General features: G+C 37.8%; 1 protein-coding gene across 4 annotated transcripts; it reads left to right on the plus strand.

Annotated features, from left to right (window-relative positions):
• Nucleotides 1–18293: 18293 nt before the first annotated feature.
• Nucleotides 18294–35356, plus strand: LOC131696657 (zinc finger protein 217-like). 4 transcript variants are annotated; one of them, XM_059003563.1, is made up of 6 exons: nucleotides 18294–18552; nucleotides 25179–26921; nucleotides 29040–29165; nucleotides 29607–31085; nucleotides 32314–32450; nucleotides 32564–35356. In XM_059003563.1, the coding sequence occupies exons 2-5, from the start codon at nucleotides 25556–25558 to the stop codon at nucleotides 32421–32423; spliced, it is 3081 nt and encodes a 1026-aa protein (XP_058859546.1). In that variant the 5' UTR covers nucleotides 18294–18552; nucleotides 25179–25555; the 3' UTR covers nucleotides 32424–32450; nucleotides 32564–35356. The 4 variants fall into 4 exon arrangements, with proteins under 4 accessions (XP_058859546.1, XP_058859548.1, XP_058859549.1 ...); XM_059003565.1 differs by having other exon boundaries at nucleotides 18294–18542; XM_059003566.1 differs by having other exon boundaries at nucleotides 18294–18406.
• The last annotated feature ends 36733 nt before the right edge of the window (nucleotides 35357–72089 follow it).

Consider the following 72089-nt stretch of genomic DNA (forward strand, 5'->3'; position numbering starts at 1 on the left):
CAAGCTATCCGTGACACAGTCAAATAAGAAAATCTGGCTATAAGGTAATAGTCTACTTTTGAATCATACCATGTTTGCCTTCCTACCATTGCTACTGTACCTCATACAGAACCATCACATTACCATGTAGTGTTACTGCATTATATACCATTTAGTAAGGGTAAAAACTAATTCAATTGTACAATTAAATATAATTCATTGCTTTCAGTTTACTAAATTATTCCAGATACATTTAGGCGGTTTACTGTATCAGAAAGCAAACCTCATGTTGGATCTTAAATAAGAAACAAAATAAGGATAACAAGTTAAATATTACAGTGTGCATTTATATATTGTTTATTGTGTGCATTTAACAATACACATTGAAATGTGTTTATCGTCTGTTCCATAAAACGTGCATTCAATCCCTAAACATTTTCAGTGCAGCTGTCTTTGTATAATGCAAATTACAAATTTAACAAACAGAAATACACTTGCAATAATGCACTGATAGACGCGAAAGGTCTTATTTTAATAACAGTGGTTGTAATATCTGCCTCTGTTTAGATTAATTAAATAGCCCCCGCTTTTTTTTTCCCCTCCCCGTCAGGTAGTTTCAGCTGTAGTTGACACAAGCCTTCAATCTGGTGTTACTGAGTCATTTGCATGTTGTAAATGTATGCCAGCTGAAATTGCTTCCACGTTTTACAACTTCAAGAGACAAAGGAAACTTTAATTGGCACTCCAGGGCCTATTAGTAAAGAACATCACTAGAAAAATAATTCAACTTGTAAATCTATGGCCTCTGTTCTGTATTGGATCTGTTACAGTATCACAGTTGGATTTGTTGGTTGCCTGTTTACTGTTAAAAACAATAAGTTAAGGCCCTTATATGAATCCCACTACATAGTTTTAATGAACAAAAAGAAATTATAATGACACAAGAGAAGGAACCACCACAAATCTCTGTTTGGGTAATGATTAGATGTTGTAAGATTACATTAGTGTATATATATTTTTTTATAATTTAAATTTTTGACACACAGTCTAGGATTAGTAGCATGTGTGTGTGTGTGTGTGTGTGTGTGTGTGTGTGTGTATATATATCGTTGAGTTGGGTTTGTTTAGTTTTTAATACGATTTTAGTGTTTTCAGCATTTTTGTTTTGTAGTATATTTTGTAATTCATGTTCTGTAACATTAAAAAATTGCAAATTTTGCTTTGTTTTGTGAAGAGAGGAAGGACGTTCGGTGCGGTAATTTGAAGAACTTTGTAAAAAAAACTATTGACAAAGTAGCGTCACAGGGGCAATAGTCGGATCTATTTTTGGTTTAACCAATCACATGTCAAAATTTCTAATGATTCATAAATAATCTTTATAAAAATTAAAAACGCACTTAAGCAATTTCAAATATTTCTTCATGACAAAAGTATTGGCACCTTCACATTAAGTCTATCAAATATATTCATTGACTGAAAACCATTACACAGTAACTAAGCTGCATTATAAAGTCAATAGCCAGAAAAACAGGTCATTATTTCCAACATCTGTTGAAGAAGAATGTTTTGGCAATGCGGCAGATGATGGTCAAGACAAAACGAGTTGGAATTACATTTGAGAAAAGCACTTGTAGCAAACTACATCAAAGGAAATGTCTACAGAACAGTATCAAAGAAATATGGAATACCAAAATCCACAACCACAGCAAAAATCAAGAAGCACCACAGAACAAATTCAACTGAAACGCTTGAAAGAAGTGGACATCCAAAGAAAATTATGGGTGCGGCAGGTAGGAGAATCATCCGAGCATCTAAATCCAAGATTAACAGCCAAGGACTTAAAGAAAGATTTAGAAGCATCAGGCATAACAGAGCGCAGAAAAAACTTTACAAAGGGCACCTGAACACACACTCACAAACTTTTTTTTTTCACATAAGTGCATGCTTTACATGCAGGTCATGTGTTTACAGCAGTGATGGGGGATTCAAGAAAGAGATGATTGGTCTTTAATAAAATAAAACTGAAACAAACAAAGTTAATGAAGTTGCATATCTGGTTCTCAGTAAGAGATTTCCGTTTTTTGGTTTCTTTTTTTTTTTTTTTTTAAAGAGGGTAATGGGGGATGGAACAAATGTGCTGTCTGGACTACGTGTGTTCCCCTGGCTGTGGATTGAGACCTGCTGAACTACAGCAAGCTCACATTACAGTGACATTACAGTTAGAGTGCAGCTAACAGCAGTTTGGTGTATGTCAAGAAACTTTATCCTCTTAAAACAAATACATTTAAATTGAAATGAGTAGCTGTATTGTGAATCAATTTCCAGAGCTTACAACATAGCTAGCTTTTCACATAAATACCTGGTGTATGTTCTACACAATGCGTTAGTGTTCACTTTGTGTTTTTAAGGCTTTTTTCTGTTCAATGTTACGCATGACCGGAGTTTCAAAGATACCACTGCTTTTATGAGTTAAATATCTGAAAATATATGGTACATCGTAAATGTTTTCTTAAATGTTTTGGAATTGCTACTTCAAAGACACTTGCATATGCATGTGACAAATCTACTTTTGATGAACTGTCACACCTTCTCTATGTTGACCTAGTCAATAAGACTCAGAAAAGACGCAGCCCAATTCACAAAATAGCACCATACAGCATAATATCCATTACTTGTGTTGCAATGAACTAAACAGATTGGCCCACTTTCTGCCATGTTTGTATTGTATTTAGTGATGCTAATAACTACCAAGACTTTTTTTTTTTTAAAGATGAAATCCTCTAATCGATACATCATATGATGAAGGTTTGTGGTTTTATCAAACAGTGACCTTCTGATGTGATTTAGAAATCGTCTAGCCAAAAAGTCAGCCACCATCACAAATAAATATTATCAGTCACTGATCAGGCACTTCAGAAGTCTGATCTAAAGATTTCCCCTATTAAAGAAGAAGCCCACCATAAGCACCTAGTAATACAAGTTCAATGCAGCATTTACAGGCAGGTTAAAAACAAGCATGTTGAAATGAAAAGAAAAAACAAAGGTCTGGTGGACAGAACATGACATTCAGCTGACTTCTGCTCTCCTCATTCATATTTCCTATGTTTAGCATGCCAAAACTTTATTTAAGTACTGAGGTACAACTTATAAACTAAGTAGACATGTTTCGTCTTTCATCGTGTGATTATAGGTTTCTTCTTGTGATGAGCGGATCTTGGGATGCATCAATAACTTCAAAAACACACGATCATAAACGATAAGGTCAAACTTAATAGTAGACACATGGTTCAGCTAGTACACTAATGACACTAGACAAAATGTTTGTCAATCTGACTTCTTATAAAAGCAAAAAAATGTAATTCATGATTTTACCCCAAATTATTTGTTATTATTATTAGTAGTAGTAGTAGTTGTATTTAGTTTAAAAGCATTTCTTATATTCTTGTTTTCATTATCATTCTGTTGATACTGTGAAGACCCTATATTGATTCAATTAAATTTCTTTGCAAGTGTACCTCCAACACATTTGCCCTGATTGGCCCTACCTTGTACAAAAGTAACATTCTTCAAGCAAGTTGTTTTGCATTTGAAAAGAAAGATTTAGAAGACAAAGAGAGCTGTCCTCCAGACCCATCCTACAGTGTAATTAAACGTGGGCGGCAGTAAAAACTACACATAGTGGGTGCATGTATCACTGCACAGAACAGTGTGCTACTGCTATGCTGATGATGATTCAAAACAAATTCTGTATTATTGTTTATTATTATTTTTATTTTGAACGCTGCCCTTGGTAATGGGTGGAAACGTGTTCTGGTATTAATAGAATTCAAAGAATCTTGCCACCCTGAACATTCCAAATGTTCTGAATAATAACTGTCTTGTGACTATTACCAATTAGATTGATGGGATTAGTGTGTCACACTATATTCTGTGTCCTATATTAGCCTCTATACACCAAACTTCCAGAAGTATACAGATTGTTAAAATATGCTAAGATAAACAATGCATACTACTGCCAGAAAAATTGGACACTGGTACTTAAGAAATATTTTGCACATAAAGGAGGCTGTATGGTCCAGTGGTTAAAGAAAAATGGCTTGTAACCAGGAGGTCCCCGGTTCAAATCCAACCTCAGCCACTAACTCATTGTGTGAGCAAGTCACTTAACCTCCTTGTGCTCCGTCTTTCGGGTGAGACGTAATTGTAAGTGACTGCAGCTGATGCATAGTTCACACACCCTAGTCTCTGTAAGTCGCCTTGGATAAAGGCGTCTGCTAAATAAACAAATAATAAATAAATAATAATAATAATAATAATAATAATAATAATAATAATATTTAAAAGATCAAAGCATATGACAACTGTAATGACTTACTGTATTGTACTGTGCTTCACTGTAACTCATGTCCACCCAGGTTTCTCATTACAATCAGCAACAACACTGTCACAATGCCAACACAATTGCAGAAGCACGGTAACACTGTTACAGGAACTAACTATTTACACTAATTCCATATCATTTACATTCCAGTTTCAATTCAAATGAAGTACCTACCAATTCCTAACAATATCAGTTATTCATATTAACTGGCACTTAATTAATAACATTTACACTACTGGCATTGAAGTCATTAAGCAGATTTTCACTTGTATCAGTTTAACAAGTAAATATGCCTTTCTTTTGCATTACAAAATAAATGCCATGCTCTGTTTTGCTGTTAATAGTGTTGAAGTAATTATATTACAGGATATGGATTAGATTTGATAGTTTCATAGCTTTGTAAAGGTGTATTCAACGTAAGGTACCAAGCTATGAAAGGAAGGTCCTACATTGCTCCCTTTCTCCTTGTGCATGCAGCCATACTGTTTGAAACCATAACAGGTCACTTTCGTTTTCTTTTAGACATCCAAAATAACAACCGATCACTCGTCACAACAAAACCCAGCCTTGGAAGATAAACACTGAAGTCAAACTGACTTAATATAAACGGCAGTCACACCTGTTTTCTTTTACAGCATCTAAGGTGTTGCCAGCCAACCATGACAAATTAGATTTATTTATTGTGACGTGTACATCTGACGTGTGTCCTTAATCTCTTAATAATAATAGTGAAACGTTAATAGACTACAAAACGTGACTTTGATATACTGTATTGTTAATATGCATGAAGAAATGCTGAAAAAATCTGGTAGGCAGTACCTTTAAACACTTCTACAACACCAAGTATCTGTTATAAGTTTTTATATACCATCTATAAAAGTACTATTATGCTATTAAAATGCTAGATTATGTTTAGAAATAACAACCCTAAATTACATTGCTTTTTAAAATGTATACTTGTTGCTTTAACATGTTACAAGAATGTTATATATTCTGACATAGTTCATATAATATATATGTGATAATGGACCTCACAAGGTAACTATTATGTTATGCCGATCTGATATGTTTATAATACAGTTATTTAATGAGGTATATGATATTCAATACACGTTATGCTGGCTTTAGTTTTTAAAAACACTATTACTGAAGCTCTTAAGATTGTGTCTATAGTCTATGCACTGATCAGCATAAGGAGGTATACACCTCGTTTAAAATGAAGCTCTAATCCCTTCAGATTTAATCCCTTAATCAAATAACACGGGGAATGTAGCAATTTAATGTGGAAGCCAACGCATGCCTGTGGTAATTGGAAAGGGGCTTTTTCTAGGGCTGATAAGAAGCATTTGTGTTTACTGAAAGCAACAGAAAAATAATAAAATGACTCACAAAACAGATCCATAAATGGAATGCCTATACCAGGGTTTACCCAAAATTGCCCAACTTACGAAGGTGTTTTCCTAAATCACTTGTTAGAAATAATCTATATTTCTATTTTAGCTCAGTTACTATACATATTATATTCAGTATATAACATATTTTCTAATTCAACAACAGAAAGGCAGGGCGAATCACACTGTTCCAAACTGCACTGCATTGCTTAGCAGCTACAGAGCTTGATTTAAGGGAAGTATTTCCTGAATTCAGCTGGTTCAATTAGGTTTAAACATACTTTTCATTGTACTCATTATATGAACAGAATACTCCAGGAGCGTTCATGGCCTGCTGTGGTTATCTCACTCATGAGGATGGTCGCAAACAACCCATCATCAATCCTTATTCATGGAATAACTACAGCACCACATGAATATTCATGTACCATTATGTTTATATAACAAATACAGTACAGTGTATATATGAAGCAAAATATCATTATTAATTAACTTGGAGAAACAAGGAACATTTGGAAAACTATAAAAATTAAACACAAATCATAAATATTGCACTCTCTTCACATAGTCTTAACTCGTGACTTATAAAGAATCCACTTATTCACAAAGATGTTCTGGACCGTTGTTGGCTACTTGACTATACAGGTTTCATGAATATCAAACAATGAAACTGTTAAATAGCCCAGCTTTGTGAAAAGGGCCCATTATCTGACTCTGAGGCAAGATATCAAGGTAATGTTTTTGCTGAGCCACAGTTCATAACCGTCCGTTTGAGTCAATACAGAATTGCAAATGCTGTGACTCATCAGCACTGAGGGCTGAACAAACAATGAAGTCAGCAGCTTCTTCAGGATCAAGACACAGACCTGACGAATCTGCCATGTGACCTGACTAGCAATGCTATCGGGTGACGCTGTCATGCTGTACACTGTCTGTTCATCTATCAGATTGTAATTTGTCAATTCAGATGTTCATCAGTTCAGAGTTCAAAGTGTTGCTCTGAAAACTTAATGAATGTCAAATAAAATCAAATATAATCAAATAAGAGGATCTTTAGGAGGAAAATACTGTATACTTATGTATAGTCACTATTACTCATAGTCAGGCTCCAGGCTTAGATTAGCTCAGCTCTTAAAGTCCCTTAGAAACAAATAATAATAGCTAGCCAGACTAGTTTAATGTCAGCACTGCAGGATAACTGTGGTTCAGTTTTTACAATATTTCCACGGTTCTTTTTTGTATAATAGACTTGAGGTTGGGATGTTTGCTAATGCATATTCTAGCCATGTTCCTATTTGAAGCTGAGAGAGAGAGAGCCTGCAGGGAGTGTCATCTCCCACTAACGTCAGCATATCACAATTCTAGACGCTCCGCAATAAAAAAGAGAAAGAAAGTACATTTCCTTACCTCCTTACCGTATGACTCATAATCCATTTGTTGTGGATGCTGCCTACATCTAATCATATTCACAGTAGTTACTCTTGCAGCAACATGTTGTAAGAATTTCTTAAAATGTATGGTATAGCTGGTTGCAGCCATGGCGTGACTACCATGTGATAACAAAAATGCCAAAGAACCAACACAATGAAGTGGAAAACACAGACAAGCATGCCTATACACAGTATATAAATGAGAAATAATACAAAGTCCCATTTAATGAGGTATTGGTTAACAGTGATTTTAACTGGATTTAATTTAACATGCAAAGATATATTTTATCCGTACAATGGGATCAATGAGCATGGCTACTAATTAGCAGCCTGTTTGCAATGAACAGAAGAACACATCTGATATGTACTATTTGGTGCAATTGTATCTCTAAACAAGCAGCTCCATGGCAGAAGGGCCTCCGTGTTGAAATATTTTGAATGGCTTAGCACAGAGAAGCCTTTGCTGCTGCTTGTCTTCTAGGGCAGGTTTGCCAAATAGCAGCTATTCATGTGTCAGTGGGTGGCCATCCCTAAGCTGAATCCCCCCTGTGCACCTTTAACAGTGTGAGAAACACAGAGACCGTCACTCAGTATCACATTGCATCTTGAACAATGAACTGAACACTAACAGGGGCAAAATAATAATTACAAAAATACCATTGCGAATATAATGCAAATGAACATCCTGTTCTAGAACTTCATGATCTGAGCTGTCTAAAGCAGTCTTTGAAAGGGGAAGACGTCCACCATTGCTTTGCCGGGAATCGTGTTTTTGACTTTAATTTAATTTGTTGAAAATCGATTGCAAGGTGACAGACAGTGACTTATTATTTGACCATCTACAGCTATACTGTTATTACATTTTTTTTTTTTTTTTTTTTTTTTTTTTTTTAAGTGTAGGCTGCTGGTTTTAGATATCTGTAGTTTATGAGCAGTTCACCACACAAGTACTTTTTGTTTTGCAGTTGTCACATCATGAACAATTCAAATTTACCCAGACTTCAGCTCTGTACATAAACAGATCGCATTTAACAGTTCTTACAGATTTGCACACTACTGTACAGTATCTAAATCTGACTGGTGTTGAAGCTGCACTAAACTCCAAGCCCAGCCTCTTAACAATGGGAAGTTTTCTTCAGTGTGTTTTGTCATTCTCAGGCACTGGTTGCCAGATTAACCACATCTCTCAAAGGCTCTGTCAGAACAGAACAAAAGGAAATGAACAGGGGGGCCTCTGTATGTCACATGCAGGTCTTTTGGCTACAGTTCTGGGCAGATTATGATAACTATAACCAAGGCTGAAATAAGAAGCTAAACAAGGCTAAATTCTAGACAAAGCTGTGCACACACACACACACACAAAATATTATGGGAACACCAACAATAAAGAGAAATATACCCTTAAATATTCTGTGTAATGAATGACTTCTTGTGGGTTTCCATTAACACACATATGGGGAGACGGCAAAAACATTTCATAAGAAGCTTTGCTGTGGAGGTGTATGGGAAACCCAGCAAATTACAATAGCAGTTCTTAAAATAGATACACTATAATTTAAAGAGAACATTTAAAAATAGAAGGTATAAGTACTGTGTTATTTACGGGTTGCTAGAATTTGCAAAGGAACCCACCTTGAATCCATGCATACATTAGGCAGCAGTTAAAACAATAAAGAACAGCCTGTGTGGCAAAGAATACAAAAAGTGGATTACATCTCAAATCAAAAGTTACAAAAAGCAGCAATGCAATTATAAATTAGACATGGTATCTAGCAAGGGGGAAAACTGCATGCTAAACGTGAAGATAACAGGCAAGATTCTCAAATGTTATTTAAAGGAGAAAACCCTTTATCAATTCCAAAATGAATAAGAAGCATTTGACACAAGTATCTCAATCAAATGTGTGAGCTGTTTTTATTTGGTTTAGTTGCTCCCTCACGATGGGGAGTAAAGAGCTTTTAGAATAGGGCCCAGTATCTCAAAAGCAGTAATGCCAATCCCTGATACTAAAATCAATGCCCCTGAAAAAGCTATGCTTTCAGAGATGAAATGAATGAAACTGTTCTATACTGGTTCTGGTTTCTTTACCAGCAGCCTAGAAAAGATATTGTGGTTGTGCTGCTTTGCTTCAATATAAGAAAATCAGCCTAATAAATGCACTATAATTGTAGTTTGTTTTAAAAACCACTAAAATAACGATATGCGATCTTTTGTGCAGTACAGGTGCAGTACATTCCATTATGAGTCAAGTGCAATTCACTGCGATAAAACGACATGGTGCAGTCTGAATAAACAAATGGCAAAAAGGGGAGATTAACAGCATGGCAACAACAGCCTGCCACTTACCTGAATGGAAGCAGTACTTGCCATTTTTTATAAAACTAAGACTTCAAAACAAGGAAATACCAAAACCTTTGTCACATAATCGCTTTAACTACTGTCACAACATAGTGTATTTGGAGACAACTGTCTGGTATAAAGTCCTCGATTACACATCAGACTGTATCCCCCTCAGAATGTTATCTCCTTGTATATCTGATGCCCCCTGCAGCTATAGCTTAATTATACCAGGCTGACTGCTTCTACAAATGCAGCAGTCTGTTCTGTAGTGGTCAGATAGAGAAGTCATGGAGAAGATGGCCATATGCTATAATCCATTCAGTCTGGAACTCTCAAGACTACCAATGGTGCCAGTAGTGCCATGTTATATTTTATGTTGGCACTAGGGTTGTTAATCGCCATCCACAAGGCAAATTATATGAAAAGTGGTGTTCTTGAGCAAGGGTTGGATAATGTATGTAATCTGTCCTTGGAATTGTTGCTTACAGCAAGTTGTGAAGTTTCCTTTTCTTCAGTTCTTGCATGGCTTTCCTTCCTCTGTTTTAGCCCAGCCCACCTAAAAACAGAAAGTGCCTTTAAGGCCTCTTGTGCTGTGTGAACTACAGCCTAAACAGCCTCAAGAACTGAGAAATGGACAGGAAGTTTAAAAAGAAGCAGAAGCTGTCGCTGAGGGGCATGTATTCTGTACTGCCTCCCATGAAGACCTAGGCTTGACTTTAGCTCAGAACCCAATTCCCTATTACAAAACCATTAACGACGGAAACCTGGAATGTGCCTGGAAACTAAACAACAACATCAACATGATATTTATACAACACTTTCCATGGCACTGTACATTAGCAATCAAAATGATACTGATGTATGCAGTAAGAGGAGAAAGAGTAACGGGGTAAATTAAGAGGAAGGCAATTTATTGCTTTTTCTATTGAGACTCTCTACCTTGAGGTTGCGAGGGGCATTGAAAGTTCAGGGAATTGTTTGCTTAGTGTTTGATACATGCACTGTGGCTGTTGTTACCTTATCTCCTCTATTAGATCAATAGAAGCTGCAGTCACCAGTGATGTCAATCCATCACCTGTTAGAAGAACTGATCTGTTACAAGTCGACAAATCAAAACAAAGTCCAACTAAACGGTCTACAGCTATGGCCAAAAGTTTTGCACCACCCTATAGAATTAACAAATTTCGCTTCATAAAGTCAAATGAAACCATCTGAATAATGCTACGTTAACATATTGAATTACATACCGCTTTGTAGTTTTCCATATACTTGGGACATTTCAATATCTAACATGAAATACTATACTGCTATTATGGCTTCCGGTAGACTTTACAATATCATTTTGTAGTTTCTTTGATTACATGATGTTAAATAAAATATAAAAATTATGTTCCTATAGTTTTTTTTTTAGTGTTTTTTTTTTTTTTATGTCTCAATCCTAAAATTCTAGGTGACGCTAAACTTTTGGCCATAGCTGTACTTGAAAAAGTTGTTATAACAAGTTGCTGAAAACGTAAAGCACTTTTATACCAATGATCCCTTCCGATCTGATACTGCCAAGCTGCACTCTAATGACATTATTTTCATTCAATGGTTGATTTGATCTACCTGTGTCTTAATAAGCATTTTACCCTGGATTTCATCGATACACAATCAAGCAGGTATAAAAATAAAACAAACTTTTGTAAAAAAAAAAAACATTAAAGCTGTGCAAGATGTTTCCCAAGGAAATAATTCTGAACCTAGCAGACGTATGAAAACACGTAATTAGCTTTATAAATTAGACAGCGTAAAAGATATTTAAAAGGGCTTACACAGACCCTTTAAACACAGGTATATTATGTGTTATACATGGCACAAGGTCGCATTAAGCAGTGACAGCCTATTGCATTTATCATACATTTACAAAAATACATTTTATATTGTCAGCTGCAACTAGTGATCTAAGTAAGAAATCAATCAATCAATCAAAATTTCTTTTGTATAGCGCCTTTCATGCCAAGGCATCCCAAAGCGCTTCATATGACAAACAAATATTCTATACAATAATATAGTATACAATAAAATATAAAAAAACTTCCAAAAACAAATGGGAAAAAATAAATAAATAAAATACAATACATATCAACAAAATTCTAAAATAGGCCATCCCAATCTACAAAAAGGCCTCTGCATAAAGATGTGTTTTTAAATGCATTTATTGAGTTAGCTTTCTGGATTTCAATTGGAAGATTGTTCCATAATACAGGTGCATAATGAATAAAGGCTCTTCCACCACAAGAGCTACGTTTTATCATTGTAGTCACCAGAAGCCCAGCATCAGCAGATCTCAACTGGTGTCCAGGAACATAAGGTAAAAGCATATCATTAATGTAAGCAGGTACATTTCCAGAGACAGCCTTAAATGTAATTAATACAATTTTAAAAATAACTCTGTACTTCACCGGAAGCCAATGTAAGCGGACAAGAATACGTGTAATATGTTCAAATCTTTTTGTACCTGTCAGAATTCGTGCAGCTGTATTCTGAACCTGCTGTAAGGGATTGATAAATTTAGACCAGCCAATAGGGCGTTACAGTAATCCAGACGGGATGAAACAAGTGCATGAATTAAAATTTCGACATCAGATTCTGCAAGATACAAATGGACTTGAGATATATTCAGCAAATGATAATAAGCAGACTACACTACAGTTGAAATATGATGCTGAAAAACTAAGAGTAGAATCAAATAAAACTCCAAGACTTTTCACAGCTTGCGAAGAGCTAATGGGGGGGGGGGGGGGGGGGGTCTGCCAAAGGTCATTGGCTGTGGGATTTTATTTAATGCCATTTTAGAGTCAATTAAAAGAAATTCAGTTTTATTTGCATTTAACTGCAAAAAATGTTTTGACATCCAAGCCCCTATTTTGTCAAGGCAAGTTGATAGTCTGGAGTTTACATCATCTGAACTCATTTTAAAAGAAATCTATTATAAACTTGAAAATTGATGGTAAGGACTTTAAAAGGTATCTCAGCACAGAACGACAGAGGGCAACCTGTCCCACTCTCCTAACGCACATGATTCGGAGAGGTTTAGTTTCAAAAGGTTAGAGACTGCTGAAATAGAAAATCAAATAAAGTGAATTGAAGTGTTATGAGTGTTCGTATACACATTTTCCTTTTTCGATGTGAGAACTTGCTTGACTTGTTTAGCTCTTTCCACAAGCTGAAGAAGTCCACAGACCATGACATGCACAAATAGGTTCCTTATATTTCACTCCTTGATATTCATTACTAAGCAGCTGCTGGCTCCTGCACGGCTGCAGTGACTACAGGGATCAGATCAACATGGAACACGCCTGGAAACACAGGCCTGCGCTGTCGCATTTCAATACCTGCAATGCATACTGTATGTTTATCACATAGATTTTTGGGGATACACACAATACAGAGCACATCCATGTTAGCATCCGCATAACAAAAACGTGTATCCAAAATTAAATCTATGAAATATATATTTTCTGACGCTGATACATTTTACAAATATTCTTCACATAAACTACTTTCCCCTATGGGCAAGTCAAAGAAAATTGCCCTCTCCACAGTAAATGTATTACGGTGAAGAATCAGGCCCCTATATATATATATATTGTCATAAGCTCTATATATTTCATATTCATACCTGTAGCAAACTCATTAAAACCACAAACTGTACTGTTTTTAAAAAATAATATTTAGGAACAGTACTGGTTTCTTTTATTTTTATAGTATTACACTAAGAACAAGATTAAGCATTACTTTAAAAAGTAAAAACAAACAAAAAAATTACTTTAAGTAATGGTACAAAACTTTAAACCAACATCTTAATTTAATTTAGAACCCCCTATGTAATCCACTACTAGGCCTTTAACATGACCAGTCTGTCATTTCAGTAACAATAAAACTTGCTCAAACTGGTTATTATATAAAATTCACATACTGCATTTTGAAACTTGGATATGTGCAAGTGAACAAAAAGAAGTACTACAAGGTAGGTAAGGCTGATTCGAATATAAAGTAGCAGGTAAGAGCCTCCCTTTGTCTGTCTGTAGTCAGCTGGAGATTTCAGTTACAGAGCTGCTGTGAATCATTTCCTTCTTCCCTCTGCATTTCAGCTTGAGCTGATCAATCAAGAGAAGAGGGGCCCTGTGCTTTCATTTTCACACCACGCTGAGGAAGGACAGCTCACTGCCTCAGTAATAGGTAAGGCAACCTAACACTTGCAAATATCTTAGCACATACAAGACAGCATATATTCAAAAGAGCTGCACAAAAATAAACATGAAAATAGGAACATCAGATTCTGTCTTCAGTGCCTGTCTCTTCAGGTTTCTTTGTGCCGTCTTCTAACAAAAACATACATTGTAGACCAAGTACATAAACAGCATTTATAGACATGTACTTAGAAACTTCTGTTGGTCATATTTCGAAAGCAGCGTTTGGCAAGTCTTAGGCTTGAGCAACTGAAAGATAATAACCGTTTTCACACAACAAAATGTTTCAATGAAGAAGGGGCCTTTTGCAGTCATGATCTTTGTCATTTTTATTAATTATGGTTATGAAAAACATTTAAGTATTAGTGGCAATAGAAAAAAAAGAAGTGTCTTCTATGGATCAGGATGTGTAGACAGGGGGGATGGGTGCATTACTTTAAGCATGCATGATAGCACTCTGGATCAGAATACTTAACAATAGTGATTAAATGTACATATAGGACATGTGTTATTTTCAGGTTTGTTAAGCTTGTAGGCATTCTTCTTAGAACACGTCATTGCAAATCATTAGGAAAAATATTTGTAGCAAAATATGTTTTTTTTTTTTTTTTTTTTTACAGATTGGCATTTATTTATACTATCTGCTTTGTTATCTAACAGCCCTAGTAAGAGTTCATAGGTGTGGTTAGGTATTTCAAACCAATTAAGTAAATCACTAACTTTTTTTTGGCAAACTTTTTATCTTTACACAAAAACAGTGAACAATAGGTAACATTATCATTTAGGAAGGTACTAAAATCTTATATAAGAACACATAAATACAAAATACAATATATAAATATAAAACACAATCTAATCATCTCAACAGCGCTTCTACTTTTCAAGTACTTATCAACATAAAATGGCTTCAGAAACATGCTGTCAAATACAGAACACACAACAAAATACATTTTGAGGAACTTAGTGATCTTATGCTTTTAATAGAATATAGGGGAAACATAATTGATGTTCATTTTAGAGAAAATGAAACTTCTCTATAAGTTGTCTATGCATTTGCATAACTACATCTACACGACCTGGCAGAATCCAAATGATTTATTACAAATCCATCAGGGAAGTTGTAAACAGTAATATCTGTGTGCAGTTTTGGGTAGGGTTATAGCTTTCAGAATAGCTTGGAATGTGTTTTTTTTTTTTCAATGAAATAAAATTGGTATTGGGGTAGGTTATAGCTTTTTATACATTTTACTGTTTTTTGTTTGGTAAAATGATAATCCACCCTCCATAATCATATAGCAAGAAGAATGTCTATAGTGATAACACAACATCAGAGCTGACCAACCCATTTTGTTTTACCCATACTTTACTTTCAAAAGTGTAGTATCTGCTCTGTTGCTACTTTTTCATGCCTTGAAACTCTGCCATTGTGTTTTATTCTGACCATGTAGAAAGACACACCATATACAGCCCTTCCTTGATAAACACCACAGAATGTCACTGACTGCTCTCTCCTTTCCTACACATACAGTAGTATCTAATGTTATTAGAACACCTCAAGATTTGTCATTTATATCTTTTATATACCCACCTACATTCTGGGGGTGAGAATTTCTATTTTCGGTCAGTAATCAGTGATACAGAAACAATAGGCACTTGTGTGAAAATGTTAGACCGCTTTGCACTTTAATTAAACAACTTGTGAAAAGTCTCATGCATTTTACCATTTGTGGTTATGTGTTCATTTTAAATTAATTGCATGAGTGGCCTATTAAAGTCATCAATTAAATTAGACAATCACTAATTTGCCCATTTTGATAATTTCCAGTTCCAGTGGTTTGATTTCATATGCACAACAAATTAAAAACAGAAGCAATGGGGTGTTCCAATAAAGCTGCACATGACGGTGTAGCATATAAAGCATGGCTGTTTGTTAACATGAAACACCCAGCAGACAGTGCGATATACTAGCTGCTGCTTCTTTAATGAGTGTTATGAGTGCATAAGCAGGGCCGACACCTGCTGTGTGTCAACAGAGAACCAGTGGAATTTAATAGAACCACAGCAGCTCACAAGTTAATTCAGCTGGAGCAGTCAAAATATAGTCAGAAATACCTACCCAGTAGCTGTCTATCCATAATACCAACCCACGTTACAGTAACTAGCTATCCATTGAGGGTATAAAAGGTAATGAATATACATTGGTTTGGGGTTTACACACCTGTTTGTTTTCTCTAGCGGTCCAATGTAAAAAAACAATATAGGAAATCAAAGGCTGATGCAAAACGCAGAATGTTTATCACAGTGATTAAAAAACAAAGAAACAAGAAGACAAAACCAAGGGTTGATGTAAATCTCGCCTTAAAGCATTTTACTGTACAAGTGTGTCCCATCTTAAACCTGCTGTCTTAGCTTACGCAGGGCATTACATTGGAAGGGCAGCAGTGTGGAGTAGTGGTCAGGGCTCTGGACTCTTGACCGGAGGGTTGTGGGTTCAATCCCAGCTGGGGGACTGCTGCTGTACCCTTGAGCAAGTTACTTTACCTAGATTGCTCCTGTAAAAACCCAACTGTATAAATGGGTAATTGTATGTAAAAATAATGTGATATCTTGTAACAATTGTAAGTCGCCCTGGATAAGGGCATCTACTAAGAAAGAAATAATAATAATGAAGGGTGACATTGTTTAAAGGTCTCCTCCCTTTATGAATGTGGCACATAGAGAAACTGTGTGTGTGTGTTTGGGGGTGGTGGAAAAGTTAGTATCTGGGTGGATTAACCGTGTATAATGGATAACTATGACTAACATGACAAAATAAAAACTCTCAATATATTTCTCTCAATCTCGAATATTTAGTAGCTGTGCTCAATAGTACAATACCTTCAGAATCCGATTAAGCCTGCAGTATGTGGTTTGTATTTGAAACATACCACTCCAAAACATACTGAAAGGGTTGGCTGTGTTGTAAAGCGAAAGAGTACCTTCCAACTGTTTGAAGTCCTGGATTAGCAGCCTGTGAGAATGAAGTCTGGAGAAATCTGGTTTAAAGAAAGTATAAACTTAGTACAATATAAATAAGTATAGGCCTTTTTTCTGAGAGGAGTCAAACAGCTGTAAGAAAGTGTGGATCAATTATAGCTGAATATTAAACACTAGATGAAAATCCTAATCAGGTTTAGTTATGCCTGGTGGGGTGGACTTCAACGGCTGTTCTGGGCAAGGCGACCCCAAACTTTGGAAAATGATCCCCCAACACCTTGTAAACTTCAATATCTAATAAAATACATCTTTTCTGTATCAATAGCCAACTTTGTATGCATGCCAATACAATCTCAAATGCCCTCTGCTTAGTAAGAGATTATTACTTTATTCTGTATTAAGTGAGGCAAGAACTACTGTAGCTGTCAAGATCCCTAGAGACCACAGTTTACAGGACAACTCCACACCCAACCCCCATTGCATCTCCCCCTGTGGGGGGTGGGGGGTAGGGGGTGTTGAAGAACTTGTGCAAAAATAGAAGTGTCAGCGTCTCAAAACATTACTTATACAGATTCACTGACATACGTACAAGTAAATATCTTACTTTATGACTTTACATAGGGCTCCATTAATCAGCATTACGTTTTTTTTTTTTTGTTTTTTTTTTACAACAGTGCAGTAGATTAACCTCGAAACCTCGACTCCTACTGTTTGTGAAGCCAGTTTGATGGATGATATCGGTGGGCCGTTACTTCACTACAATTGTGTATGTTAAGAAACCTGTTATCCACTTGTGCTGGGTTTTCTTTTTCAAATCACGTTTTGAAGTGGACTTGTTTAATTCAATTATTATGAATCGTTCCTTATAATACATTTATATCCATTCCATACATACCTGTAGATGAAACTCGCGCAGAAATGAGGAACTTTAGGCAAGTAGCCTAAACCACATACATACTGAACTTAAAAAAAAATAAAAATACAGTGTACATGTATAAAACATATGTTGTACATCACTCAGGTATAAAACTAAAATTAAAAAAACAACGACGGCATACATACGAGTTGTAACTATTTAACAGATAGCCTACTCAGTTTAATACAATTTCTGTAAGTGACGATATCTTGTTTGTTTGTTTAATTTCACAATGTCCTCGTCATGTCTCCCCACCTTAAAGATGCACAATACAATTCTAGGCCAATTCCAAAATGCCGTATTCGCATTGTAAAAGTATGTATTGCAGACCTGACCAAGTAACGTTTGCTCATTTTTTTGTTTTGTTATCAATCTTTACCATTAGCAATGGTTTGTATTTGTGCTTAATGTCGTGATAGTAATTTGAGAAGTTTGCTAAACACCTTCTTCTGTAACTTCATGCGCATGGTTATCACCTGCATTGTAAACCTAGCGTGTGTGTACGGCATGACATATGCTTTATAAAAAAAAAAAAATGCTGGAACTAGGTGACAGGTTACATCAGCGACGACAAGCAATACTAATGTATTAATAACATGACACAATTTTAAGTTAACATACATACACACAGCTGAAGTCACGTGATAGCTCAGGGGTGCCGCTTGTGCACGCGCTGTGACGTTCAGCGAGACGTTGAGTGAGAGAGCGCGCGCTTCCGAGCGCAACAGCTGCAGAGAGAGATTTACAAACACATACAAGTAGGTTAAACTCGGGAGCTGGCGAAGCCTAGTTATTGAATAGAATTAAAAAAATATATATAATAATAATAAAATGAAAATAAACTATCCAGGATAATCGAATAATAAGAAACATTATAGGAATCTGAATTTCTGGGTCAGTATCGGTGAGTTTTTGTTTTGTTTTGTTTTGTTTTGTTTTAATCATTCTTCTTAGTGGAATATCACACGCTCGCTACACAAAGCAGGAAATAGTGTTAGTGTGCCTTGAAAACGAGACTGTCTCCGACTTCAAGATAGGATAAAGGTGATCTAACAAAAACTAATCCACTCCTTTGCTATACAGAGGCGAGGGCTCTACGTTAAAGTTTGAACCGTATTCTGCACGTGTAACAATCCAATTGTACTAATAAGAAAGTCTCAATTCTTTTTTTTCTTTTTTTTTCTTCTCATCAACTGACTGAGTTGTCGGTTTCCATCATCAATAAATAATCACTGGGTCAGAAGTAATTCTATTACAATTTCGACGGCAGCGAGCAGACTGGAACATTCTTCCATTCTTTTAAACATGGCTAAATACGTACTAATAAAAATACAGGCGTTTTATAGAAATTTAATTAGATTTTTTTTGTGTCTGTTATACTTATTTTGACGTTAAATAGCAACGTGATTATGCTAGAAAAAAAAAAAACATAGTAGTGTATATAAATACAAATAGACTAGTAATACATTGATCACATGTTTTGGAACAAATAGACTAGTAATAGTACATTGGTCACATGTTTTGGAATTGTGAAGAGATATTAATGATTAGCGAGTTCCAAAGCTTTACATTAATGTACTGCAGTTTTGTTTATGACGGTATTTGACGATTATGAAATTTAATGATCGTTTGTCAGTTTCTTTTTGTTTTCATGTGTTTTTTTTTTTTTTTCTCCTTCCCTCGTCCTCATGGTTAACTCTTGTCTTTTGGGGGGGGGGGGGGGGAGAAACATCGCTCAACAATACAGTTGCCTCATTTTACAAGGGAGCTTTGCAGAGGCTTTCTCCTCAGACTTGGTAATTGTTTTAATCTAAAGATGTCGATATGGATCCAGAACAGCCATTTGCTTTGTGAGACAATGCACAGCGGATAGGTAACAATAGATACTTAAAAGAATGTGAGGTTATTAATAGGACTTAAGACAGTGCAGTACAGTTTTAGTATCATACCTTTTAAAAGGTATATTTTATATCAAGATCCAAGGATAAAGAGAGAATTATTGCGACAGTATTAATTTAAACTATTTAATGTGCTTATTTAAACTCGGAACAATGGTGGTGGCTGATAATGTATAGAATTTGCTGATTCGCGATTAACTAGTTGAGATTTTTCGTCCAAACAATTAAGAAATGATTTGTGAAAAATCCAAGATTAAAAAAACGCAAGTTGAATAGCAGGCGTTGACTTGCTGACTAATGATTACATGCTGATGGTTGGTGGGGGTTGGTTGTGCGTCTGCAAAGGTATCAAAGCACAGTACATGACAATAGCCAGCTAACGCTTCCACGCCATGTTTGACACTTTTTTTGTGGCTGTGCCATGAAGAACAGGTTGGATTACAACATTTTCATTTAGGGTTGCACTGTGTGTTAGATACATACTTAGGCCTACTATCTATGAAATGGACGGGATCATTAGTTTAATATGCGTCCACAAGAAGCGTGACTCTCCAGTTACAGAACAGCACATTGTAGCAGAGGTATTTAATATTCATGCAAGTCCACGTATAGAAAGTAAATTGAATGCACCGCTGATGTGGTTAAAGACAGTTGGCTGTTTTGATACAGGAAAGGTGTAAGAAAGCTATAGCGGTTGTTTAGTTTAGACACAATAGGCCCTTTTAAACCTGCTTATACATACAGTATATACCTTTAGTGCATGATTTGTTTTTCAGTTTTGTATGAGTTCTTAATGGCTTCACTATGGAGGAGTATAACAAAGGGCTTGAGTCAGGGGAAGCAACAGCTGTCCATTGCTTTGGCACGATGGCAAATTCCTTCTGTGCAGAACAAGCCATTAGCTTGCATGGCAGTCATAAAGACACAAAACGTTCACTAGGAAGTTATTTCAATGGGAAAATTAAACTATAATGTATTTGACCCACTCACGTTGATCTCAGTATTTATTTCAGTCTGTTTTTAATGAAGCATATTATTGATATAGTTATTCATTTAATTCTTGTTTGCATGTTATTTTATTTACAGCATGTAAGAAGCTTAGTTATATTTATTCAGTTCATTGTACTGTGATATAAGTGGTAGACATTTCTTTTCCAGACTAATATTCTTATGGAAACAAGTGTGTTGTACTATTAACATACCGGTAGCCTAAAACGAAAGTGCTGTTTCTTATACACTCATTTTACTGTTAATCATTTACTTCCCCTTTTTGCAAGGTGTCAAAGCCAACCATGACTTACTAACACATTCCTCTTGCTAAATACTGCTTGCAATTTCTTTTATAAAACATTTTGAAATACAATATTCTGCGTACATTTTAAAAGGTGATAGATCTAAGAATAGTAAAATAAGTGAAATAACTCCCACAATAATGCAAGCAAGAATTACTATAAGTAAATGGACAAACCAACCAAAAATTAAGTTTGGGGTGGTAAATAGGGTGCCTATTGATACCATGTTACTTTGGTTGTAAGTGAATATATGTAGCTAACTATGTATTCCAAAATCAATAGTTATAAGAATTATACTTTTATATATTTTAAGGAAACATGTTTACTAGTAGATAACAAAGGTATGTCCAAAGTGCCTCCACATGAAGGGTGTCAACATACATTATTAACAAATTGAAAAACTAGAAGAATGATGTGCACAAAACGTGTTATACTTGAGGAAAGTGAATAAATGGCAAGAACTCGGATTCTTACCCAAAAATAACCAACATTCACTGGACTGTATTTTAATAACCTACTGGCATCTTGTACTGGGTGTGTGTGTGTGTGTGTGTGTGTGTGTGTGTGTGTGTGTGTGTGTGTAATAGAAATTGCAGTTTAAGTATGAGTATGAAAGTACAATTTTACGGAAGGTTATGTTGTTTTTTCAGAAATTCTACAAAAGTTTCTCACCATCAGCTTTCTATAGTATACATTTGTATGTTTTACTCATTTGCATGTTTGAAAATGTTTTGGTTTATAAGATTAAGATAGGGGCAGTTTCTGTGATTGTGTGGCACTGATATCGGCAGTTTGTGTTATTTTAGCCGATATCTTGCACCGATATTCATGCTTGAATTTCTTCCAGCACAGAATTTAATGTTTGGTCAGGTTTGCTTACTAATGACGCAAGAACATTGAGACAGTAATTTTCCCAGTGCTGTGTAATGTGCGATCATCCTGCAGTAAATATGTCTCAAAAGAGCGGTGATTTTTTTTTTTTAATATCTGAAGACAACAATAGAATAGCGAGTTGTGTCCAGCAGAACAGACTTGATGCTAAATTAAATCCAACAGTTAACTGTGAGTACAATATTATTCTGATGCTTTAAAAAAAAAAAAAAAAAGGTTGAATCCTAAATAACATATATGGTGTAAGTTATTATTACTACTACACAGTGTACTTCAAAATTACCTTTTGTAATTTTTGATTTTCTTAATCTACATTGGTTACGAATGTATTCGGTGACATTTTGAAGCAGGAATGGATTACTGTGTTTTCTTTTGGAAGTAACAAATTCAAGTTTGACTGAATTTTGTAACATGATGTTTTTGACATCTTTTTGTTTTTGATTACAATTTAAGTTGTGCTGCATTTCAGCAGTGTATGCTTAAAATAAGAAATAAGAAAGCACACAATATATATTATTCTTTGTATTCAACAAATGCAGCAAGTAAACAATACCTGTTCATTTAACATTCATAATTACAAAACAGACTAAATATAGGCCCTTGTAACTATAGTTCTAGTAGTTTACAATAGCTTACCTGTACTATTTATTATGGGCCGATATGGGTAGATAACCATCGGTATCGACCAAGAAAATCTTTATCGGTGCACCCCTAATATATAAATGAATGACAGATTTAGCCAAATACTGAAAGATAGCATTCTCGTCTTGAGGTGATTCAAGAGTTGAAAACATTTCTGTTTAGAGATCAACCGTACTTTGTGTTAACGTTCACAATCCAATCATGATGATTTAATCAAATTATAATTATACCACAAGAACCAGTGGAGAAGAGTGGAATTTGTTATTAACTTCCCAACTATTTTCTTGGCTTGCTTTCTGGTATTTGTGTACCCTGAACAGTGTTTTAGCATGACCCAAACAGGAATCGTTACAGATTTGCATTCTTTTTTGGCAGTGGAGTTGTGGCTCCACTTCTTTAAATACAGCTGGTACAATGCTGGATTTTGTTCAGTATTCAGGCTGTGTGAACGAGTGTCAGCATATTTTGTTAATCTTGGTGGTGACACAGTTTGCTTGGAAGGGGAGTTAATTCTCTTGAAAGGGGAAATACCTATGGTTTGCTGTTAAACATATTGTTTGTGACATTTGTAGTAGCTCTCCTTGCTAAAGTAATTGTTTCTGACACGCTTGCAGTATGTACACTGCTTGAAAGCATTTTGAGCTTTTGACTTGATTGTTTTTGTATGTTGTAGGTATGGATTTCAAGGAACAAAAAAAGATGCATTTCAGGATCATTTAAATTCTAGAACTTTCATTTTTCTTACATCATGAAACACTTAACCAACTAGTCATTTCCTTTTTAGGATACAGTACATGGAACATTTCAGGTGATCTTGAATATAGAAATTAAGCAGGTTAAGGTTAGGCAGTAAGTTTTGGTGTGTTTGCTGAATTTCAGCTTGTAGGGGTGGAAGGATTACAATAACGTGTGTGTCTTTTGTTCTGTGATTTTTAATTTTTTTTAACCATGGGCTACTTGGACAGCTAATTTTGAAGTTTCTTCACCCTTTTGACAGTAAAGCAATACTTGATAACATTTATGACGTTGGACATTATTTTGTATGTATATTGTACAGCCTATATTTTTATTTTGATTCAAATATGCAGTTTGTTCACATTTTACAAGTGATTCTATTAAATGGTTTTTCACTGTACTAGAAATTGTTTTCCAGACAATATTGTTAAAAAGCAGTGTGGATATCTGTAACAGGTGATCAATGGAATGAGCCACCTGTCACTTGTAATTTAGCCCTTGAAATGCTTTCTCACAAATAGGAAGTTCATTGGATGAGAGTAATAATCCCCTTGCATAGCCAATTCATCTTTTCCAAGTTTTACTGTAGCTCATAGTAAAACCTGGAATCAAACCACTGTGCAATGGGTGTCTTATTTATTTCCCTAACTTCAAAGATTTGGAATCAATAGGTTTACAACTGAAAGGTTAAACGTTACACCACTGTGCAAAGTAATACTAGATTAGATTGGGACTTGTGAACTAGTATGCCTTTTCTATGTTAAACAATTAATATGATTAAACTATTCTGTTTGTGGAGTATTTCAGCCATCGTATTTGAAATGTTTTTAAAATCATTTTGCTAACCTAGTTTTCTTTCTGCTTGGGTTTTAGAACAGCCCACAATACTCACAGTCTTGGCCTCATTGGCACACATTAGTCCACAGCTTTTTGCATTAAACGAACCAGGAGGGGGAGGCAAAAAAAACTGTTTAAAACGGTATGTTAGGAAAACAAAGTCAATATTTTAACTGGTATTCTGAATTCTAGCTGCCAAGTCGTTTTAATGTGATACTGTACAAGGACACCAGAGGGCTTTGTGTAAAGTACAACTCATAAGAGATTCGTCTTTTTTCATACTTTGCAGGTCTATAAGCATGTCATTCTTTCAGATTTTTTTTTTTTAATGAATGGAAATGTAGGAATTAAAAAGGTTAGTTTGGTTATTGCTGTCATGTTACTTGGTCTACAGATTTCTAAAAGGAATTAAGTTTTTATGACTCATTTCACCATTCATAAATTGGGTAAGCACCAAGGAATCTAACTTTTCCAACTTGCTCTCAAACTGGTTTCTCTGCCTTGAAAAGTTTGGGGAATCCTTAAGGTTTCTTTGTTGAAATTGTAGAATGGATTGATTCTTGTTAAATTTGAAATGGGAAGTTTCCACTATGCATAAAGCCATTGATGTATTGCCAGGCACAGTGTATGATTAACACAAAATAACCAAAAATATCTTCAAATAGATAACATTTAAATACTGTTATGGGTATTTACTTTATGTTCACATAAAGCAAAGAAGACAAATATAGGAGGTGAATGTCCAACCCCAAGCAACATAATTGTTTCTTGCCAGTTCTGTAACATGAGCAGTGTTTCTACACAGATGTTAATTAGACTGTTCATAAATGGTTCAAACCCACTTTAAATGTTATATGTGCAGAATAGTGAACGGATATATCCTGTAGATAGACCTTAACTGTTGAGGAAGTGCTTGTGTGAAATTCTGGTAAAGGATGCGTTTCCTGTTTCATGTTGTGTAACACAAATTACTACGACTACTGCTTCTGTTACGTGAAACTTCTTGTAATATCCAGACTTAATAGCTATAGGCATTCTGTTTTGAAAAAAGTAGAAACAAGACACCTTTTAACACAATTTCAAGCTAATGTATTTACTCTTTATCCAAAAAGTAATGTTTGAGGATATGACTTTTCTTTTGATTGATCTTTTTTACATGGTGTATTTATTTTCACATGTGTTATCCTGTTATTTATTTCCATAACTTACATCTTCTCTCATGTTTTATATTACAGGTATCTAGAAGTGTTTAGTCTGTTCTCTATTGTGCAAATCACGAGAAGAGTACTGTTCAACAGAATTGAACTACCACCATCGGATTCGTTATGTTGTGCCACTTGATTAGCACCAAACAAGGCATACTGAAGTGATCATATGCTTTGACAAAAATCTTGATCCAAAGCCTTAAAAACCAAGAGAGATTATTTCTCAACATGTGTAGAAAGAAGACAGAAACAATACTCAAACTTATCTATTAGACATTAACCAAGCTTAAAGCTCTTGAGCCCAGCTGAAAAGCTGCTGAAGAAGTTCCCTCTCTGTACAAACATTTTCAGGAAAAGAATCCTAATAGATATTTCAACTCTAAGGTGTTTAGCATACTGGTGTTAACATGCCAACCCATCCTTTATTAGCATATATGGAAAGTCCAGATGGGCTAGGTCATGACATAGTGAATAATACTAATGCTAACATGCCAGGTGCTGGCTCCAGCATGACACCACACACAAGTATTCAAGACAAGGGTTTGTCTCAGGCTGAAGGATGCGTGCCTTTGGACTGTATGTTTTGTGAGCAGACCTTTAAACACCAAGAGGAGCTCGGGCGTCACGTCCAGACCCAGCACAGAACAACACTGTGCGAGCCTGCCGTTCTGCGTGTGGAAGCAGCGTTTTTAGCTCCAAACGAGAAAGGCAGAGTAAAAGCCACTTCTGTGCTGCATGGAGATAAAGACAGTAAAGAAGAAGAGGAAGAGGAGGAGGAGGAGTTTAGTTGTGAAGTTTGTTGGCAGGCCGCTGAGGACGCCACAGATTTGGAAAATCATATGAAGAAGCACAAAGACTCGTTCACTTATAGTTGTAACGTTTGTGGAAGACGATTTAAGGAGCCCTGGTTCCTGAAAAATCACATGAGGACGCACACAGGGAAGCCAGGAGCAAAAAACAAGACTCAGGCTGACACAGAAGCCCCTGCGACCATAAACGAGGTTGTTCAAGACCAAATTACTGGGAATGTCATTTCTCCCTACAAAATGTGCATGGTGTGCGGGTTCCTGTTCTCAAGTAAAGACATTTTAATGGAGCACAGTCGAGTTCACAACCCTGAGTCCGAGACCAATGATGAGGAAGAGAAGGCTGTAGAGGAACAGCCTGTTACTGGATCACCCGTATCCCAAGAGTCCTTTCTTCAGCTGCTTAACCTGCGCCCGCATGTCTCAGAAACCAGCATGAAAGCCGAGAAGTCTGCAAAATGGATCGAGCAGCTTGACCCTTTTAATACTTACCAGGCTTGGCAGCTAGCCACAAAAGGCAAAATTGCTGTCGGGCCGGGACAGACCAAAGAACCCGGTCACGAGATCAGCACTGACAATGAAGATTCCTGCTCAGATAAAGAAGAACTCCAAGAAATATGGTCCACAAGTAGAAGTTACAATCCAGTTAAGGAGGGCTTAATTTGTAAATTGAAATCTAAACGTGCCAGTGGGGACACCCCTTCCCCAGATATAGATCAGAAGTCTCTACAGAGCAAGGAAAAGCCAACTCAATGTGGGGATTGTGGGAAGACCTTCAGAACCTACCACCAGCTGGTGCTCCACTCCAGAATACACAAGAAGGAAAGGAACGGTGCTGAGAGTCCTATCTCCATTGACGGCAAACAGTTAAGTACTGGATCTATGGAAAGTGGCACATTGGACCGAACTGAAGAATGTTCTGAAGATGGCTCAGAAGAGGGAATACATGGCGATGCATTTCATTCAGGTAGGCTTTTACTTACAATCTGCTGCAGCTGGATATATACAGATGTATAGCAATACCCTTTTAAACCACAAACTGTTGTCTTTACTCTTGCCTGTTACTACTAAATCTTACAAAGAAAAAGCATCATATTAATTTGAAAGCAGTAGTCTTTATGAATAACGTCCCTAATAAGGTGAATATCAGGAAATTGATTAACAATGATGGAAAGGAAATCCCCTCATCCTGATATGTGCTCAGCCCTTACCTGTGTCACCTGCATTAAGGTGTGTTAATATTAACTTAAAATGAATTGCAGATGTTGTATATGGATATCTACAAGATGATAGGGAGTGTTGCAGAACCAGAATAGCAGGTTCCTCATTTTTTGAAAACATCTTTTACTACAAAAGAAGCCACACGTTAATAAGAGTCAGTGGTAGGTGAGGATAGAGAATTGCGTCAACAATGTAGGCTAATCCAAAGTCATCCATAAAATACACCTGTTATTTGAAATCTATCAGGAAAATGTAGTGTCTTTTGTACTTTTGTCTTTCTGAATATTCTCTTCTGAGTTCACTCTGCATGTGAAAGTGTTTGTAATCCATGTTTGGTTTCCCTGAACACCAGGTGTCTGTTTTTCAAAACTTTTAATCTGGATAACAGTGATCCGAATTTTGTAATCCTATATTTTGTGATAGAGATTACTTTTATCTGGATCATTTTGATCCGGTTTCTGAGAAAATGGATTACATTTATCCAGATAACAAATAATCATGATTACGAAATCCTGTTTTTTGAAGTGGGCTAGTTCTTAAGTGTGTTTTTTTTTTTTGAGGTCATTATTTATGGTACAGCCTAATTTAACAAAAGAAATAAGATCATGGTAATGAGTAATACACAACTTTATTTATGTGTTATATTATTTATTTTTTTTAACAAAAATCACACAAATCACATTTAATGTTGGTGCACATATAACGCATGCAAACAATTATTTTATTTATGCCTACTTAACAGAAATTAAATAACTAAATCTAAATTGAATAAAAATAAAACTTTTGAAAAGTATATGTGTTTTTAGACATCTTCGTCTTCCTCGTTGGTCGGGAGTCCAGCATCTCAGACGAGCTTTAAGGAGGCGTATGTGAAGGCATATGCTTTTTTTTTATTAAAACTATACCACTAAATACGTGTTTTCCTTTTTGCTTGCATGGATACAAAACTTAAATATGATATTCTAACATTTGGTTTTGACATACAGTGTGTGTTTGCTATGACAATTCAAACAAAATATCGCTGTTCTGTGATCATTTAAAAGCTAAATCCACCTCCGCAGTAGGATCACAATTATCCTGGTATTTTGGATCAAAGTAATCGTGATCTCCTCTTTAAATCCTGAAAAACCCAATTGCAACATGTAATCGTGATTTAAAAGTGCGATCGGATTACCAAAACGAAATCTAGATCACAGTAATCACAATCGCATTTTGATGTTTTGAAAAACCCTATTGCACAATATAATCCAGATCAAGCGCGGAAACCCGATTTACCAAAGCTTTTAAAAACCGGCTCCAGGAGATTTGTGAGATTTGCTTTGCTTCAGTCATGACACTGCTTCAAGGATAAGGATGGCTGTGTTGCAAGCCAAAATACATCGCTTTATTTTACCAGCAATATCGAGTTTGTCTATTTTGCAACTCCAAGAATGTAATCTATGCCCAGCCATCTCAAGCACTGCTTGGTGTTTGTGCAGATGTCATGGCATTAGCTCCCTCTGCTGCTATATTGTGGTTCTGCACTTAAACACTTCAGGTCCTTAGAGAAAATTGTGGAGAACCACAATTTTTGGAGAGACATTGTTATAATCGCCTTTCTTGCAAAACATTAAAAAAAAAACCAAAAAAAAAACGTTTTTTACACTATTGCAAAAATTCTGCCTCAAATGAATCCTTCAATAGCCTTGTAGGTCACCAAAAGCTTTAGATTTGTAGGCTGGTTGAAGTGGCTGCTGCTCAGGCAATTTGCAAACTGCTGTTTAGCTCTTTTATGAGGATCACTGTTCATTTTATACTGCCGTAAAGTAAACAAATGTTCTGCTATTTCCACTAATAACTTATTTTTTGTTATTTATTCCCATAGATAAAAGTGAAGATGGCTCTGAGAAAGGAAAGAGCAAAAATCTTGGCTCCTCCAAAGAGTGCAGTTACTGCGGAAAGACTTTCCGTTCAAATTATTACCTCAACATTCATCTCCGGACACACACAGGTAATTCATTACTGCTTGAAATGTAACTTTTTTTAAAAAAAGCTTAGCTTCAGATATTTAAATTGTAAAAGCTTAAATGGGTAGAAGTTTCTATTTTCTGTTGTTGAAGAGACACCATTAAAACAAAAGTCAAATGTATAAGAGTTTAAGAAGTCAATTAAATTGTTTTCACGTATATAGTATGTTAACTAACCTAAAGATTTGATGTCGCACCCCCAAAGTCATTCTGCACATCTAATGGGGTGTTCAATTTGGAGTTGTGGCCCAAGGAAAGCTTGGGTCATGATAGAATAATGCATAATTTTCTGGTATCTTATCAACAGAAAACTGTGTAATTACATTTTCATAAGGTGCACTTGTCTGGCACCTAGACTGCAGTATTATAAAGTGTATACATACTACTGAAAGCAGATTGCCAACATGCTTTGTTAACTTTTACAGGTGAAAAACCGTACAAATGTGAGTTCTGTGAGTATGCTGCAGCTCAGAAGACATCGTTAAGATATCACTTGGAGAGACACCACAAAGACAAACATTCTGAAGCTGAACTTGCTGGTAAACCTTCATCGGCATCACTTGCTCCTGAAGAAGCCTTACCAAGCAAGGATAAATCTGCTCAGGAATTAGCTTGCGCAAAAGGTGCGTCTAAACACCTTGATATTGACCAAAATGCAAAACAACGCAAACAGCTGTGGTCTTCACCCACATCCAGCATGGTGCTTAACAGTGCTTCACGTGTTGGCTTGAAAAGTGAGCATCTGGACAAAACCACAGTGATCAAGAAATCCTGCCAGGCTGCCCGGAACACTGGAGTAAAATCAGAAAAAGAAAGTGCTGTGTCCAGTGATTCTTTAGGGTTGGGAAGTGGGGCCCATGGCATCAGTGATTCTGTATCACTCAAACTGAAGTTGGAAAGAAAAGAAATAAAAGAGGAGTTATCATTTGAGAAACCATTAAATTTGTCCTTTAAAATGTCGCTTTCTGTTTCCTCTGCCTCGGATCCTAAGAGTGCATTAACAACCAGTACCTGCCCATTTTGTACTTATAAAACTCTATACCCAGAAGTCCTTTTGATGCACCAGAAGTTGGTGCATAAATACAAGCCTGATGTTACCAGCACAAATGGGTTAAAAAGTACTGCTGCCCTCAAACAAAAAAGATACACTGGATGCCCCCCTGCCCTTGAGGGAAAAGATGTTTCCCCCTTGCCTTTGTTTCACAGTAGCCACCCTCGGCGAACCAAGTCTCCACCTTACCAGCAAGCAAAGCCCCTTGGCAAAATAAACCCAACTAAGACTACTCCACCTGCTGTGCAATCTCCTGAAGTAGAATCAAGAAAAGTAGCTCAGAACAGGAGGGGGGACACGCAGCAAAATCCCCGTCGGCTAAATCAAACTGAAGTTGGACAAGGCACTTCTGAAGCTCACCCCAAAAGGGACGGAGATGTCGCTCTGTCCAGGAGACCCCATTTTTTAGGCAGCGAAGGGCCTGTGCACAGAGGTCGTCAGGTTAGAAATGGAGATCTGTGGCGGGGTGATTCTGTAAGGGTAAGCCTTTCCAATGGGAATGGAAACCCAGTGCATTTGGACTTTGGAGAGCCCTCCAATAAGAGATGCAGGTCTTCCAGCTCATCGAGCCATGAGCAAGACATTTCTGAGAGGAGTAGTTTCATGAGAGGTAACCACCACGGCAGGCTGTTCGTTCCAGGGAGAAACATGGTGACGTCTAGGGAAAGCTCACCCACCACAGCGGCACATTCCTTCTCTCCAGTGAAAACGTTGCCATCTGTACATGCAAATGGAGAGGATCCAGAATGGAATGTATTGAATGTTCTCCGGTCCTACAACCCCCATGACCTTGCTTCATTGTACAATTCTGGTGGCACGGGCATGAGCCAAGGATCTGCTGCAGTTGTAGAAGGTAATATAAATAACACTTGAGCATCATTATAGAGCAGGGGTCTCCAACCCTGGTCCTGGAGAGCTACTGTGGCTGCTGGTTTCCGTTTCAAACAATCTGTTACTTAATTGAACCAATTATTGCCTTAATTAGTCAAGATTAACAGGTGTTCCAGATCTTTAGCTACTGATGTAAAGACACCTAGAAAAACTGCTGGATAGGGGCTGTCCAGGACCAGGGTTGGAGACCCCTGTTATAGAGTGTCATTGTTTTGTGAGTTTACAGAAAGGATTTGATTGCTTTGCAAGAAGTAAAATATATGATTACATAATGCAGATTACTGCTTTTAAGAGGTAGTAATCTGTACTATCTGGTGTGTGTATGTTTATATGCAACTAATATGGTCATTCGAGTGTTGCCAAATAAATGAGTGTTTCATTAGAAAAAGAAGAAAAAAAAAACTGCCCGGAGTGTGACATGAGGAAATGTGTTCCACTTGGCAAACTTAATTAAGCTATGAAACCTTCCATTATGGCTTGTATGCTGTGCCAGTTGTTGTTGCCCAGAGGAGACACGAGTGTTCTGGAATCCCTCATTCAGTGTTATCCTCACATCATCTCTGTCTTTACACTGTCATTGTTTTATTGTGCCTGACTTGCTGCTTGATGGAGCTTGTTGGCAGCATGGGGGGGGGGGGGGGGGTGGAATGAAGCATCTGTGTGTGACGAGAGTGTTTTAAAAGCTAGCCAATCAAATCTGCTTAGTGTAATTATTCAATTTTGTTCATTCAGATGTCATATCTAATTAAATGAGCATGCAAACAGTTTGGATTTATTACTACTGGATGCATTTAAAAGGCAGAATCACTTGATGTTTCCTAGTCATGAAAAATGAGCCTCTCTTCACAAGGGAATCATTCCTTTAGAGGCCTTTTTTTTTTTTTTTTCTCGTTGCAACATCTAACAGGGTCAAATTCAGGCTTTACATAGTAAAGGTATTTGGCACTGCCACTGTCAAGATCATTAAAAGATCCAGTAAGTTTGGGAAATAGTCATGCATGCTCCTGTAAACCTTTATTTGTACTCCTGAGAACTTTATATTTATTGAAATTTCATTCCAAATTGCCCATTACCAGCAGATTTCTTTTTTGTTTTTGTGTGACTGTTTTTTCTCTGAACTGGGTGAAAGCATATCATAATGTTGTTAGTGACACTTTAATTAAGCTGTCTTCCACATCTTCTTTTTCCAGGGAATAGGCCTTTACTCTATCAGCATTACCCAAGTAGCATGCTACAAAGGAGGAACTATCCAAGCCCTAGGAGTAATGCACGCTCTGGACCTACTGATAAGAATGCTTAAAATATGACCATTTGACAGATGACAATGGTAAATTTCTTAAACCTTGCAGTAGTTTTGTATAAATTGCTTTTAATTAGCATTCAACTCAAACATGCAGCGTTTTAACTTTGGGTGCTTTTTTTTTTTTTTTTTTTCCCTAGGTCTGAATTAAATGAGATTTTGTGCCTCTGTTCTGTTTGCCTTTGTTTAATATAACAGAATGGAAAATAAACAAAAGTTTGAAGCTCCTGGAATAAGCTGTGACTTGTACATATATAAAACACTACTGTTAGTGTTGGCTGTGCCACAGAGATTTTATATGCACCTGTCTGTAAAATTTCAAGTTAGCTGACACTTGAATGTTCTCCGAGGTCATGTTAAAAAATGAATATGTCCATACAGGATTTTTTGCAAGAGGCTTCTGTAGTTTAATTGGAGAATTGTAGGTCAGGAGATATATAAACTAGTTTTTACAGTAACAATAGATCCTATAGGACTTTTGTCTCAACATCCTTTAAGTTATAAAGGGTGACCTTTTTAAGTGAAATATTTTCACTCAAGTGCTTTAAAACAAGACGATAAAAGATAGACTTATCGGATGCAGGTTTGTCACAGTATGGTATTGGAAGAACTGGAGCACCTCCTTGGTGAAGCCACTTGTATCAAATGTATAATCCCTGATAGCAATGAACCGATAATTGTAAGGAAGTACTAGCTTGTCCCTTGTACAAATACAAATGCTATGACTTATGTCAGACCAGGCCTAAAATCTCAAAGCAAAAGCGTACTGATGATATGATATAGTATTTGTAGTATGTTTGTAGATTCTCTCTTGAAAACTGACAGTTTTAACCTCACTAGGCTCCACATTTCAAACCTGCTGAGAGCAGACGGACTCAGAATGAATTACTGCACTTGTTCTCGAGTTGACTGTTGCTGCCGTGATATTTTCTATGGCTTTTGAGAACTATTCAGAATGTGAGAACAAAGCCCACACAACCTCACACTGTTGTGCTGAGCAGAGGAGTGGAGAGTTAACATGGAGGACACACAGACACGGACCAAAAATGAAGTGGAACTGCTTAAATACACAAGCTGCTGACTGTATTCAAGGTCGATGTTGATTATAAACGGACGGATATTATGATAGTGTTACATTGGGCAGCTCATGACATTTCTTCCCCTTTTAAGTTTTTGTAACGACTTTTTCAGTATAAATGTGCTTTGTTTATTTCATTGAATTAAGTATGGTGTAGGCACTTGCTTATTGTACCTACTTGAAACAATTGATCATAAATTCAACCACAATACTTGCAGTGTGCTTGTCTACTGCTCTTTGCATTCCATGCACTGGACATCGCTTCTTTGGTCAGTTTATTTTTTGTGTTTATGGCCTATGTCTCCTCAAAGTGGGGTTGAAGGAGGAGGAGGGTTGTGAGGTAGAGATGACGTTGGCCATGAATACCAAAATCTTTATTGGACTGACCACAGTGGGGATTAACCAAAAGTCTTCTGCTATGCAAGTACAGTGTGTTCACATAACGATGTAAATACTTGCACTGTACTTTGCTTGGTGTCACTTAGTAGGAAGCGTAACTGCCCAGCATTTTGCCCAGTCTTGTGGAATACGGTTCATAGAACATGTAAATCAGTTCCCTTTTATTCAGGGGTTAATGAATACTAGCTAAGTGATACCATTTAATATATTTTACCTGGTCTAAACTTGAAATCAAGTGTAGTCATTAAATAACATTGATTCTGTATATAAGCATTTTATTTTATACTTTTTTTCTCTCTCTCTCTTTCTCCCCCCCCCCCCAGTTGCCTATCTAAATGCATTGTACTGGGAAAATTGTTTTCAGGATTTCTTTGTTTTTCATTGAGATAACACCACATACCGTTTAAAGCTACTGTCAACACATTTTATTTCCAAAGAGCAAAACAGCACAAATATTCTTGCACTGATTTCAAAGTTAGTTTGTGTTTTTTCAATTGCAAAACAAATGTAAAAAAAAAAATCAGGATGTCAGTGCTAAAATGCCTCGGCTACTTAAAACGGGTCTTTTCTGATTCTTTTAACAAATAGTATAACAAAGGGGATTGTAGTTTTATAATCCTTCAATGAGGTCTTGTTCCTAAGCTGAGCCATATGTACATATTAGATTTTTTTTATATATATATAATTTTGCACTTTCACAAAATACTTGCTGGTTTATACAGTTTTGTTATACAATTTCTTGATTTCTGATATTTATTGTACGCCTGCTTTCTCCTGCTTTACCCATGAAGTGGATGTGTTACAACACAAGCAGTGTTGAGCTGTGTCACCAGATCTAGTGCCAGCAGGTGTGCTGTTTGGACTGGCTTGAGACCTGTTAAGCTTGTGCATTATGTTGCTGATGTGAAATGCAAAAACAATATGCCACTCCTGATCAGAAGTAGTAGGCAAATTCGCATTCGTTAAGAGTTATATTTCCATCTTGACACACTTATCGTATTCATTCTGAAAATGTTATCTTATTGCATTCTGTATGTTTTCTGAAATCTGTATTCCAAACATTTTGTTTTCTATAATTCAAATGGAATTGTAGATTGTAGACACTTGGTTGTTACATTAATTGATCATTTATTTTTTCATCTAGAGAGGATCATAATGCTTCTGCAAGCTAGTTAAACACTGAATAAGGCAGTTCAAATGTCCCATGAAATGGATGTATTACGCATCAGTATTATGTACTGGCAGAAAGGTATTTGTTCTAAAGTTTGCATATTAAGGTACATGATCATTTTGGTTTTCTTTTTTATAATTTATTTCATGATGTGGGATTATTTTTAAAACTTTCGGTGTAAGCAATACATTGTTCTTTATTTGTGAAATTTACAGTGTACTGTCTGTACGTTGGTTGAAACATGTCACTTAATTCAGTTTGTAAATATAGATTTAGAGTTTTGCATCTCTGTGGTTCTGTTTCATTTGTTCTTTTAATGGCGTCCACAATTACCACACACTTAACTTTTTTCCCCCACATGTTTCGGTGGTGTTCCATGTGGGGGAAGCAGAGTACTCTTGCTGTTTCAACAGATACTGTTTGTACCTGAAGATGTGCTCATTACTGTAAACTGAAGGTGGAGACCAATCACTAAAATGGATATTGAGCAGAATAATAACATAGGATATAAACAATTAATTGTATTTTCCTTTTCATTTAAGCTCATGGGGTATTCATTTTTTTCCCTACTTTACTATTAAGAACATAAGAACATAAGAAAGTTTACAAACGAGAGGAGGCCATTCAGTCCATCTTGCTTGTTTTGGTTGTTAGTAGCTTATTGATCCCAGAATCTCATCAAGCAGCTTCTTGAAGGATCCCAGGGTGTCAGCTTCAACATTACTGGGGAGTTGGTTCCAGACCCCACAATTCTCTGTGTAAAAAAGTGCCTCCTATTTTCTGTTCTGAATGCCCCTTTATCTACTCTCCATTTGTGACCCCTGGTCCTTGTTTCTTTTTTCAGGTCAAAAAAGTCCCCTGGGTCAACATTGTCTATACCTTTTAGGATTTTGAATGCTTGAATGAGATCACCGCATAGTTGTCTTTGTTCAAGACTGAATAGATTCAGTTATTTTAGCCTGTCTGCGTACGACATGCATTTTAAACCCGGGATAATTCTGGTTGCTCTTCTTTGCACTCTTTGTAGAGCAGCAATATCCTTTTTGTAACGAGGTGACCATAACAAAACAATATTCTAGGTGAGGTCTTAATAATGCATTATAAAGTTTTAACATTACTTCCCTTGATTTAAATTCAACACTTCTCACAATATATCCGAGCATCTTGTTGGCCTTTTTTATAGCTTCCCCACATTGTCTAGATGAAGATATTTCTGGGTCAACATAAACTCCTAGGTCTTTTTCATAGATCCCTTCTTCAATTTCAGTATCTCCCATATGATATATGCACATGTTTATTGCATGCGTGCAATACTTTACACTTTTCTCTATTAAATGTCATTTGCCATGTCTGCCCAGTTCTGAATGCTGTCTAGGTCATTTTGAATGACCTTTGCTGCTGCAACAGTGTTTGCCACTCCTCCTATTTTTGTGTTGTCTGCAAATTTAACAAGTTTGCTTACTATACCAGAATTTAAATCATTAATGTAGATTAGGAATAGCAGAGGACCTAATACTGATCCCTGTGCTACACCACTAGTTACCTCGCTCCATTGTGTTAGTTATTAAATTTGGAAACCGTAAGTAAGACTCTTCTAACACAATGGGTGGTTTCAAATGGCAGCATAAAAAATGAAATTGTGGGTTATTCTCTTGTCAAGAACTGACTACAAGACTCGCTAGAGGGCAGTCTGCAGCATGTAAACATTCCAATGGTACCATGCAAATACATGGATAGTATGCCCTGTGATTTGTGTACTCGTTTTCAAAAGAAAATACCTTCATCTAAGAGGAGGTTAAACATTTTTTTTACACAATAGATTGAAATAAAATGAAAATTAAAAATTTAAGCAGGAATAAAAAGCTGTCCAGTTTAATAGCAGTTCATATATAATATCATTTATGAAATATCTAGGTTCAGTACTACTTCAGCAATTTAAATGTCTCTTCAGATAGGATCATGTGTATACATTAATGACATTGTAGGTTTTAATCTTCCTGTGAGTTCTGGTTCCTTGTTTAGCTAATGATTAAGCCACTGTAAGTTAAGGGTGGGGAAAGAGCATTACTTATTAAAACCAGGATGTGAAATTCTGCCAAGATTGCCATGTAGAAAAATACATTATTACGAATCTGTAGCTGGTGACTGATGCCAGAGTTTTAATTTTGTTTTTGTTTTTATTTTTTCCCATGTGGGTTGGCTGTTAATGGCAGAAACAAAATCCTGAAAATGAGCAAAATGCAAAACACATCACACTGATGTACACTTGACAACAAAAAATGACAAGGGACAGTGCAGAGCACATTAAAGACATTTTTTTTTTTTTTTTTTTTTTTTTTTTTTTTTAAAAAGTACAGCACATCTGTTTGCTGTATTGTCCTTGGGGCTTATGCTGTGTAATCCATTGCATTAGCTCGCATTAGTGCATATAGCCTATGGGTCTGAACAATCGCAAACACAAACTGAGCATTCACTTAGCATCATCCTCCTATCCCACGACTCTGTAAACTTAGCACAGATGCTCAGCAAAGAAAGCAAACTCGCTCCATATATATTAACCCTGGCATGACCTCAAGGTCTATCTTAGGGTCATATGTTAACATGAGCTGACACTGGAACCTCACGGGACTCCTAGGCACCAGTCTGGTGTATAAATACAGTAAATGTAAAAAATATTGTCCTGTTCTCATGTATACTCATAAAGGAGTTCCTTTTTGAATTTCCGGTATATAATTTAATATCGCATTCTTCACTCGGCATATTTAATTGATCACATGTAATTTATTAACTCGTTTCACACCAGTGTGTAAACTGCAATTTTTTTTTTTCAAAGCAAATGTATATAGGCCTATTAACTTTAAATATGACCATATGTTGTTAAACCATTTGATGTTAAAAAAAAACCCTCTTCCCATGCTGTTGTATTGTGAATGTATTCATGAGAACACCAAATTGGAAAGTAGTAGTATCTTTATTGACTATCTAGAAAGCTGTCCCGTACAGTGATATTACATTATTCCATTTTAATCATTGTAAACTTTTGAAAGGGTCTCCTATGACAAGAGTCATCATTAAAGTGGATATTGGATCCCGTTTTATGGAAGGGGTATAGCTATGCTCTTTAAAAGGGAATGTAATCTACTTTTATTTTTTTACAATAACCAGGTTTTTTACATCTGCAGGAATACATTTCTTGAATGTGAGCTGTACCAAGCATATATGCTTATCTTAAATAAAATACACATGTCCTAAATTAATAATGTATTTCAGTTCATCTCCCAAAAAGATGGTTTTACTTATCAAATTGTACAAAATGTACTGAAAGTCAGGCATCACAGGCAATATCATGTATTTTGCTGATAAGATAAACATCCTATTGATTCTGCACCACACATTAAAAAGATCACTTGAAGCCATTTCACAGCTATGCCCCACCGTGTATGAATAAAAAATAGTTTGAACTAAACAGTCACTTTAATTATTTGGTGCCTAAAGGTATTTGTTCTAAATTCTGCATATTAAGGAACATGGTCAAAGCCTTTTTTTGTAATTGATGGGTGAAATATTGCTTATAAAGTCAAACAGTGCGTTTACACACTGAGGTAATGGTAATAAAACTTTACATCCACAAGGGGTCAGGATTGCAAACTAGCTGCTGCCAGCAAGACTAGCCCCATACAGTTTTAATTTCTGTTTTGCCTTATCTAGTATTTTGTTTTATGTTTCTGACACTAATATTCCATCCAAAATCAAAATAGAAAATTGAATATAAATACTGAGACAGCTCTAAATGTTTTTCTTATCATAGATTTCTAAAATGGAAGTTAGTATAGCTGTTAACAGCATACATTTAATTACAATGGCAGTGTGCATGGAGCTAAACTACTGGTGCCTGTAGTAAAACAAACAAGTTAGATTGTATAGTAAAAAAGAAGTTATGGTGGAAGAGCTGTCTCTTTAAGACAAAATATACACATTACACACTGGTGTTTTATTATCTCTAAAGATGTGATGAGTATGTATCATTTGTTTTTTTCCTTGATAATCATTTTAAGATTTGGCAACAGTGCCTTTAAAAACACTTGTAAAATAAATGGGGGGAAAAAACCACACTAAATTGTGTCCCCTGAGATCAATCTGGTGAGGCATCACTATGAAGTTTTGCATAAATAGACAGTCTTGTGAGCAATCAAATGTTTGAAGATGTGGCTCAATCCCCACTTTATATTAATTAAACACAAAAAACTTGACAGGAAATTGTCAGGTAAGGCCGCCACTGTGCCCTTACCTGACCCATGTTCTGACAAGGCTTTCCAGCACACACTGCTTCACTGGTACAGCAGGTGGGTTCATTCAGACAGCATGTGTCGTCACCAGTGGCCAGGTCAGGACTTAAACCACAACCACCATGGTTGTTTTCATGTTGCGATAGAATTATATGTGAATTGGAAAAGCTAATCAGAACAGTTGGAATATTAACACATCTGGAGTGAGACAAGCTGTTTATTCTGTATTTTACCATACAAATATTTGCAACTGTCATAACCATTTCAACCTTTTTCTTTTTTTTTTTTCTTTTCTTTGTTTTTGTTTATGAAGGACACAAAAAACACGTGTTTGATATGCTGGAAAATAAATTTGATGTATGTGTGGCATAGTAATGTACGGAACCCCTAAAGGTACATGGTATGAAAATTAAAATGGGAGGCTACTATCTCGTGTGCACGACTTACTATGATATCTCATAAACTTGACATAGTATGTTGTGTGCACAAAATAGCAGCCTCACTTTTTAATTTACACCATGTTACTTTAGGGGTTACGTAGTAACAAGATCATTAAAAGGAGACAAATCATGTTACACAAGCATTTTACAACCAATCAATCCATGAACTTTATAGATCTTTCTTATCCAGTTATGACAGTGACTCTTCTAAACTTCTAAAGGATATCAATTAGGCTGTTTCAGAGAACTTTTGAATTGTCAGCAACCCACTGGTGACTACACATGTTGTCTGAAGTGAACCCACCTACTGTATCAGTGAAGCAGTGTGTGCTGGAAAGCCTTGTCAGAACATGGGTCAGGTAAGGGCACAGTGGCAGCCTTAGCTGACAATTTCCCATCTTTTTTGGAATTGTCAGCTCTTAGTCAAGTTTTTTGTGTTTAATATTCATTCTTTTTTAACTGGAAGGCTGATTGTATACATCATAATTATATGCAATGGAAAGGAGATCCCTCCATTTACATTATAGTCCTCTCTGTATATCTTATATATCTCTATATATATATATATCTATTTAGCAAAAAATAAACTGCAAATGTGCAAAGAAAAAATAAAATAACTTGCTAAATACTTTATCAATTTTTTCGGTTCCAAAAAAAGACACTCCTAGTCAATGAGTACTATCCTCCTGCCAGATATGGTGTTTAAACACGCAGCTGTTTTGCAGTTATTTTAGTGCAAAAAAACCCCCTAATTTGTCAAAACTCATTGTGATTCTGTAACTTAAAAACTACCGCCCGGATTTTCAAGAAACTTGGGAAAAAAATTAGCCACATGTTGAAACGGCCAAGAAAACATACCTTTCAAAATCAAGTTTAAACAAGGCTCTGCCAGCCACTCTTACATATGAGCGATTGTGCAGTTATAATAATTTATAAACACACATATTTACAGAGCAGACCCTTTCTCCTCAGTCATTTCGGTGTTTCTTCAGCCTGAGTGTACTTTGAGTATTTGCTCAGGTCACTGTAATGTAAACACTCAAATCATTTGCGATGCTTTTTTTTCACTTCCCTTATTAAGATTTGTTGAAAATGGCCTTTCATTTGAAGAGCTGTTTTACATTGCCCTTACTATTTGATGATGTTTGTGGTCCTTGCCGGTGGTTCTGGGTTCTGTTGATCATGTTTCTCTAAATCTTGACTTTGAAACCTGAACTTGTTTTGAGCTTGTCTGCAGAATCCTAAGTGCCAGGACCCAACAGCCATAGTCATGTGATATCCCATTCAAGTCATATGACAGTGTGACATTTCAACTCCACCAGACCATAGTTCTATTCTACAAGGTATAGATGTAGAAAAAAGATGTCATAACTCAATATTGGAGCTGAGCAACATAACCCAGAATAGTACGAGAAATGACATTTTAAGTTACATAAACTTTAAATACCCTAGTTTAAGGGACATGCAGTGTTAGTGTGAATATCATTTAATAGTAAAATGAAAATACAAAAGAGGTCTAATTCCAGAAATCCTTGGCTGTAAGAGTTGTTTTTCAATACAGGTTTAACAAACTACAAATACATTAGGAAAAGTCACAGCAATCAATCAAATAAAACAGGTTTATTTATCTTTTTTACATTTGATTTAATATTGATATTCCTTATTTTTTTTCTTTTAACAAGAATAAAAATGTGGCAAACGAGAAAACAGAAATCAAGGACTAATATCTCCCACTGGTGCAAGATAGCTATGTTTTTTATTTATTGTTATTTATTCATTTTCTATTTAATTAAATTGTGTCACAGTGCACGTGACACGCCGTTTGTCTTCAGTACTTCTACGATGGATGTGTTTTTAAGTGGGTTTTGAAGGGAACAAATTCCACCTTTTAAAAAAACAACCTGATGCGTGCTGCAAGCCTCAAAATAAAACAAGCATAGCCCTGACCTCGGTTCAATTAAAAATGATATGCACAACACAAAAAGGAAAATAAATGACCATGAATGTCATGAGCTGAATTGATTACTATCCAAACGTAATTGGATTTGATTTCATCTACCTGAGCATTAAAAAATAAAACTGCCAGACTAAATACCAATGCTGGTGGTTGGCCAGCTGTTTGTTTTTGTTCTGTGTTGCCATTTTTATGGAAGTGCTGTACTGTAAACCCACATGCTTTTAACATTTCTTCATACAATAAAAACAATGTGAACTGAGGCTTACAGAAAATCATATTTATAATTTTGAGGGTGGTGGCATAAAGACCCCTCTCTCTTTAAGATCATTAAAATAGATTTCTAATGTAGGCTAGATCATCTAAAGCGTCTTTATATTAGCAAGCGCCCAAACCATCTTGTGCACTGCAGTTTAATGCCAGCAAAACAGAAGGAAATTTGTTCCAAAAGTGGCAGATCACTAGATGGCATTGGCTTTGATCTAGCGTATGTTGCAAATGCCTATAACAGGCAACTAGAACCTACGACCATCTGCTGAATACAGACTCTCTAAAAATGTGTACAAAAATATAATTATTATTATTATTAGTAGTAGTAGTAGTAGTAGTAGTATAGCATTATATTATTATATATTGTACAAAAAGTTACAGAAATAACTAAAATAAAATGAATAATAATAAAAATAATAATAATAATAATAATCAAAACCTTTAATAACAGATTTATATATTAATCGTTAAACTAAAGGGTGTTCCCTAAAAGATCTTAAGCAAACCTGTACATTGCTCAGACCTTATTAAAGGGGATACAGCATATTAAAGCCACAACAAGCTTTTCAAGGTACTCCTCTGCTCTTTCTTCAAAGGGAAATAATCTTGCTTGCTTTTTCGTGTCAGAAGTGCATTTAAGTGCTGTTTCCGATACCCATGAGTAGGCCTCATAAAAGCGGCCCCATCGCTGTGTCGTTATTGTTTCTTGCGGATGATTGATTGATGGATGAGTGCTGACACTTCAATGAAGCTATTTGCGACTGGCATCTCTATCTGATGATGTGCAGCGTAGATTTTCCATCCACGCCTCATTGCTTCTCTGTGTCATTCCTGGAAGTTCATTTACACCACGTTCCCTGAAGCACCTTGTTGTTTTTTCTGTGCTAGCTTGTGCATGCTATAAAAAACCCAAACAAAAAAAAAATCTTATTAAGTCAGGACCTGAATCATACACTCATGAAAAATGGTGAATAAATATTGTCAGGGTTTGTTTAAAAATAAATAAATAAATGCAATTTTCTGTATTGTATCTGTATATGTAAGTCATTTTGTATCGCTTGTTGGAAATATAAATCTGGTGTTTGCTAAGAAATTTTAACAAACTGTTTTATTTTATGTGGAAGATAGGACCTCTTATAACAGCAAAAAGAGCATGCCTGAGCATGCCTGTTTAAAATAACTTGTGCAAATAGGTTGTGCCCCTACAGCTACACACATTAACAAATTGGACTTCCAACAAGTCATGTAGTTAAACAAGTTGTAGTTAAACTGACACCAATAAGAAATTATATTTTTGTGTTAAACTGAACATGATTATGGGACGCTGCTCTTTTAAATATAGCAGTTTCGCGTTACAAGGGTAATTGGTTTTCCTTTTGTGCAGAAGGGAGATAAATAACTGAAAGGGCATCGTAAATAAAATGGCTGTTTATACTCCAGTAGACCTCCCATCAGGAGCCAGGATAGTTATTCGTAGAAGCTATTGGATCAAAATATAATTCCCAAGTGTCTCACCAGACATGTCATTCTTTTTCTCAATATTCTCTTGTTCGCTTCAGATTGCACCCCTGTGTGATGAAACATGGGGAAGGAGAGACCATCTATAATATAAACTCAGCAGGGTTCGACAGCGGCAACGTAAATGACTGGAAGAAACTCCAAACTGCAGCAAGGGCAGGAAAATGGAAACCATGTGCAACACAGCGAAAATGATCCATCTATATGCATTGCTATCCATCTGTCTGTTGAAGGGGAGGTTCGTGGTCCTTTGAGGATTATCTGGTGAAAAAAAGAAGTGTACTCTTGTCTTCTGTTTTACAGAGAAAACATCTTTCAAGACATTTCCAATCCACTGCTCTTGAATCAGTCATGAGGCCCTCTGGAAATAACTCAAAATAACTCAAAAGCCATATTCGTGTTGTTCACTTGCTGCTGGTGTGGCCTGATGAATGGTTCTGAGCTGACATTTAACCACTTCCTGTATTCTGGGTTTCACCATTTCCAATGAGTGTTGTTATGCCATAAATTAGACATTCATTTAACAGCAAACCCAGGGGAGGATCTTATGTTTTCAAATGATTCAATTGGCAAATGACCTCTCGTTAATTCATTTAGTTGTTACAAATTTACACTCTCTTGATTTCTGACCTCTCAAACGACTTCTGTAATTACTCCATAGTTACTTCAAACTCCAGGACTAAGACCCTGGAAACATAGTATTGCAATCCAGGGGTACAACCCCTGTAATGGCAGCTGCTTCCTGTATCATTTGACACACTCAACCAGATAAGAGTAAACACCAGAAGTGAGGTTGAGTGAGATTTTGTATTTATCTCGACAATCCAAGAAGGATTTGATAAGGTTCTTTTTTATTGTACAGATTTCATAAAAGCCACATAAAGTGTGAAATGTGTCTTTACCTGCGAAATTCCTGCGGTCTGTAAAGAAAAAAACAAAACAAACATGTTAAATGAATGAGGGCTGTCATGAAATGCAGGCGTTTGCAACGCTGGGCAGTGGATGAGTGTTGATAGGATGTTTGTGTTTGTGTCACTCTCTCGCCCTCCTGTGACATTATCAATAGGTGTTGGGAGGCTCTGTGTAATCTCATTGTGTTCTTTCTGTTTGTGGCTTGTATTTAAAATGTGTTAGGTTATATCAATAGCAAACGCAATGTAATATAAAAAAAAAATAGCACTTTGCAGTCTCCCGTGCTGTATCCCTGAAATATATTTTTTCAACATTATCACAATTACTTTGATATGAATTATATGACACAATTCAAAATATGTGATTGCTATTTTAAATGAATTCACCGTGATCCAGTATTTTCCATTTTCGTCACGACCAATGGAAAATCTAGATGTTGTATCAGTTTTGCAGCATCCATATTTTTGTGCTTGTTAGTGAACAGTGTTGAGAGAGCATTGCAAGTAGGTCTCCACCAAAGGCGTTTTTCAGCATTGGCATTGCCAGAAACAGCTGATTGGACCTTGCTTCAGGGACTGGTTTCAGTGTATCTGCCCCAAGCTGGTTTTGATGAGGGTATAGTTGGTTTTGTCTTATCATTCATGCCAGTCAGATGTCTTCCAGATCTCATGAATTAGAGCTTGAACAGATTGACACCATGAACTTGGACGTTAAGCAAATACGTGTGGCTGCCAGCACTGCTGAAAAAGTTTTTTTTTTTTTTTTTTCAAAATGACACCCAGAAACTGACAGCTTTATTAACGTGGGCTGAAGTTGCGCAAGGTTGTGTGTATACAACAAGATTTTGGACTTGCTCCATTGACTTGAGCTGGAATGAACACGTACCGGCTGTTGTCATGTCACATATCTAAGAAGCTTCTCAATAACTGCGGTATCACTCAGATATAGTACAGATATAGAACAGGGCAGTGTCAGATTAATTAATCATCATTCACACAGCCAGCAAACTGCTGTATGTGAATTCTTTGCAATACCAAACTGCTCCAAATCCATGATCTACAGGGACTGAACCTGCAACATGCAGCTTGCATTTTGTGTAAAAGGATCACATGGCTTATCAATTGGTTATGGAAATGTGCCATGTGTTCTGCAATATATAAAAATGCCATGTCTCATTTATAGCTGCCAATGGTGATCCTAAACCTAGTTCACAGTGTTACAGCAGGTGCTCATTATTTTGAATGACTTTGACGTGAATTCAAATGCTATGCTTTTCTTGCAGATAAGAGCTCGGGTGACATTGTACAGTTCTAGTATTTGAATTGCCTTTGAATATATATTACATTTCCGACTGAGCTCTGTGGAGGTGCGGGGCCTAGTGGTCAGGCTGTGCGTCAGGAAGCACTTTTAGAAAAGAATCTAAAAAAACAAAAGTGCAACAGAACACCGAAGCCTAGTTCCCACTGAAATATCCACCGTCTCTGTCTCTGTCTCCGTCTCCGTCTCCGTCTCTGTCTCTGTCTCATCTGCTTAAGTCCTACAAAGAAATACCTGGCATCTCTAGTCAGGTGCAATTATATCATGTAGCCAAGTGAATTGCTCATCAATGAAACAATCAACTTTGCCACCTGTCTCCTATCTGGATGCCCATATTTGAGCTTCCTGTTCCCCAGTGTTAGCCAGAGGCGGGAACCTTTTGGTTATAGTGCCCCTCTGGCCAACATAGGTATTACATGGCACTATATATATTTAAATGCAGTGTTTTTGCACTGCCACAACCTCATTTCCATTTGAGTTCATTCATAGGCAAGAAAAGAATTGGAGTGAGTGGGTGGATCAAGGTTGTCCCTTCGCTGGTTGTCCCAACTGCATAATACTCTCAGTTTTGTTTTGTTTCAGTTTTTATAATGTTTTGCATTCATGAAACTTTCCTAAACTAATGTTAGGGAACATATAGAGGTACAAGCAGGTATTTAAATATAGTGTGAGGAAAACATTAAACTACTAGGGTTTCAACCAGAACTGTAAATATTAATGTTCAATAATCAGTGCTTTCCTGTGCAATAAACAGTAGTGCTGAAGTTAGAAACACTAAAAGAAACTTCAATGACAATGTTTTGACTACAAAATCAAAGTCAAAATGTTTGTCATTGAATTTGTTAAGGTTCTTTTAGTATTTCTAAATAATAAAGCACTTAACTGCCTTTGAGACTTGACAGCTAGCCTGTCATAAGACTACAACATCAAACACCTATTTATTAGCAACTGCTTGAAACACATGGGTGGAGCCATTTCTTACTAAACAGCCTACTGCCATGGGGCCCAGCACAAACAATCACCAACAATGATACTTTTATATTACTTTAGTTGGTTCTAGGCATAATATAATGTTTGTATTTATGGTCAGTTAGTGAATCTATGTGGCCATTCAATTTCATGCCATCACTGACTAATAACCTTAGCTCCCACAACTGTAAAGCACCTTGGGTAGAATTGACAAGGCATTGATTGTGTGACCAGACATTAACTGGACTGCCATCCATGAATCTTCAAAGGGTCCTCACATAGAGCCACCAGAAATATTCAAATGGTTTGTTAGCAATTCTAAGAAAAGGGTTTCCACATTTTGAAGTTGTATAACCTGGTCAGGTTAAAGTCAGACTATACAAGGTATAAAACCTGTGACCTGTAGCAATCTTTCCTTTTTCATGCATGATTAATTCTAGCAATAAAAACCAGTCTAGGAGTCCTGTGTCAGCTCTCAGCTCCCAGCTCTCAACTCTCAGGCTCTCAGGAGGTCAGGCTCTCAGCTCTCTGCTCTCAGGATGTTAGGCCATCAGCTCTCAGATCTCTGCTCTCAGCTCTCAGGATGTCAAGCTATCAGCTCTCAGGCTGTCAGGCTCTCAACTCATCTCTCTGCTCTCAGCTCTCAGGCTCCAAGGATGTCAGGCGCTCAACTCTCTGTCTGTCAGGCTCTCAGCTCTCTGCTCTCCACTCTCAGGATCTAAGGATGTCAGGCTCTCAGCTCTCAGGCTGTCCGGCTCTCAGTCTCTCAGCTCTCTGCTCTCTGCTCTCAGCTGTCAGCTGTCAGCTCTCAGGCTATCAGGCTCTCAGCTCTCAGGCTCTCAGCTCTCAGGATGTCAGGCTGTCAGCTCAACTCTCAGCTCTCAGCTCCCAGCTCTCTGCTCTCAGCTCTCAGGCTCTCAGCTTTGCTCTCAGGCTCTCAGCTCTCAGGCTCTCTGCTCTCAGTTCTCAGACTCTCAGCTCTAAGCTCCCAGCTCTCTGCTCTCAGCTCTCAGGCTCTCAGCTCTCTGCTCTCAGTTCTCAGGCTCTCAGCTCTCAGGCTGTCAGCTCTCAGGCTCTCAGCCCTCAACTCTCAGCTGTCAGGGAACTTGAGGTCATTCAGTCTGGTCTTGGCCTTTACCTTTGCCTTGATCTTGGCCTTGATCTTGGCCTCAGGTGTCTGGCACAGGGTGTTTCAAGCTGGTCAAGTGTAATTTCACACACTAATAAAAAAATCCCTACACCTTGATTGTTTATTTAAAAAAAATAAACATACATGAAAGGATGAGGAGTTAGTTTGATGTGATTTATCAGTTTAGATCCGAAGTTTCTCCTTTGAAACCTTACTGCTAGGCTACTGCATCATTATTGAATTTCAGGACTATACAAAACCTCTAGGACTGTCTACTCCAAATATGTACTACAAGACATCGGGAAGCATTCAAACTGTACATAACAGTACAATGCAACTGAACATTAACAATTCATAACCTGGCGTTTTGTTATTTTTGGAGCCCATTTTGTATATTTAGGATCTCCTGCTTGAGCTGTGATCTTTGGGAGTTCACAAATATTTTCAAAGCTGCAACACATTATGACGAGGAGGAGCAATGGTTTTCTGTACAAAAGAAAAATAGCGTTGCTGGTTTATTTAAGAACGTGTACTTTCACATGCACATGATTAGTGTAGTACATCTGAAGAAGATGATCATAAAGCAAAACCTTTTGGAACTTGGAACCATTCCTAATCTGTGGTTTATTTATTTTTTACTTGATGGATCTCCAGTGCACAGCAGAAACAGGCAACCCAGGTGTAACACCAATATATTTACTGAATGCAAACATTTCTGTTAAACTTACTGGCCTGGCGGGACTATAAATTAGAGCCGAACACTGCACAGGAAGGCTATCCTCTAATACGCCTCTGCACCAGTGCAATAAACTTGGACATTACAGCTTGAAAAATTGGACCTCTTTCTTCATTGCCAAGTGTTACAAATTGATGAAATGAGTTCATTGATGTTCTCTGGTCATTATCTCTCTAGTGGCACTTTGTTTTACTGACAGCAAAAAAAGAGGGACAGTGGAGATTAGAGGCTGAACACAGTTTATCAAACAAAATCTAATATTGTCCATAAGAACGAATCCAGAAATCAATACTTCATTACTAAATTGTTAGCAAGGATAAAGAATAATTGCTCAAGTTCAAAGACGTGTCTTCATAGGCAGGGCATCAGAAGTTCAATGTCATAAAGGAAGTGATGTGTGCAAAGACAAAGAGGAAGGAACACCCTGGGTAATGAGGCCTGAGCTCTAAAAGGAGCACAAAATGAAGTCAGTGCCCAAGCGTTTACATCACTTTCAGCAGTAACAACCCATCTGAAAACTTCAGCTTTTAAAAACACTGCAATATTGTTTTTTAGGTTGCCTCTATCGAAGCAACTGCAAAATAAGGCTGTCCACATATTTAATACTCACGTTCCTAAATGTTATCTTCCTATCTCCAGTCAAGCAACAATGGCATATGGTGGATAGATAATTTACTTATTCATTTAATATAGATAGAATACTGTGGCTATATTGTGGTTATATGTGTGTTACATTATTTATTACATGCATTTAGTATTCTGTGACAAGCAGAATGTAAAATGCATTGCGTGTTTCCATAACTTGTTTATCCTCTCAATCCCAGAACAGCTTGCTAAATAACTTTAACAAAACTTGGAAAATGGAACCTGAAGTGTATCCTTAATAAATAAACCAAAACAGAATATTTGAGCTACAATTGCATCCATTTTAAGGTCTTACTGTTTACCATTGATCCTAATATGATGCTTATTTTAGTTCAATATGGTTGATAAATTACTTTTAAAGAAAATGTATTATTTTCAGTCTGCTACAATCATACAGAGCAGAGAAAAACACAAAAATAGCTTTAAAATAAAGAATGTCTTTGGTCCCAGGCTCCGAACACATGTCTTGTTCTGAAATATACCCATTTGATCCTTAGCAATCAATTACAATTCTACCAGCTCCCAAATGAGAAACTGTTTCGGGAGAGGGAAGATGTTCTCTTTTCTTCACCTGTTGATGAAATGGGTTTGATTCTGACCTGTGAAACCTTCACTGTTCAGTGCATTAGACACACCTGCCATAGCACTGTCAGTAGGCTTCCAGGATGGCACTGGTTGGACGTAATTGGAGTCTGGAGGGATTTGTACCCATAATGGTTACTGCCTCTAAAATCGACTGTGAACGTGATATAATGGAGATGGTCTTATGTCCGTACGTAGGTACCGTAAAAATCGGTGTATAAGTCGCGCTGGTGTGTAAGTTGCCACCCCCTTTTTGAGGCAACAATTTCAGCCTATAGGTCACACCGGTGTATAAGTTGCCCCCCTCCCCTTTTTAGGACCCCCTAAAATACCTAATAAAATAGACTTATAGCAAGGTGTTTACAGTAAGTCAAATGTTTGTATATATAGGAAGGGAACTGCTTATCCAATTGTCACAAAACTTGGTATTAATATTATTTGAAGTTGTTGAGATTCTGGAGATATAAGGAGGTGTCTGTCTTTCCATATGTCACAGTTACATTTTTACATGTATCTGGAGAATCAGTGATCAAATTGTGATTAAACATTTAATTTCTAATTCATCTTCAATAATATTCTCTAAATACTATTGATATATGTCATGGTCATCAACTTATTCATCATACTGAGAGCTCTGATTTTGAATTTACAGCCATGGGATGTATGTTGCTGGCACACTTGCATAAAATACAAATAAAACCACACACAAAACTGGTAAAAAGCCCCCAGCAAATGATGCTCCTTCCAAGAACTAACGTTAATCCTTTTTCCAGCTATGTTGTTATAGAATTATCTCATGAAAACCAATATTTCTGAAGAAAAAAAATGTTCATGTCATTGTCAATGTCAATGTCAGTGTCAAAGGAATACTGGCTTGCAGGCAGGTTCCTGTAGCAATAGGCCTTACTCAAGTGTCATTTACCTACGTCATGATAGATAGATCAATACAAAGATAGTTGCTATCACACGCTCAGCTTTCTAAAGCTGACATGATATATAGTGTAACACGGTAATTTGTTGCCCCTTTAAAGAATGACCCAGCACACAGAAACTGGAGGTTGTACAGCGCTGAACGCGCTATTTTTAATAAACAGAACAAACAAAATAAACAAAACGAAACAAAACACCTAGCTCCGTTTTGGAGTGATGACTACCCACGTCAGGAACCTTTTCCAACGAGCCAGACAGCTAAGCTGTTTACCGGATATAAACGAAAAACACACAGTTTAACAAACAAACAAAAGTAACACACAGTTACCTTCAGTAATACGATTGAAAACACCATCAACCTGGCCCTCCACACAGGAGCAGCCCTGAGCAGACTGGCTGCTTCCTTTTAATACCCTGCACCTGGCTCTACTTTACAATGATAGTCAGGTGCGGGGATAATTAACAATAAAACAATTAAACAAAAACAATTAACTCCTGTTTTTAGGCTGGGAGGATATTAACCCCCTCCCTGCTGTGTTACAATAGATAGATACAGTTATTTTTCATGTCAATTTACTGAATAAGTATTTACTTATTTATTTTTAATTGAAGCCGTAAGTGCCATATTTTCCTTTGAGTCCAAAGTATTACCCCCTGTTTTTCTCCCCAATCTTTCAGTTATAATTATGTTCCCTCACCCTCCCCACAACAGATGAGCAGAACTGAAGGTCAGTGGGTGTCCTCCGATACCAACCCCAAGCCAATCGCCTCTTTACACCCAGGGAATCCCTGCAGGACAAAGGCCAAACCTGCAGGTGCCCACTTGAGCTCACTCTGTGCCTGGCCAGTAGGGGCCGCTGTAGCGTGAGAAGGTGACTCAATCCATGGTTTTGCCTCCCTATCCTGTAAGCGTGCCAATGCAACTCTTCCTGTGGAATTCCTAATCGAAGAAAAGCAACTTTACACATCCAGGTCACAAACCTATGGATTTACAGTGTATTATCATAATGTAAATGTTACATTTAGGAAGCAAAATATAGAACTTTTTAATGTTTTTAAAGGAGCATGTTTTTTTATATACTGAAAACATTTGTTCCTGGTGGGAAATCTTCACAGAGAAGATAGCTCTGATACTACTGAAATATTTGTATACATAAAACTAAATATTGAAGCCACTTACTGATGAGACAAGACAACTTGAGATAACTTGCACTGATGCCTTCAAATGATATTGTAGCGTGCACAGGGGTAGGCAGCAGCAGGGCTGGTAGGTGACGTAATCACACATGAAGACAAAAGCTCGATATATGCTCCTGGCAAGAGAGCCGGCTCCTTTGTACAGCGGTATCGGCGCTATGCTTTAGTGCGAGAGGTCCCAGCTTCGCGCCCACCCTCTGCCTGTGTGTGGATTGCCTCGCCCTGTGTGATGCGCCTGCCTGTGTTGACCGAGATCGCTACAATATGTTTGGTTACATGACCATAACAGCAGCAATAACTGCAGAGCTGTAGCCCTGGTGATTGGTGATAGATGAACCCTGGCACAGATCTATCAGCAGTTGTGTGTGTCTTATTAGACATGATTACAGATCACAGACCAGCCTTAAGCTGTAAAGGAAGCATTGCTTTTAATCCTGCACTGAAAAGCTAGACTGCTTCTGACTGGACCACCTTAAACCAGTTCCAGGCTCTGTCTTCAATTGGTATCCCCCCGCTGAAGATGAGGCGAGAGTGAAGCCCAAATGCACTTTTATTTTAAAAGCAAGCTGGACCCCACAGGGGCTTGTGTTGGTTAAGAGCACTTTGAAAGGGTTGAACACTGGGAGATTCACTCCCATTGTCAGGTAATCTACAGTACAGTGTTCTTTCTAAACTTTCTACTGCCTTGTGGATTCTCCTGTACTGTAGATAAAATGGAGCACTTTCAGAAGTAAATAGCTTCATGAATTCCTTATTGGATCTTTTTTTTGTGTGGAAATAATCATTTTTTATTTTAAAAGGACATTTCTTCAGTCCAGATGCCAGACACTGCGAATGCCCGGGTAGAAGGTTGACAGGAGTCGTTCCTGAGGTTTTTGCTAATGATTTTTGAGCAGCCCCCAGCTGAGTCCTAAATGTCTGCAATATCTGTAAACAACTCTATACTGTCCAATTAGGCAGACAGAGATACCGAATGCTGTCAAGAAGATTTGCATGGCTAAGCACCTGAGATCAGGGGCATGATGAGGAATCGTTTGGAGTATGGGAGGGATGTGCAGAAAGGATGACTATCATTACAGTATTACAAAGTCCTACACCTTCCCAATTACTGCCAGGATTCATTAATTACCAGTGCATTTCCCTAACAGCATCATTTCTCTCTCCGGCCATGCCCTAGCTTATTCTCCACACCGCTCCTGCTCTCTTTAACTGCTTTTACTAACCCAGATATATTTAAGGTTGTTTTTTCAGTAGATGGATAGGTTGGCATTTTTTTTATTGTCCTTATTAGTTTAGATTTTCATTTGTCTTTTTTAAATGGCTTTATTGATTCCCATGGAATGTACAGCCAATTACACAATCTCCAACATACAAAATAATTAGAATTGATATGATGCTGTGTCTCAGATGCTGTTAAAGGTTTTTTTTTTTTTGTTTTGCTAGAGCTCAGCAGCAGTTGAGAGGCTTGCCAGATCATGACTGCAAGCACAGTTTTTTTTTTTTTGTTAATATTTCCTGCTTCTTTATAACAACAAAAGCAGCTACTGTTAGATGCCACCATATAATGTTTACTGTGATAAACCATGGTAAAAGCATAGCAAATTGTATTATATCACAATTGATACAATTCTCTGTTAAAAAAAAACAATATTGCATTAAAAACCATGGCATAATAAAGTAACCATAACAACAGTAGTGTGCAAATGTATTAAAGCACCTCAAGATTTGTCATTTATAGCCTTTATATACCTACCTGCATGAAAACCTCTGGGAGTGAGAGTTTCAATTTGCGGTCAGTAATCGGTGATATAGAAACAATAGGCACCCGTGTGTGAAAATGTTTACACCACTTTGTGCTTTAATTAGGCATCTTAAACAACTTCTAAAAAGTCTCATGCATTTTACTATTTGTGGCTTTGTGTTCCTTTTCACTTACTATTTTAAATTAATTGCATGTGTGGCCAATTAAAGTCATCAATTAGATTACACTACAGCTAATTTGCCTAGTTTTACAATTTTCCAAGATTTTCAGTTACAGTGGTTTGATATCATATACACAGCAAATCAAAACTACATAAGCAATGGGGTGTTGTAATACATGTGCACACTGCTGTATTATATACAGAAGCAATGGGGTGTTCTAATACATGTGCACACTGCTGTATTATATACAGAAGCAATGGGGTGTTCTAATACATGTGCACACTGCTGTACTTTGATGTGTTCCATCATAACAGTCTGTTTTACAATGAACTGCTGGGAGACATCGTCTGATTTTTAAACTAGCTGAAAGAACAAAACACCAGCATACCATTAGAGTGGAAATTTCATACCTGGTGATGTGTGTGTCTTACAGGCAGCCTTACCCGTGCCAGCGACCCTGTACCTCTTTCTCCAGATATATAACAATAGATCTGATCCATAACCTACAGTTACTGTATATAACCGTTGCATAATTCTTGTCATGCCAAGAAAAAACACAACATAATAATATAAAATAATAATAAACAGAACTGCTTTCAACTGTTTCATCAGAACATGCAAATTTACAACTGAAACCTCCTGAGTTAGACAGCATTGTAAAGCATAGACAAGCACGGATAAGTAGGTATGTTAAAGCATGAGAAATGCATTATCATGAAAGCATAGTTAACTTTTATATACAGAACTATAAACTCATTTATATCTTTTAGACAGAATACATTTTAGCAATGTAGTACAGTGTATTACACAGTAAGGAGGGATCAGCAGACATTCCAGTTAGCAATTGAATGTACAAAGCAAACTTTGACGATATACTGTATATATATATATATATATATATATATATATATATATATATATATATACACACATATATTATACATACATACATACATAACATGCATGTAATTTTACCCTACAGAAAAATGTGATTTCCACTTCATCAAAGCTTACAGTCAAGATACAGTTTGACATGGAAGCTCTTCTGAAAGTGTGAATATAAGGCAGCACTCTGTGCTTACGCTGAATAATAGGCAAGTACGTCCAATTCAAAAAGAAGTGACTTGAACCGTATATTAAACAGACAATCTGAGGACCCTTTCCTTGCATGGATTTGACCTCTCATTTACTTAATAAAGAAAGAAGCTCTTGTTTTTTAAATGAAATAAAAATGGATCTGGTCCATAAGTTATCACGTACCTCCGGGCACATTTCCAATTGGATGAGTTCAGAGGTTTGAAAATCCACACAGCCTCCAGCTCTCAGCTCCTTCAGTGACTTCAGTCTGAGAGAAGGGTGTATTAACAATCTGTGTTTACTGGGTGGGACTGCCCTGTCACTGTTTATACCTCACTCTCACTTTTTTTCTTTTTTCATTGTTCAATACAAATGCACCTAATGACTCTATCCACCTGTTTAACAGGAATGACCCTTTCTAAATAGCAGATACACAAATCAACAAATCAGTTAAGAATGTGTTAAAGTTCCAGTCTCTTCCATTAGGGTCACTGAGTGGCTAACCTGGTAAAGGCACAGCTGCGTGGTGTGCACAGAGTCAAAGAGTCCGGTGAGAGCACGTTTGCATTCTGGCTGTGAGAAGTTGTCCGTCTTCACTGGGGATGATTGGCTCTGCCAGTCTGCGAGTTAGGGAGGCAAAATTGGAAGGGACTGTTTCTCCTCCCTGCTGTACAATGGACCCTACTGGACAGGTGCTGGGGAAGCTCTAGCGGGGACCAGCAGGGCTGCTGGGTGTGAATTGATCATGGGATTGGAGGACAGCCATTGACCTTCCATTCTTCTGAGCTGTTATTGGGATTAATGCGGTGAGGGAACATAATTGGACAAGCTAGAATGGGGAGAATAATGGGGATAAAATAATTAGGCACACTCAATTTAAAAGAGGCACTTGATTCTGGCAAGTGTTGAAGCCATTCCGATTATTAAAGACAGCAGGGAAATTAGTATTTTTGATTATAATATTGTCTTACAGTGTATAGTAGCAGGGGGAACTTGACAAATAACAGATTCCTGTTGGGGAACTGAATTCATAAAGCATTAAAATGCTAGCAAGTGCCCAGGATTGCTATGCATACCCTGACACACTTTATTAACACAGACCTGTGTACTCTTGCTCTTGTGCAGCAGTAACACATGATGTGAAATGAACACATTTTCTAGGGCCCTGAAAGGGAACACTACATGAACGCATCAGGTAATCATACAGAAATAATTACCTTTGAAAAACAAAACTAATTGAAATCCTGCTGTTTTGTGTATATAGAGGGTGACAAGAGCTAATGAGATAATTTAAAGTGCAAACGAGCCCTCACTTTCTGTTCATTAATTACAGCTAATTACTTGATTACAAACCCTCTTGTTTAGACACTTATGAAGTTGTATCGCAATGAGCTCCTAGCAAGCTTGGAGCTGCTATACGCTGGAATAAAGAGATCTCCTGTTTGTCGTAGAATCAGGAGGAAGCAGTGACTATTTATTGTCGGGAAAGCTGAGAGATTTGTTATCCTTTTTTTAAGCTGTGCTTTCCCAAGAAAGAGAAACAAATGTATTGCTTGTCTACAGTGTGACTTTTTCTCTTCTCTGAGAAACGTTTGAGAATCTTGTTTTTCTTCTCATTTAATAATGACATCTGTCTCAAATTAATAACAGAACAGTTTCAGAAACGTAAAGCTGTTAAAGAGAAATACATGTGAGCTTCATATGAGAAACAAAACAAGACACAAAGGAGAAATACTACTTTTTCCCTGCATTGTTAAAGCTATACTGTTAAAACATATCTAGAAAATAATAAACTGGCGGTCAGATCTGATGATAAAGAAGAAATAAAAATATGATTTGTAAGCAGGAAAGCAATGCTAGCCGAGATTTTAAAATATATCTTCACTGTTCACAGGTCCTCCTTCTCTTGTGTTGAAGCAGCAGCAAGTTTTACTTTTTACCTTTTAGTGTCCCAAATTGTATTATAAAAAACAAAAAGACTACAGTTTTAAATGGATTTTAAAACCTTGGTAATACTGATACTGGTATACCACTAGCTAGTTAGTAGAGTATATATATATATATCATGGGGCAGAAACCAGGGCTGCGAGAGGAAGGGAGTGTTTTGCTTTGCCTGTAGAGCAGGGGAGAGAGAGAGAGAGAAAAGGACGGGCTGGACTCCAATCGAGAGAGCCTTCCCTATGGAGTCGAGGCTGGCCCTATCGTCCTCCAGGCCCCTGAAAACATAGATTCCTCTGACTTCTCGGAGAGTCGTTATAGGTGTTGCATTGCGACTGGGTCCCAGTTAGTGACCGGGTTCGACCCTCAGAGGACTGAATGGCTCACATGAAACCTTGACGTAAGGAAGAAAAGAGAATCTGAAAGAACACAAAAAATTGTTAGTTATGGGACTCAAGCACTAAGAGTATGAGGGCCACATCCCAGGAGGATAAAAGAAGTAAGACAGAGCCTTCTTTCATAAGGCAAGATATAGCACATGAGTTGTGAAAGAATAGTGTGGCTGGTTGGCCCTTCTGACCACACTGAGAACCTGTGGACTTATGGGAACTCTAGGTCGGGGAAGTGAGAATCACTATCCCCCCAGAGGAGGAGGAGGAGGAGGAGGGGGGAGGAGGAGGAGGAAAAAAGCTAACGCAAGAGAAAGAGCAGAGCTGTGACTGGGTTTAAATAGGGAGTCAATGATGATAGAAGCCCTGGTTCACACCTCCCGAATTTCTCAAAATTTAACATGTACGGTATATAGTATACAATGGTAGTAATTCATATAAAGACATATGCAAGTCAGAGGCTTCCAAACTTGGAGCTGGGGTCCGCAAGTTGTTTTCAGGGGGGCCGCAGCACATACAGAGACATTCTCATCCTAAAAACATTCCCCGGGCAATGGAATCAACTTATTCACATAGACGCTTGGGGTTATTCTGAATTACCTTGTGGTCAGCTCAGTTGTACACGCAGAATCGTAATAGCCAATGCCTGTGCTAACATTATGTACTTTTATACAACACAAAGGGAGGGTTGTAAGGAGGTTGCGGGTGGGGTGCTCAGACAGGATGTCAAGGTCGCTTGAGTTAAGAAAGTATAGGGAATTAACCAGCCAACTATATAATCAACACAGAAGCATTTATACACTAAAGCAGGTGTGTTGAGGAATGTCCGTACCAAGTTTCATTACAATTGCATGTGGCAGTTCTCCAGATCTAAGTGCTTCACATCCAAGGACGTACAGTATTCTATTCAACAAAAAGGTTGACATAACATCCCTGTATCCATCTTCTATAGTTCAAATCATCGGTTTGGTTAATATTAATCATATTTTCTGCTTTATTATTATTGCACATAGACAGAGCCAACAAAAAACCACCACAGCGCCAATCAGCCTCATAGGATCAGAATGTTATTTTGCATTATTATTATTCAACTGTTTGAAGCTCTCTGAAGACTTGTCGCCCTTCTGTAATCAAGGGTTAATTTCACACCTCAATGCGTCACCCTGCTTAATATCTATTCAGAGTAATTCAATCTGTCTAATAAAGTGAGCGCCTTTGTCTTTGTTCTTCCCTTCCCATTGTTTTACACTCTTCACATCTCATCTGCTGAACTACACGCCAGCACGCCTGCCTGACAGGCAGAAATCCATCCCTAAAATTAAAACATTCCTGACCTATCAGCGTTGACAAGCCTGCGAGAGCTTCACAGAACTCGCCAGGCGCATGAAGGAGCTGACACATTTGTTGTTTTTTAATTTCAAAAGAAAAGAAAGTGAAGATCTGACCCTGTCAATCAGCCCCAGTGACAAGTTTAATCATCGCTGCCCCCCACAAAATCACGGCTAAATAGGAATGCAAATAATGACTCAGAGTGCTCTTATAAATGCTAATCAAGGGAGACTAATCAACTGACAGGTTCGCTGCTCTTTTTTCTCTCCCTAAGAGCCACTCAAACTTACAGAGATTATCTTTTTTATGACCATAAAACAAAAGACTTCTTCCTCTACCTTTTTTTCTCCATTTATGTTGTTTTTACAAGTGCATTTATTTGACGTAACATGTCAATTATGGTTTACTTTGATGCTCAAATGTTCTTAACAAGTTATTTTAAGCCTTGTATGTGATAGAGCTTCTAATCTCCTCTTCAACACCCTCCCTCCATGTAAATGAGGCACACACAATCCCCAGGTCTATGATCTGGCTAAAAGTAGAAAGCTTTATAAAGACTTTGAAATGTTGATTTAGGGTTTTGAGGATGGCAAGCCATGACAGTTTTAAAATACAATTGATCTAAGTTTTATGTGTGCTTCAAAGTTGTGGAGGTTGCCTTTTTTCCCTCTCAATTGCCTTAGATGTGAGAGCTAAATGTGAGATGCTTTGCTGTCATAGCTCTCAACTCCAGTTCACATATTGTTAAAGAAAATCCTCACTGTATTAAACAAGTGAAAATACTGTATGTAATGGCTACAACTACCATAGCCAGGGTCACTCATCTTTGTCGAAGATCTAAGCTCTCAAAACCAGGAGGCAGGCAGGTGTATTTTTTTATACACTGAGAATTAACTAATTGTCTGATAAATATATGGAACATTCCTAAGCGTAAGTAGTAATGAACATTGAAAAATATGAACAGAAGTTGAAAATTACAATACAGTTAAAGCTGCCACCTTTTGAATTGACTGAACATGGGTGAATGGTAAATGACAAACGTTGTTGCTTGCAAACTGCAGGCTAAACTTGGCTTGGTTGATAAATAGTATTTTTTAAATGAAGGTCTTAAACCTAGACTGTCATTTTGGATAATCCTGGACTGATAACAACAATGTTATGGTTAATGCCACCACAAATGAAAAAAAAGAAAAAAAAAACAGTGGTAAAAAAACTGGTGCAACAGGACCACCTTTCAGGGTAGAAGGTGGCTTTGTTTATATTGAGCTACAAACATTTCGGGGAAGCCATATGCAAAATGAACATGGAGATGAGTTGCAATTGATTGCTCGAGAATGGCCATGGTTCCACTTGCCAAAATAACAACACAGCATGGCTCCATTTTGTTTTATCCAAATTCTGACAACTTTTCTAAGGAAGATATCACCTCAGATGCCCCTTAACCAGGCTGCAGACTTCCCTCTAAATACTCAATATGTGATCAGCAATATGGTATGTGTTAGTCAAGACAATTCAAAATCCCCTTAGAACAGTTGGGCTGTGACTCAGTAACAGTCGTTGAGCCAATGAAGAGTGATCAAGTGCATATGGAGGCCTTCAATTCGTCAAGCTCCACTACATTAAAATGCTGCTCCGAAACTCAATGAATGGCTTTGAATAACCCTGATAGATGGGCTCTAACGTGTGCAGTGTCCTCCTATATATCAATCTTGATAACAGGATGGGAAGAAAATTCAGATTTTTATTGTTATTATTATTTATTTATTTTTCATACCATGTCTACAATGCTAGGTATGAGAAATGTGTTTTTTTTTCTTTCCTGTGTAAAACGCATTATGAGATAGGTGTTTTACAAAGATCAATCCAAAACAATTGCAATAGTTTTTCATGATGAAAATCAAAGTCAAAGAGACCATAATAAAAGCAGCCTCTCCAAATAAAACATTAAAACAGAAGCACCAGCCTCTAGGCTGATAGTGTATGTTGATGTTGTTTGTCACACTGTAAAGATGTCTGGAAAACAGTATTACAATAGGCCACAAGGAGAGAGACTAAGTTGGAAACTTAATGTAAGAATTATTTTTTTTAATGACTTTTACTCTTAGTCTCCTCACAATCCACTTACCATTCAGGAGGAGTGATGATCAATGAGCAGCCTCTGATCCAATGGCAAGTCAATCGCCTCTTTCACCCACTGAACCAAAGCAACAGATGTTACCAAGTTACTGAAGTCTGGAACCATGGCTCAGTTTGGGAATTCTCTTGAGTCACTATTGCAGAATAAAAAACACATTTCCAATCTCATCGTAAACCCCCAGCCCACTATTTCTATAACGATTATGTCCTGTTTAATTTTGCTACATTTCTTTTTTCTTTGTATTAGAAGCTGCATATATTTGAGAAAGATATAAGCATATATATATAAGCATAGACATTTTAATCTAAGCAACAATGTGTTTGCATTTTAAAAGAAATTCTCCAAATTCAATTACTGATACACTTCTAACCAGTTCAGTGAGGGAGAAACATCTTTCAGCTGCAAAGATGTACGATTTTATCCGATTTAACCTGACAGTCAGAATAAGAGAATTATCAGAAATATAAGGGGACCGTGTCTCCCTAAATAGCTGTGGCAAAGCCTTTTTTATGCATGCAAATAATGCTTTACACAGTTACACGGCCCACTCCCTGGAGATGCCAGAGCATTCACAAGCTTAGCAGTCTTCAAAAGCAATACACATCACTGTTATGTAAAACCTAGCTGCGATGAAAGAGAAAAGTCAAAATGAATATTAGCCTGTGATTTAGATATCTGACGTTATGTAATTCTATAATGCTGTATTGGTTGCACTTATATTATTTAGCTGTATATATCACACAGCTGATATAAGTGAGGAAAAGCAATCAATGTGACAGTCAACAAAGTAACTCTAGTGTCAGTGTACTAAACTGTCAATGTATTTGTTTTAACAAAATAATGTGCTGTAAATGATATCATTGATATCATTTCTATAATTGTAGAAATGATATAAGGCACACAGAATAAATACCACAGAGGCTGGGAGTGCTGTTTTATTTTTAAAACGTAAGTTTACATTTCAGCTGAGCTAGGTTACAAGCCTAGCTGATGAAGATCTTTTCAGCTCGTCTCAACTCAGCATCGGACAAGGGCTTTTTGCACGTTCAATGCGAGGCTAAAGGTTAGAGGGTGAGACTAATTTGATTATTAGCCTCACCTTTAATACCTCTGGGAGGTCGCCGGTAGACAATGGTTAACGAGATGCCTTGAATCTGCTGCTTGTTAGTCTTTAAAATATTTTGTGAAAACAGAAATGCTGTAATTGTATTATATACATTTATTTTGGAATCCTAAATGAGTGAAAACCATTTAGTTTGTATTAATATTCTCTTTGTGGTTAAATGTTTACATAAAAAAAAATATATATACATATATAATAATAATAATAATAATAATAATAATAATAATAATAATAATAAACCATAGGATATCAGTAGGGGTACAGTAGAAACATAGTTTTAAATTCAGTTTGAATACATTCATGGAACTTTACTCAGTGGGGACTGGGAGTGATGTGTTCAGGTAAGTTTGTGTGATGAGGGGGCCGCTTGTGGTCTCTACCCCTTCTAGAATGTGACTAGCCAATCGAGTGCTGCCTGAACCACACAGTTACATAATATTGATCACACATTTATATGTGAAGATCACTGTATTTGATAGACAAGCATGAAAAAACACTGTCACTGAAAGCTGCTTCATTAAATAGTGTTGCAAATACATTATACATCAGTGGAGACTCCTTAGAGGAGGCAAGGGAGGCAATGCCTCCTCAATTTCAAAATGAAACAAAAAAACATATATATTGTTGTGTAGCATTTGTAAAAGAATCACCCTCACCGCGGTTCGATGCCCCTTTAAAAACACGGACCCAACACACAGAAATGGATTTTTGAAGCGCGGTTGCGCTATCTTTAATGAAACACAAAAACAAAAATAAACAAAACAAACACCTAGCTCTTCTTTGAGCAATAACTAAAACAAAACAGGAACCTAAACTAAAAGACAGGACAGCTAATCTGTTTACCTGTAACAGAAATAAACAGAACAGCACACACAAAACAAAGGCTTCACTCTACCTTTTTTTTCCTTAATTTTACGGCTGTACCCACACACCAGCACAGTCGGGCTTCTACACTCTTCAGCAGCTGCCAAGAGCAGACTGACTGCTCTCCTTATAAACCCTGCTCCTGGCTCTAATTTTCAATAATAGCCAGGTGCAGGTAATCATTAAACAATAAAACAATTAACAAAACAATTAAACAAAACAAACCCATACACATGTTTTCCTGCAGGGGGAATTTAACCCCCTCCCTGCTGTGTTACACATCCCCCCCCCATGTCTTTTCAAGACACCGGCCATTCATCGGCCACCTTCCTCCACCCTTAAAAGACCACCCACCCTCAAGTCCACAAATGTCAATTTTCGCCCTCTTCCACGGGAAGGCTTGAGGGTGGGTTGGTCCCTCCGGTGTTTCCAGGGAGGGACCCAGGACCGGCGAGGAAGGACCCAGACGGCTTGTCCAGGGCGACCATAGCGCAGACCGGTGATCGAGAGCCAGGACTGACAGGCAGAGGCGTGCACCTGTGGACCTGCGCAGCGACCTCTGGAATCTCAGGTGGAGCGCAGCACTAGGCAAGGGGAGCGGAGCAATCAGCAGGGGGAACGCTAGTGACCTCTGCCCCTTGCGTAGCGACATCTGCCTCTTGCGCAGCGACGTCTGGGATTCCAGGGGGAGTGGAGCAAGGGACCAGGCAAACATTTTGCATATAGTATGCAATTCTGTATAATAATAATAATATCTTTCTATAGCGGACCACCATCACAAAGCGCTTTACAGAGGTAGACTGTGAACTGTGCATTATATGCAGAGTCACTTACAATAGGAGTGACTCCATCCGCTGGATGGAGCACAAGGAGGTCAAGTGACTTGCTCAGGGTCACACAGTGAGTCAGTCCGTGGCAGGGTGGGATTTGAACAGGTGACCTTCTAGTTACAAGCCCTGAACTTTAACCACTGGACCACACTACGTACTGTACACCGTCTCTCCATTTTTAGTTTGGCAAATGTTGTTTGTAGCATTATAAGTGTACGTTATTGCCTTTTAGTTATCGATAATAATAATAATAATAATAATAATAATAATAATAATAATAATAATAATAATAATAAAGCATGTTAAACGACAATAAAATCTGAAGATGTTAGCATATTAGTGCCCCCCCCCCCCACCTCCCACTGGAAATTTGACAAATTGCACCTGTGACGTGGTCTTGAACTCTAAATGCTGTATCAATGTTGTATACAGTGCATTCTTAAACATACGCTGCCAGTGTGTAACAGTAACGTTTATTAGAATAAACTGTGGTGGGCTGCTGTTTTATTTTCTCTGCTGGCTAGTGGAGAAAATGCGTTCGAAACAGGGGTAAAATGTTAAGAAGATATGAAAAGTGTTGTCAGTCAGAATACAACAATACGATTCTACTGCTGCAGCGTCCTGCCTTTTTTAATGCCTCTCCATATTTTTGGGGCACCAGCCGCCACTGTTATCCATACATGCCTTACATATAGCATGCATATTCTCTGTACATTGTACAGTAGATTTAAATGGTCTCAAATGGGGGTGCGATTGAAGCAATTCTACTTGCAATGCAATACCGGGAGTAAATCTGCTAAAGCTTGTATCTAAGGGAATTGGATTCCATCATTTTGGAGTAACTATACTATTTTGTTAAACAGTACTATGCCTTGTAATGGATTTCCTTATCAATTTTATATGAAGTACTTTAAAAGACAAGAATTACTTAAAATAATAGACTTGCTTGATATGTTGATGTGGAATCTCTTAGCACACTAAAACAGAACTTTCAAATCCCTTCTTTCTAGGCCAGTACTATGTAATGGTCCACAGTGCATCTATACACTGTATCACTGTGGGGAAATATCAGCTAAAATATAATGCACAGTGTTTCTACTCGCTCCACTAGGAGAGACTGGCCAGAGCCTAGAAAAAAAGAGTAATTGTTCAATTATAAATGAGACATGACTGTTTTTAAAATCATCATTGCCTGTCATTGATGACATAATACTCGTACTTTGATAAGGGCTCCTATCTTTCATATTTTAGCCTTCAAATGAATTTGTGTCTGTGTACCCTCCGACCTTGCCGTTAGTGTGAGACAGTAAAGCAGTGATGTTTTTATCTCCACTGTGCATTGGCTATGCGTAGCAACCACATCAGAATTTTAGGCAGCAATACTATTTATAAAATGTTCTATATCACGGATTACTGACCGTAAATTGAAATTCACAGACCCAGAGGTTTTCGTGCAGGTAGGTAGGATATAAACGATAAAGCATTTGCACACTATTGTATATATGTAGACAAATGACTGTGATGCTTTACGTAGCTTCACTAGAATGAGACTGGCAGTGCAGAGACCCTGTATATTGTGAAAATGTGTTAATATCTGTGGGATCGGCAGGGATAGGGTTAAAATCACAGAAGATTCCATCTTTTTAACTTCCCCTCCAATTGGGCAGGCCAATCATGCATGTGTTGGTTTTAATGGGAGACCTGTTCTAATTGGCTGGGTACAGATTTACTGTTTAACCCTATCTGTGCTGAATCCACAAGTATTTACAATATGCTGGGCCATTGTTCTTCCACAAAGCCTTTTAAATGTGTTGCAACAATATCCCTCAGTGCAAAAACAGCAGCTCTTACCAGTCAGTCTGCATCATCACCAGTGCTCATGAGAGTTAAAAAAGGAGGCTTGTTTACAGTCCAGCAACACATAAACTACAGTATTGCACTGAGAATCCAAGTATAACGCTCAGTATTAATACCACGTGTCTTATAAAAGTAAATTTCTTAAAATGATTCATAAACTGAGTAAATTGTGTAGCAAAAAGCCATTTGAAATACTGCAATATATATTACTCTACTGTCAAACTATTTTACTCATTTTTACAATTATAACACTTAATGCCCTCTCAGCCAATCAAAATGCCAGTATGTCTTAGTTTGCCATAGTTTTGTTTCGTGACAGAACTTTCATGACAGAACGGCTTACACAAGACATTCTTATACCATAAGAGAGGATCAACACTACATATAATATAGTTCCATGCAAATGTGTTTTTAAAATCATAGTAACAATTACTTCAAAAGAAGGAGGAAATCAGCATATCTAAAAGCATTTATTTTTATTTAATCAATTTCAGTTTTTGTACGTGTATTCTCATCCATAAACAAAATGTTGATCTTGCTTACTACTTGTGTTGGTGGACTTCTTTTCCTTTATCACTGTTCTGGATGGAAAGACAATCTAAACGCTTGCTAAACTTGTAGATCACACAACACTGGGGGGAGCAGTGGACACAGAGAACATGTTAAGGTTAATTCAAAGTGATTTGGATCGACTCTGATTGGGCAGACATACGACAAAATTATACTTGATATTAACTACCATAAAGGATTGCATAGTGGCTGCAAAAATGCAGGAGGCAAGTATAAAATGAACTGGAAGACTTTCAAAAATCCACATGGAGCGTCAGCCTTCATTGAAGGTTCTCCAGATTCCTCCAGCTAAACAAAGGATTTGGCTTCCCTTATATACCATGTGGCTGGGACCTGATTGATGATCAATTATTCAATCAAGACCCAGCCACGTTCCACATTCAAAATAATCACCCTTTATTTACACACAACACACTATTTACACTGGCAAGGCTTCTGCCCTGTCACAGGCATCCATCCATCTATCTATCTATCTATCTATCTATCTATGGACAGGAATCCATTTAAATTATGGTGTCAATATTCTTAGGGCCATATCAGATCCATTTCTTTAAGACCCGTTGATTGTGGTATCAAAATCGTTGTTAAAAATGCAGCTATGATATTTACTGTAAGGAGATCCCTGACCCCTGACTCCTGACCCCTGTGCAATTGTTGTGTTGCCTACATTGGTCATCTTTGTGCTGAATGTACGGATACATTGCGTCTGGCGTGCAACCAACTCTATGATGAATAGGAATATGAATCTACCAAACTAATTTCACCTGTGACCCAAGTAGGATTCAACCCTAGGCACTCAAGAGGCTTGCAAATGAACCTGCTGTGCCACCTAGTCACCTACTCACATTTATTACTAAGCCAATTGAATTACTATTCCCATCTTCTACAATATTGTATTACTCCCTGTGACAGGGTAGCGTCGTGGGCCCAGATGGTATTCGGCAGGCAGAGAGACTCAGAGACAAGGAACTGCAGTTAACGCGCTTCTGCACAGTTTAATAAACAAAAAGATATCAAAAAGTTGCACAAAACACTGCTCACCGAGCAAAAATAAAACAGTTAAACAAAACAGAACTTTCACAGTAAAACAATCACAAAATAACTGGCGCAAGGGCCAAAACAAAAGGTTTAAACAAAATGGCTTCCTCCCCTTCAGGCTGCGAGGGCGGCAGGGCTTCCTCCCCTTCAGGCTGCGAAGGCGGCAGGGCTTCCTCCCCTTCAGGCTGCGAAGGCGGCAGGGCTTCCTCCCCTTCAGGCTGCGAAGGCGGCAGGGCTTCCTCCCCTTCAGGCTGCGAAGGCGGCAGGGCTTCCTCCCCTTCTGGCTGCGAAGGCGGCAGGGGCTCCTCCCCTTCTGGCTGCGAAGGCGGCAGGGGCTCCTCCCCTTCTGGCTGCGAAGGCGGCAGGGGCTCCTCCCCTTCTGGCTGCGAAGGCGGCAGGGGCTCCTCCCCTTCTGGCTGCGAAGGCGGCAGGGGCTCCTCCCCTTCTGGCTGCGAAGGCGGCAGGCATTCTTCTGGTGGGAGGGGGCAGTTGAGTGGGGAATGCCCCCGCTCTCCGCAGATGGGGCACCAGCAGGACGCCTCTACAGTGCGGAGGATGGCCTCCCAGCTGATCTCCTCTGGTGATGGTGGTGGGATCAGCAGGCACTCTTCCTCGGCTGGTGCAGGCTTGAGCGGTGGGCATTCTTCTGGTGGGAGGGGGCAGTTAGCTGGGAAATGGCCCCACTCCCCACAGATGCAGCAACAATATTGTACGCCCATGCTGTGGAGGAGGGCTTCCCAGCCATCCTCCTCCTGTGGCTGTGGCTCTGGTTCCACCTCTTCTTCCTGAGGTGGGGAGTGGTAGTAGTCGGGCGACACGTGCCCAACCTCGCCAACTTCAAAACACCACTCCTCCCCCCTCAAGCAGGTCATGCAGACGTCCACCTTGCCAGATGCGCGGTGGGGCTTGCGACCAGCCCCGCGCTGCTGCTTCTGCCGCTGCTTCTTTCCCATTTTTTTTTTTTTTTTTTTTTTTTTTTTTAAAACTACAGTCCCGCTCCGAGTCTCTAGGGGGCGCTATCCCTCTTCTGACACCATATGTGACAGGGTAGCGTCGTGGGCCCAGATGGTATTCGGCAGGCAGAGAGACTCAGAGACAAGGAACTGCAGTTAACGCGCTTCTGCGCAGTTTAATAAACAAAAAGAAATCAAAAAGTTGCACAAAACACTGCTCACCAAGCAAAAATAAAACAGTTAAACAAAACAGAACTTTCACAGTAAAACAATCACAAAATAACTGGCGCAAGGGCCAAAACAAAAGGTTTAAACAAAATACAAAAAAGGTAGGCTGGGCATTAGCCTTCACTACACTTCTTTTTTTTTCCAAAAATATACACAGAGACCAAACAAACACTCACCCAAAACACCTCCCCCAAACAAAGGATTTTCCCCTTTTTTTATAGCATGTGGCTGGAGCCTAATTATCAATTATTCAATTAGCTCCAGCCACATTCTCACATGTATTTTGGCAGGGATAGGAAATTAACCCCATCCCTGCCAACCACCACCAAATCACCACACATCAACAATATTTACAGGCAGGGCCCTGCCCTGCTACACTCCCTAACAATGCATCTGCTGCTCTGACCATGTTTTTCACACAGTAGTAAACCTGACCTGGGTCTGTTGGTTTATTATACATAGCATTATGAGTCCTGACACTTCTGTCACTGAGCAGGAACGAGGAACGAACTTCTTCTCTAATGGAGTCATAAAGATACTCTGAGCTACAGTACAGTGAAAAGTGCCCCCAATCCTAAAGAGACTCTGAGCTACAGTACAGTGAAAAGAGCCCCCAATCCTAAAGAGACTCTGAGCTACAGTACAGTGAAAAGAGCCCCCAATCCTAAAGAGACTCTGAGCTACAGTACAGTGAAAAGAGCCCCCAATCCTAAAGAGACTCTGAGCTACAGTACAGTGAAAAGAGCCCCCAATCCTAAAGAGACTCTGAGCTACAGTACAGTGAAAAGTGCCCCCAATCCTAAAGAGACTCTGAGCTACAGTAAAGTGAAAAGAGCCCCCAATCCTAAAGAGACTCTGAGCTACAGTACAGTGAAAAGAGCCCCCAATCCTAAAGAGACTCTGAGCTACAGTACAGTGAAAAGAGCCCCCAATCCTAAAGAGACTCTGAGCTACAGTACAGTGAAAAGAGCCCCCAGTCCTAAAGAGACTCTGAGCTACAGTACAGTGAAAAGAGCCCCCAATCCTAAAGAGACTCTGAGCTACAGTACAGTGAAAAGAGCCCCCAATCCTAAAGAGACTCTGAGCTACAGTACAGTGAAAAGAGCCCCCAATCCTAAAGAGACTCTGAGCTACAGTACAGTGAAAAGAGCCCCCAATCCTAAAGAGACTCTGAGCTACAGTACAGTGAAAAGTGCCCCCAATCCTAAAGAGACTCTGAGCTACAGTAAAGTGAAAAGAGCCCCCAATCCTAAAGAGACTCTGAGCTACAGTACAGTGAAAAGAGCCCCCAATCCTAAAGAGACTCTGAGCTACAGTACAGTGAAAAGAGCCCCAATCCTAGAGACTCTGAGCTACAGTACAGTGAAAAGAGCCCCCAATCCTAAAGAGACTCTGAGCTACAGTACAGTGAAAAGAGACCCCAATCCTAAAGAGACTCTGAGCTACAGTACAGTGAAAAGAGTCCATAATCCTAAAGAGACTCTGAGCTACAGCACAGTGAAAAGAGCCCCCAATCCTAAAGAGACTCTGAGCTACAGTACAGTGAAAAGAACCCCCAATCCTAAAGAGACTCTGAGCTACAGTACAGTGAAAAGAGCCCCCAATCCTAAAGAGACTCTGAGCTACAGTACAGTGAAAAGAGTCCATAATCCTAAAGAGACTCTGAGCTACAGCACAGTGAAAAGAGCCCCCAATCCTAAAGAGACTCTGAGCTACAGTACAGTGAAAAGAGCCCCCAATCCTAAAGAGACTCTGAGCTACAGTACAGTAAAAAGAGGCCCCAATCCTAAAGAGACTCTGAGCTACAGTACAGTGAAAAGAGCCCCCAATCCTAAAGAGACTCTGAGCGACAGTACAGTGAAAAGAGCCCCCAATCCTAAAGGCAGCAGGAAGTTCTCATACACTAAATCAGAACTGTCACCTCTGGCAACCTGCAGAAATGAAGCATTTATTCTACCTCACATTCCTGGCACTCAGAATTATTTCCTTCATGCCTGATAACCAAATTACAATATGGCAGGTCTCCCCGGAGCCACGGGATTGTTAGTGCCAGCTCACAACATACTTTCAACTGATGTGGCATTTCATGTACAGCTGCCAATCAAACCAGGGGGAAGAAATGTAAATGAGGGAGGGTCTGGAGCTGTTCAATTACAGCTCTGTGCCTCGCATAATCCCAGTCTCTCATATGACTGACGGTTTTCTTTTTTTCTTTTTTTTTTTTTTTTTACAGAGCTGACTATAAAAAAATTAACAGAAGCTCACCAAGGGAGCCATTGACAAGATCTCTTTTGATTTAAAATGTTCATTTGTTTTTCGATTTATTTAGCTTCCCTTTGATTGGACTGTGAGGTTGTTGTTTTTTTAAATATCTTTAGATGGTTTAAAGCTTCCTAAGCAAAAAACTAAAACAAAACTCATCTTGCTTCATTTGTTTTTGAACTGTTAACAATTAACAGTGTTTTTAAAGGTATATCCCCTCATACAGTAAATACAATGTATGTTATCGAATCATCTGTGACTCCAGGACTATCTACAGCATGGAAACTGAAAGGGTTTTTGACCGCACCTTTAGGTTTTAGTTTTCAGTTTTGTTATTGCTTCTAGAAAGGCACCGGGGGTAGCATCCTGGCCTTCCACGGTATATAACATGGTTCATGTCATAAGAAGCTTTTTAAAAATTTTCCTTGTCGAGCAAAAATGAGTCTGAGGGTTTTTGTTAGTTTGGCTAGGGTTTCATTGATTAACATCAGAGCTGATGAAATGTACATATTTATATTTTATCGGCCTTAGTTCTAGAGAAACCAGTTGTTATATTAACCATTCGTGTGGTGTCTCTGTAGTAATCATGAAAGTATAAACATCTCAAAGGAGCTGGAAAACAATAAACATAAAAACGGACTTTAATGAGTTCAAGCTGTGATTAAGGCCCTATATGCGACAGGGCAGTGGAAGTGTGTGTCATCGCCCATTACCGCATCACTTGTCAGGGTGTCTTCATGTTCTTCTATCCCTTCGCAGGATTCAGATTCCCTTATTCGACAATCGACAACTGGTGTTTAATTTTCCTTTGCGTGGGAGTACGGTGCAGTGATAGGCGCACCATGGCAACACACTGCCCTGAGTGCAGCCATACGTATGCCAGGGTCCTCAGCTGGTGAAAAGTGGGCACATACTGGCCTCCAAAAATAAAAACATTCTGTATACCCTGGTATACTATCAACTGCATGTCTGCCTAGATCACATAGTTATGAAAACTTTTATGGCAACACCATAATATAGCTTACAGTATATTTACACAAGCTCCAAATGCCCCCATAAAAGTAGATCTCGATCTTACAGCCTGACTACAACAGTACAGTGCTCTAAACTACTGTGAGTGTGCCGATTAAAGCTTCCTATCTGAATATAAAGCAAGCAAGCTCTTATCTAGACTCAAAGCTTTTAAAATCGGTTAATCTTTGTAGTGCACCTATTGATCCCCCAGCATTCAAGGTAAGCCATCTGAAAAAAGGTTTAGTCAAATTCTATGAGTGAAGGCAGGTGACACTTCTGAGGAGCCAGCCCGTCAGAAAAGGGTTTGTGTTTTATGAGCAGCAACGGGGGTTTTGAATAAAATTCTTTGGAGTTTTTTTAAATTTTTTTCCCTTTTATTTATTTATTTATTTTGTTTTGTCATAAAAACCAGGAGCCTTTGTTGTATTTGCGGAGCTGATAAATCAATCCATCAAAAAATTCTTCTCGGTGAAACTCAATCAAGAAAGGTCATGTCGACGGGAAAAGAACAGATTAAATTAGCATTGAATTAGACATGGAAAGTGAGTTCTGTCAGAATCATCACGGCGCTCAGTACAATTAGAATATGTTAATTATGCAT

Source organism: Acipenser ruthenus, chromosome 29, assembly GCF_902713425.1.
Source record: "Acipenser ruthenus chromosome 29, fAciRut3.2 maternal haplotype, whole genome shotgun sequence".
In the NCBI taxonomy this organism is placed as follows: Eukaryota; Metazoa; Chordata; class Actinopteri; order Acipenseriformes; family Acipenseridae; genus Acipenser; species Acipenser ruthenus.

Coding starts and splice junctions, on each gene's coding strand:
- LOC131696657 (XM_059003563.1), top strand. CDS start 25,556: ATGCCAACCCATCCTTTATTAGCATATATGGAAAGTCCAGATGGGCTA. Junction 26,922..29,039: donor TGGCGATGCATTTCATTCAG/GTAGGCTTTTAC, acceptor TTATTCCCATAG/ATAAAAGTGAAGATGGCTCT. Junction 31,086..32,313: donor ATCTGCTGCAGTTGTAGAAG/GTAATATAAATA, acceptor TTCTTTTTCCAG/GGAATAGGCCTTTACTCTAT.